Source organism: Quercus lobata, chromosome 1 (genome assembly GCF_001633185.2).
Source record: "Quercus lobata isolate SW786 chromosome 1, ValleyOak3.0 Primary Assembly, whole genome shotgun sequence".
Classification (NCBI taxonomy): Eukaryota; Viridiplantae; Streptophyta; class Magnoliopsida; order Fagales; family Fagaceae; genus Quercus; species Quercus lobata.
This window is the reverse complement of record NC_044904.1, coordinates 4,128,338-4,189,285: the sequence shown is the minus strand read 5'-3', so window position 1 is coordinate 4,189,285 and position 60,948 is coordinate 4,128,338. Positions and strand designations below refer to the sequence as shown.

Genomic DNA, 60,948 nt, shown 5'->3' with positions numbered 1-60,948 from the left:
CTCCATAAACTGAGAAATTTTACATCTTTCCCAAAATTCTTTACCACATTGTTTTATGAAGGGTTCACACTAAGGATGGCAATTGTTCTTTCTTTGCCAAGGTCCTCCCTTGTTAAAGGGATATGTAGATGAACCAAGCCGTTTATAAACAGCTTGGGCTTGGCTTGATAAAAAACTCGTTCATGTTTGTTTGTTTATAAACAAGCCAAGCTTAGGCTTTAGTTTTTAGGCTTGTTTAATAAACGAGCTGAGCCCGAGTAAAAAATATTGTTCATGAACAAGCCCGTGAACACCAATGCTTGATATAAAAGTAACAAAACAAGTTGAGCCTAGGCTTATTTATGAGTTTGGTAATAAAATTGATATGAGCTTGACAAGTAAACTCATATCTTTCTAAAACTTTAATTAATTATAAGTTGAGACCACTCATTCAAACTAAATAGGCTAGATCATAAACTTGATATAGGCTTGATAATATACTTATGTTGGATCTCAAGCTTAAAAACATGATATTGAGCTTGAGTTTGGGCTTGATATTGAGCTTGAACTTGGCTTGACTAATAAATCAAGCCAAGCCAAGCTGAGCTCAAGCTTTTATACTTTATAACAAGCTCAAGCTTGAACATTATTTGTAGGCTCGTATCAAACTCAAGCCAAACTTGAACATTCTATTTTTGCTATCGAGCTGAGCTTGAACATTCACTACTCGACAAAGCTTGACTCGTTTACAGCTCTAAGTGTGGGTTTCCTACTTATACCTCTTGGTTTTGAATTGGGATAGGTTTTTACTGCCCCATCCTGCTCCATTGAACATGAGTCAGAAAAACATGGGGGATGAGATGTTCTTTTCTTTTAGTGAGTACAATAGCCAATAGAAAAACTACCATATAAAGTGAAATCTATATCAGTAGAAATTTAAAATTGTTACATGTACAGTTCATTAATCTGCATGGTGTACATTTCTTCAAAAACACTGTACTCTACATGCTAAACTTCTTCTATCAAGGGCTCCACTGTGCACTCTGCCCCATTTCACCATCTTAGTGACTTGGGCAGAACTGTTGTTGAAAAAGTTCATATCTAGGACAGTTTCAGTTTTTCTTTCTAATGCGTTGGGGAGTTGAGACCCTGTTGCGAAGACAATGAGTGGAGAGGTTGGTGTCTCTTGGAAGGGAAAGGTGGTGTTTTCCTAAATGAAGGCCTCTTTTCGAGATGGTGTAGAGTTTGTTTGGTGTAAAGTGTTCGAAAACAGGGTGAAGCTCTCTCCTTGAACTTGAGGATGGCAAAGAAGAGAAGTCTGCAAGATATGAGAATGACTACCACAGCACCCAAGTCCCACCACTTCGAATGATCCAGTTGAACACCAAGCATGCTAGTGAGTATAACCTCACCTTTTAGTTTTGGGCCGCCAGGTACAAAAGAATCAAACTCAAGGCCAATCATATCGTTCTTGTATGCTCCCTGCATTTTTTTTTTTTTTTTGGTATTATTTTAAAATGCAACCATATGGAAAGATATTTTTGAAGTCATGCACAAGATACGCAGCATAAGTTCTGCATGCTTCATACCAGGCTAGACCAGAGCATCCATAATTGTAGACAATGGATTTAGAACAGTTATATACGTTGAAACTTGTAATTTTTTTTGGGAAAATTACCTGTATTGCCCATGCACCATAATTGATGTATGAAATTGGGTACCGCCAGAAAGGCTTGGGAAGATCTGGTAGGAGCCTGAAGTACCCAGCAGTCATCATCATAATTCCCTGATAATGACAATGAATTAGTATTTAGCTGAAAGGGAGAAGCTCGGCACAGAAAATGAAGTTTATTTTTCTTACTATATATCCTGCTCCAATTATGACCCCCATCAAGAAGTTAGGAACAAGTGAAGCAATAATCATCATTGAACTCTCTACGACTGCAATAGCGCCAATAAGATCTAGGCAGATATACACTAAATGAGAAAATTCAGGCCTGAATTTCACCATGTAGTAAGTTATGGTTCCGGTAGCAATTGACATCACAGCCACAAATGGGAAAGAAGAGAGGAAATTGGAGAGAATATACACAGAAATCCCATAATGTCCACTGAGCCTCTCTCTATAGAAAACCTGTTTAAGAAAACTAATCATCAATAACTTACAATAGCTAGTCTATGTTAGTCTAACCAAAAATTTTGTTAAAATGAGTATTCTTCCACCCTTTATAAATAGATTAACGTACCTTCATTTCTTCTAGGAAGGATGGGAAGCCTCCAATGGACATGAATGTCATAAAGCCTGCTACAAATCCACCACAAGCTCCATGAGCCAAGATTGCGGTATAACTTGTTCCAACATCATAAAAGATGCTACCAACGCATAGAGATAAGGTTATATAGACTATGATCCTTAGCCAGTAATACCCTACATCTCTAGACATGTTCACAAAAGATCTAAGTGTCAACGTTGAGAGTTGCTTCCACCATTTGGCTTGGCTCCCACCTGTTCTCTCAATTGCAAGTCCTTCCTGAAGCATAAGCACTTGTTATTGACTATTAGCAAAACTAGTACTCTTCTTGAATTTTAATTTGGTTTAAGAATTTTGGTTATCAGCATATCTTACAGATCGTCGATAATCCTTGAAACTAATTACTAGGATATGAAACAGTGTTCCTTGCAGCAGAACAATGAATCTTAATGTAGAAAACTGGAATTCATTAAGCATGTGTAAAATATGCTTCTGAGAATATGTATTTTATGGATGCACTACATCTAGCAGCCAACTATACCGAAGTCCTTGCACTCAGTGAAAAAAGAAAAGGGGATGACAAAATCCAACTTAAGATGGAAAATGGGCAATGAATGTTATTAGCTAAAGAAAGTAGAAAAAGGGACCAATGAAGAGTGCAATTTAAACAAAAATAAAACTGGAATATTAAGAAATGCTTACAACAGTTGAGATTTCTCGAATTCTTATTCTTGCGCTTGTCGCATACTCTGAGCACCTGTATTCCTCAATAAGCTTTGCTTTGATCTCCACTGCTGCTAAGTTCATCATTGGATATGATGATTTTTGGATTTCCTGTAATAAAAGACCAGCAAGTTGTAGTAAGCCATAATTTTCAGGTCAGAATGCATGCGACAATCAAAGGAGTGATAGGACATGAGATAGTAAAATGTGTTGGAACTAGGTCCAAGATGTATTTTGGAACTAAGACCAGCATGTTTTCACAACAGGTGAAAGGAAAATCTGATACCAAGCAGCATTTGAAAGTGCGATGTTACTTTTCAGAGGAGAGCGCATAAAGCAGCAAACAAGCGTCACTACTTAAGTGACAAAAAAATTCTATGAAAGTAAAGTTGTACCATATACATACACGTATTCTGTGATGTTCCAACAAAGACATTGTCACTACATCAAAGTCTGAATTTATACAACGGAGGAAGTGATCGGAGGGATTTCTTCGACTTGGACATGGAAATCCGGCATTGGCAAAGAACTACAAAATAAATAAAATAGATGAAATTTGATTGTAGGCCAAATCCTTGATGGATAAAGAACAACCATAGCATAGGGAAAAATATAAGTTACTATGATAGTTTGTACCTCAATGGCTAACTTTGCTGCTCCAAAATATACTGTTTGACCACCAGAAAGTAGAAAAAGATCATCAAAGAGTGCAAAAACCTCACTACTTGGCTGATGGATAGAAGCAATGACTGTTCTTCCATCATGAGCAATATTTCTAAGAGTTTGAACAACAAAGAAAGCTGAGGCACTGTCAAGGCCACTAGTAGGTTCATCAAGAAACAAGAGGCAAGGCCTTGTGAGGATTTCAAGTGCAATGCTTAATCTCTTTTTCTCCCCTCCACTTATACCTCTTAAATGCCAGTTTCCAATCAGCTGGTCTGCACATTCTTGAAGTCCCATTTCTATAATTGTTCCCTCTACAATGCCATTAACTTCTTCTATGGTCATAGAAGTTGGAAGCCTCAGATTTGCTGAGTAAGTTAAGGTTTCTCTTACTGTTAGAGTTCCCAACAAAATATCCTCTTGGGTCACATAAGCCTGAAATTTTCAAAGGGAAAAGAAAGAACAGAGTTACAAGAGAAAAGTGGTCAAAGTGTCCCTATATTCTTGTACATTCATGTTGGTCTATGTTTATAAATTACTTACAAGAACACCATAGTCTAGTCTCCTCTTCTTCCCATTAAGAAGAACATTTCCAGTCATGATAACGTTTCCAGAGAGCCTACCTGCAAAAACTCAAGCATCATTAATCTCACATTAACAAACCATGAATCTGGCAACAACAAAACAACACAATTAGCTAGCTGGTAATCAATTTGTAGCTCACCATTATTAGCTACCTATTTTTACTTTGTAATTACATCAATGAGGAAGCACCCTAGTAAGCGGTGAAATCTCTTCTTTTACTTGCAAGGTTTTTTACACTTCCAAATTGTCAATATAACACTAGGTGGTGATTCTTTTTTCCAATAAATGTGGTAGAATTTTGGGATAGGTAGCATAGGCCCTAGCGTGGGGTAATCTCATAGCTAAATAAACAGGAAAAAAAAAAAAAAAAAAGAGAGCTAAATCATTGATTTATTATTTATTCTTTTACACTTGATAAAAAATATTGGGGTTTTGCTCCGTTCAAATGGTAATTGTTTTTATTTTTATTGTTCTCCCAGAGTATTTTTTTTTTTCCTTGTCTATTAAAAACCACATTCTTTTCTTCACTCTCTAGCTCTTTGATACAAATGATCTCCTTGTATCGTTGTTTTAAACAAAATGAATCATATTTTTCATCCAAAATTAATGATGAATTCTCTCACATGTTATCGACTCTCACATAGAAGAAGGATTGTTTAATATGTTGCTTTTTCCATGATACTCATCAAGGCCAGTGATGTAATTTATAAATCACCTATAGAGGTAATATATAATAAATTTTTTTTTTTTTTCAATTTAGTAATAGCTACTAGCTAGACATTCAAATCATTTGGCTTGTCTTGGTTTGCTCACACTGAATCTGAATATCATCTTAAATGTATGCCCAGTGCCCACTACTTTCTCCTCTAATGTCTTTGTAGGCATCGCTGGGCAGAAATTATTGAAGTTCAGATGAGTTGGGACTTGGGAGATAATTTGAAATATTGGAAAAAACAAAAAACAAAAAATTTGGGCCAATCTATAGACTCTAGAGTACTATGTTTAAGATAAGAGAAATTAAATACATGCAGTTACTTGCACGACGTAGGTTTTATTCAACCAAAATTAATTGCTAGTAATAAGTTGTTTATTGTCTCTACTTGAATCTTGTCGCAGTGGAACGGTGGCAACAAGTTAAAGAAAGAAAGTGTAGAGTAATGGATCCATGTGAAAGTAATGTTTATCAATTACAACTTATTAGATCAATATATGCAAGAAGAAAAAAAATTCTAAAATAAAATAAAACATTGTCTTTTTATTATTCCTGAATATCATTTTAGGCTCTGTATCTACCATTTCAATTTTAAATGCACAGACAATTAAAGTAAGATGTTTACCGACCCAATGCCAAAACATTCCATTCTCAGACCATAATGTACTTAATATCTCAGGTTTTATTTTGATGTAATCATGTAAAGCCAAGTCACTCAAAAGAAAAAAAAAAAGAGAAGATATATTTTTTTTTAAAATGAAAGATTGTCATATATATTAATTAGCACTGTATTAGGATCAAGATGTGCATCAATAGCTGTGTTACAGTGTTAAGAATTTTGGTTAGATACACTTATTGTGCTACATGCTTTTGCCATGACTAACTTGCAAACCTAGCTATCAAGGTGAACATGCTTTTTTAAATGAATATCTTGCAAGGGAGCTATGGCCGCACTTTTTAATTGCGGCCTAAGGGTCTGGTCGTAGGCTGCGTTTTAAACATGGCCCAAGGTTAAACCTTGGGCTGCGTTTAAAACGTAGCCTAAGACCAGACCCTTAGGCCGCGTTTTAAACGGGACTATAGGATTTGGTCTTGGGCCGCGGTTAAAAAGTGCGGCCATAGGACCATCAGTCCTGTAGTCACAGGTTTTAGGCCACATTAGAAAGCGTAGCCTAAAAAAATGTGGTTATAAACTATAGCCACGTTTTTTTGACATATAGCCGCGTTTTAAAAACGCGGCCATAGAACCTTTTTTTTTGTAGTGGGAGTATCACTTTCTTTGCTTAGCTTGCTGGGAAACATTGCTTACTGCTCTTTTTCACAGGCTAAGTTGGAACAATGGTACGTATACCGCCATCACCTTTAAAAAGGATAAAAAAGAGAATGTCCAAAAAGGAGAAAAACAACAATTTACTCACCATCTTTTTCATGCACTTAACATATATTCTGAATGAAATTTCATTTGATGATCAACCCATGACACACGTCAAAGAGTATCATAACTTAGAGACAAGTTTCGTTTTTTCTATTAAGAGAAACTAGGTCAAAATCTTGTAAGTTAAAAAAAAATTAAAAAAAAAAAAAAAACCATGAGAGAGAGAGAGAGAGAGAGAGAGAGAGAGAACCTGCTAGAGAATCAAGAAGGGTGGATTTGCCAGAGCCAGATGGGCCCATAATAGCCATGATCCTGCCAGGCTCAGCATGGCCACTGAGCCCATCAAGCAATCTCCTGGTGTGTCCATTTCCAAAGTTTGGAACTACAACTGTGAGATCTTCCCAAACCAAGTGCATTCCCCTACGTATACTTCTCTCATGATCCACACCAGTGTTCTCTGTTATTTCCATACTATATAATATCTCCCAATACAAACTTCTTTATTTTGAAGCAAAATAAGACTAAAAGAGAGAAGTGAATATAGAAGAACTAGGTGTAATGTACTTTATATAGACTTGGTTAAGGACTAGCAAGTAGCATTGCAAAGGCCACTTTGGTCATTAGCAATAATTATTTACTAGGGGCAATAATATATAATAAAAAAAAAGAAAATAACAATAAGACTTGTTACTTCACACAAATAAAAACAAAAGCACTTTTTTTTTTTTAATATTTATAATAAAAAACAAAGCACTTAATATAAATATATAACATAACTTTAATTTTTAAAGAATGATTTTATAAATATATTACTATATTTATAAGAATGTTTTCTCAAAAAAAAAAAAAAAAAAAAGAATGATTTGTTTTTATTGGTGTAGAGTAATATAGTAGCTATATTATGATAGAAGTCAATAATTTTCCCGAAAAAAAAGAGTTACATCTAGCATGGTGTAAATACATCTTTGGCAAAATAGTTACTAGGGGCACAAACTGTACTGTGTTCTCGACAAACTACCATTAATTCTTTCATTTATGAGATTGCAGTGAAGAGAATGCGAGTTGAGACGCATTCATTGTTATTGGTTCTTGAACGGTGATTTTGTTTTTTTGTTTTTTTTTTTTTTCATACTCTATCTATATATATTTGGAGCTTTATATGTATCTTGGACTTTGGCTAACCACTCAAACTGGGGTTACCTGCAACATTTTTCAGAATCTCTCTCTTTCTATATATGCTATCTTACGCTATATATCATATTTTAAAAGCTTAGTATTTTTTTTTTTTTTTGGATGAATTAAAAGCTTAGCATTCAGTGCATGGTAACAACTCTAAAACCCCCCAACCAAACCACTGGCATCTTCTTGATAGCATTGCACAATTTCACTGCACACTATAAATCTAGATATGAATGAAGGAAACGCTTTTTCTATTCTATTTTTTGTTTATTTTGTCCCCTGCTTTCTTGTTTTGGTAGATGTAAGGACATTTTTGCATGGTAACTAATGCATTATTTGTGTATGGTTTTGCCAGTCATGGTAATAGCACTTACGTATAAATCTTGTGACTTGCCATATATTGCGTGAATTACTTACTTAAATGCCACGGGAACCTTATAAAACCTTGATTTAATTTCTCTCTCTCTTCTTGTTAAATATTGAGCTTTTTTTTTTGAGAAATAATATTGAGCTTTTAATAAGACAATTAGTCGCAAACCCAAACCCAAGTAATATGTAGGAAAATATAATATAATATAATTATTTTATAAGAATTTTATAAGAATGTAATATAAAATTTGTAGGTTAAATCATACATAATTGCATATGTTATTTAAAAATATTTTTTACTTTTATAAGTTTTATGTAATGAATTATATAATATTGTTTTATATAAATGGAAAAGATGTTATTAAAATAACTTTTTTTTAAAATATACCATAATCGGTTGACTAATTTGAACATATAGCTGAGAATATTAAAAAAATGCACACCCTCATTCCTTAGAACACATGTAACATATTACATTAAATTTAAATTATTAAAAAAGTTTAAATTGTAGCATTTTCTTTTCTTTTCAGGAGAGAGTGTCACACATATTTACACTTAAATTAAGTTAGAGTAGGATTTCTATCTTGTATAAAAAAAAAATATATATATATATATAAGTATAATAATATCTATATTATTAAAGCTTTAATTTTAAGGTAATGTAGTGAATATTTATAATATTTATTACTTTTTTAGGGCCTATATCTCTAACTTCTAAAGTTATCCCAAATAGAATAAAATTTCATACTTTTCAACCTAAAAAATTAGAAAAAAAAAATGAAATTTTGAGCCCCAAAAGAATTAATTTAAGGCCCAATTAGTCCAAAATGGACCGAAGGGGACCTAAATTTATCAAATGGATCTAATTGAACCAAATAGACTGAAAAGGACCGTAGCAGCGAAGTGGGCTTAATTGGGCTAAAGTGGATCAAATGGACCAAATAGGACTAAAGTGGACTTAATGGACCAAAACAGTTTGAAGTGAACTGAAGTGGACTAAAATTAACCAAAATACTAAACTTTTTTAAAGGAGTGACATTCCTTTAACTCTTAAGTCCAAAAAAAGAAAAAAAAAAGAAATAAAAGGCATTGGTCAACATCTATACCAATGCCTTTTTAAAGGATAACCTTGCAATTTTGTTAAAACACTTGTTTTCCTAAAATCATTGTGGAAAGTAATTTTGCTGAACTTGGTGATTTTTTGAATACTAATAGAATCTCTCTAAAAGAATGCCTTTCTTTTCTCTTTCCCATTATACAACATGATACTATATAAATAATAAAGTCTATTATAATTTCTACTTAAAAAAAAAAAAAAAAATCCATACCAAAACAGAGGATTATAAATTTATTGATCTCTCCTCCTATGGTGCCTTGTCGGATTTGGAAAATTATGGCTAGCGATTAACCATGACTTTATCTATTTATCTATTCTTTCATTGCTTTTACCTACATTATCTCCCTTTCTTCCTCCTAGTGATTGACTTAATTGTCAAGTATCACCCTGTTTACCAAGACATGATGGTCATTTTATAAGTACAAATTCTTGTAAGGTTAGAGGTAATGAAAGAAAAAGAAAAATGCTTCACATGGATTATAGTAGAATTTTTATCTCTAAAAAAGTTGTTTTAAATTTCCACCAATACTCTGGTGACCAGAATCATTTTCTTCATTTGGTCCAAGTAAACACCAGTGAATTTTTTTCTTCATTTGGTCTGGATAAAACACCAAAGGTAAGTGACTGATCGTTAGGCAACTTAACAGATAAAGCAGTATGGTTAATTTCTTAATGCTCATTCCTAGTTCAAAGTACCGTTTGTACAAATAAGAAGTCCATTTTTATGAGATATTTTCTTCTCCATAAAAATAGATATAGAATCTATGCAACAATTACTTAGAAATATGTTTTCTTGAAGTGGATGATCTGGAGGTACTATCTCCAGTTCGATCGTGCTCTTACTCATCTTGGGTAATTTGTCAATTAGTTCAAAAGGACAGAAAGTCAAGTGATGCTTTAAGTTTATATAGACATACAGTAAATACAAGTTGGAAAAATAAGAAAAAGCAACACTAGCTGGGCAATGCCATGTCCCATGTATGTTGATATTTCTTATCTGCATTAGAATGTATACTAAAAAATTCCTATATTAAAAACTCAGAATTTTGTATTGTTGTTTTTCATTTGCTTATATTTGAGCAATAACAATGCTCATAAATAGCCACAGTTTTACTATAACAGCTGTAGCTTGTAACTCAAAAGTCTAAGTTGGTGCTTCTAGTGGAGAGGAGAATTGAGACCCTCTTGAGAAGATAGTGTGTGGAGAGGTTGATGCCTCTTTGAAGGGAATGATGGTATTTTCCTGAAGGAGGGCCTCTTATCAAGATGATGTAGGGCTCTCTTAGTATAAAGTGTCTGACATAATGGTGAAGCTCTCTCCTTGAACTTGAGAATGATGAAGAAGAGTAGCCGGTAAAATATGATAAGAACGACTAGAGCAGCTAAGTCCCACCACTTGGAATGATCTACTGGCATGCGATACAATTTTGTGATAACATCCTTGCCTTTCATTTTGGGGTCACCTGGTATTAGAGGATCGAATTCGAGCCCAATCAAGTCATTCTTGTAGGCTCCCTGGCCAATTTTGGTATAAATAAAAAAAAATCAAAATCATTCATCAGTACAGTGGAAGTTAGACTAAGTATAAGATAAACTAATTAGTGACCTATTTCTTAAAGAAACCAGATGCAGTCAGTTATATATCTCAAAACATTATTGGGAGGCCTTAAATTTTCTTTGGTCACAATTTTTTGGAAAGTAAATCATATAACAAAACCAAGTAAACCTTTCTGAGCTGCTTATGCACCTAAAAGTAAAACAATCTACTTAACATTCTGGGCCTTGGAACACATTTCTGGTTGTAAAATACCAAAAAAAAAACTCATCTAGCTAAGAGGAAGAAAGTAACTACTTTTACAACTTTTGGTATTGATTTTGATTTATCTTCATTTTTCATATTTCATGAGTCATAATTGAACTAAATATATTTCTCAACCCCATCAGATACCTCAGTTGTTTTGACAGCATTAGCCATGAGCAAAATATGCATAACTTATTCACATAGATTGTACCTGTAGTGACCATGAGCCATAACTGAGATAGGAAACTGGGTAGCGCCAAAATGGCTTGGGAATATCAGATAGCAAGCGGAAGAACCCGGAGGTCATCATGAATATTCCCTGCGTAAACAACCAATAGTGATGATGATGACAACTATGGCATGCTTAAGATGATGGAAATAAGACTTGTCTTAAGTATATGTTCTTACAATAATTCCTGCCCCTGTAATAATTCCCATGAGGAAATTTGGAACCAAAGAAGCTACAACCATCATGAGGCTCTCTATAACAGAAATGCAGGCATAAATGTTAAGGCAGTAGTAGACATAATGAGAAAATTCCGGCCGGAATTTCACCATGTAGTATGTAATAGTCCCAGTAGAAACTGCAATAGCAACCAAGAATGGAAATGAAGAAAGGAAGTTGGATAGAATATATACTGCTACTCCATAATACCCATTAAGCCTCTCTCGATAAAAAATCTGTTTCAAGGGGGAAAAAAATCATGAGGTTAAAATGAGAGGATAGAAAGTCCTCAGTATACATTTTTTCCATATAATTTCATGAATGAGGTTGTTTACCTTCGTCTCTTCAATGAAGGATGGAAAGCCTCCTATTGACATAAATGTCATAAACCCTGTTACAAAACCACCACAGGCTCCTCTAGCCAAGATTGCTGAGTAGCCAGTGCCAACATCAAAATAGATGGTACCAACACATATAGATACAGCAATATAGATTATTATCCTCAGCCAGTAATATCCCACATCTCTAGACATGTTCACAGTTGATCTCCGTGTCAATGTTAAAAGTTGTTTCCACCAGCTTGCTTGACTGGACCTTTTTGTTTCAAATGCAAGTCCTTCCTGCAAACATTAATTCATTCATATTTGTTATGAGCAATAACAAACATATATATCTGACATCACTCAATAACAGTTTCACGTTTTGGGATATAATTGTGTTTGTATATCAAACATATTAGTACAAATTTCTTTTTTACATGTTCTGGTGACATTTGTGTACCGTGGATCTTAATAAGCAACATGCAGAAATCATCACTGGAATAAAAATGTATATCTAGGTTGAAATGCTTACAATGGTTGATATTTCTCGAATCCTAGTTTTTGCCCTTTTTGCATATGTTGACCACCTGTATTTCTCAGAAAGCCTTGCTTTGATCTCTGCTGTAGGCAAATTCATTAAAGAATCTGATGAAGTGGGGACATCCTATAATAACATGCCAGAGAATAATAATTACTAGGCATGTAGTTATAATTAGAAACTATAAAATAATCGTTATTAGTATCAAACACAGTTTGGAATAAAAATGAAAAAGATGAGGAGTTTGAAGAGTCTAAGGGGGCTTTCAGACATGAGTTTATTTTGCTTCCTTCCTTCAACCAAAAAAAAAAAAAAAAAATGGTATATATAGAAATTAAATTTGTTCACAGTCGGCATGTTATTTGGTTAATTAACAAAATGAGAACTACAGGAACATTCTACTTTGAAAATCAATAGAAACAGTAATAGCTGCTACTAGAATATAAAGGAACTTTATGAGAGCTCGGAGACAAATTTTGGAATTTCTGGGAATGTTTGCAAGGCAATTAGGATAATTGAATATAAAACCTTATGATTGAATGCAATGTCAAGGCATAATTGATAGATTGACAAATTTGGAAAGAATCAAAATGTGTCTCACATGTTTCTTTGTACTACTAAGGATATTTATGTAATCCTGAAGTACAATATATTATGAGAATATGAATTGTTGCTGCTGTCAAAAACTTAGAGAGGTTGATATCTCAGGGATTATTTCATGAAGGTGAGAACTTGGTAGTTCTGATATGAATCGTCTGCATTGGAAATTTACGAAACAACTTTGAATCCTGTTACTTCTATCAGTGTTACGCCAGCCATGCTTTGCTAATAAGAGGCCTAGTGACTTTCATGACAAGATGGCAACTGTTACACCCTCAATCACCAAGAAAATGGATATTTTCAGTGAACTTCAAAGTCAAGTAGATTCTAAAAGATGTTCCACATTATATATACAGAAATTAAAGAAATTGAAAGGGGATTTGCCGCAGCAATTTCACATTAAACATAGCCACAGTAATAGATACCAAGTACCCATATACCACCTAAAGAGTTTGGCTCAAAGTAAAACATACGTGAAGTCTTTGAGACCCTTTCAATGTGGCAGTTACAACGTCAAAATCTGAATTGACACAGCGTAGGAAATGATCAGAAGGATTCCTTCTACTTGGACATGGAAAACCCGCCTCAGCAAAGAACTGTAAGAATCATGAAACAACTTAGATTACCAAGAAGATACTCATTATGAATTTTAAATCAAATTAAACCTTTTAAGAGTGATATGTTCTTATTTTTTAAAACAACAAAAATTTATTGTGCCAGCATCAAACTCTTATTTTGCAAAGCCATGCTTGTGATAAAGAGGAATATGTAAACTATTATACCTCTATTGCCATCTTTGCTTCTCCAAAATAAACAGTTTCACCACTAGACAGTAAGAAAAGGTCATCAAAGAGTGCAAAGACTTCACTACTTGGCTGATGAATTGAAGAGATAATGGTCCGTCCATCACGAGCAATATTTCTAAGAGTTTGAACTACAAAGAAAGCTGAGGCACTATCAAGGCCACTGGTGGGTTCATCAAGACACAATAAACAAGGTCTTGTGAGGATTTCGAGTGCAATACTTAATCTTTTCTTCTCACCACCACTTAAGCCTCTTAAGTGCCAGTTGCCAATCAATCTATCTGCACAATCTTGGAGACCCATTTCAATGATGGTTCCCTCCACAATGCCATTGAGTTCTTCTATGGTCATTTTAGTTGGAAGCCTCAAATGTGCTGAGTAAGTTAAGGTTTCCTTCACAGTGAGAGTTCCTAACAACACATCCTCTTGGGTTACATAAGCCTGAAATTTGCACATACAATAGTGAATTAAATTGAAACAAAATTAATCTACGTGCAGATTTAAAGACAAAAGGGTTAGCCAGATGACCATTGCAATCATTTTGCAGCAATTTTATGCATATGGATTTAATTGATCATTTTGATCTCGAGGTTTCAAAAGTTTAGCATTTTCAACCGACTTAAACTTTATGTTACAAATAATCTGCAATATCTAAAGAAATTATGAATGATAGTATTTCATTTTATTTAAGTTGAGGTAGGAAAGTGATCTAAATACTACATTTTTTGTTTTAATAAGTTATCAAATAATTTTAAAGTGAACTGTTGTAATGTGTTAGTGTTAGTCCCGTCACACACCCTTTTTTTTTTTTTTTTGTTAATGTAACAGACAGTCTTACTTGATAAATATATGGCCCTTTAACACTGTATCTAGATTGATCATTCAAGGAATCATTTTGACAGATGAACCAAAATATAGATAAATCAATTCAATGGGCACATAAAAGACTAAACTGAGGTAGCTATTGAAGGACATTCTTATTGCAATCTAGATGCTTCAAGGCTTGAATTTATATCCATGATATTCAAAAGCTAGCATACGATACTTACAACAGCACCATAGTCTAGTGCTTCAGTAAGGCTTGAATTTAAATCCATGATATTCAAAAGCTAGCATACGATACTTACAACAGCACCAGTGTCTAGTGACCTCTTCTTCCCATTGAAAAGAATATTTCCAGTCATGACAACATTTCTTGAGAGTCTACCTGTGTCAAGGTCAAGGATTCTTAAGTGTAAAAAAAATATAGGAGACAATAAATCAATAACTAGATTGATCTTTTTTTTCTTTTCTTTTTAAATAAAAATACATTTTCTCAAGAGGTAAATACTATTAGAATAATAGTTAAATGATTAATTCACATGTTTCTAATAACTTAAGGTGTAATATTTCAATATTAAAAATGCCAAGTGTTGAGCCTAACATGTTAAGGAGTCTGGGTCCACCATGAGTAGCAATGTTAGGATAATAATTAAATGATGAAATTTGTAATTTCTTAATAACTTAACTTTTGAGACAAGTTGTAGACCAAACTCTACACTATTAGAAGCTTAAAGTAAAAGAAGAACTCATCTTTAACCATAAAGACATGGTTCCATCTCTTATATTATATTTGGTTCATAACAAGGTAAAAATAAGGTAGTTTTAATTTTCATTTTTCCAATATTTGGTTTGTAAATGAAGAGAGAATAAATAAAAACAAAGAATTGAAAAGATATTAAGATAATTCAAAAAAATTTCACTTTAGTGGCGTCCAAAATTTTTTCTTCTGTAATTTTTTTTTAAAAGGTGAAAATTTATTTTATTTTATTTTTTCTAATTTCTTTCCACTTTCCCCACATTATCACACAAAGAAAAATAATATGAGATGGACAACCCCTGTTGTGGGCCACAATTAGTCAGCAATGAATTAATTTTTCTTGTCGGCTGTCAATATCAAATTAAGTCTATGACTATGATATTATTATGGTGGTCCAATGGGTGAAGAACTTGGGCCTTTTGTTTTGGGAGGCCCAATGACAAGGAAAGAAGAACAAAGCACAACAGGAATAACACTTTGGACCATAACTCTAAAAAGTGTCCGCGGCAAATAAAAAAATTATGGACCCATATAAAAGTGATCAACATACAACAGTTACTCATAGTTTGTTTATAGTAAAGTTGTGATAAAAAAATTATGAACTTAGGACCACTCGATATTAATGGAAATGGCTGAAGTTGAGATGGGACCTCAAAATAGACATTGTTAGGCAGGCTGCATAATTAGCTGATCTGTGGACCAATTGGGCTGACCATTCTTTGGTTTCAAGAGCTAATAGAATATCACTTATGATAGGCCTTAATTCCTACTTTGTGGCAAAAATTGTAGCAAGAAATATAGTGGCACAACTTTTGTGCTGCAATTTTTAGTGAATAAAAAATTGTAAATTTATGTGAAAATGATTGTACACCACGGTTGATTAGTTCAACAAATACAGCGGTCGAAAAAGAATTTTTAGCCCAGAAAACCTTATTTGAAGGATCAAAATAGGAAGCATTTGAACATTGACTCATTAATATATGTCGGTGGTGATGTTATAGCAACTCTAGATCTTATCCATGATTTGGACCCGTGTGCCAAATCAAGTTTGTCCCATAGCTTGAAGGGATAACTCTAGTCCCTCTTGGGAAACCTTCTTGATTCATCAATGTTTTTCCAACAATCTACTAATTGGAGTGTTGGGATTTTCTGGATGTAGGGACATGCTATCCCAATAAAGGAAATCAAATCTAGTAAATAGGAATTCCAATAACCCATAAAGTAAAGAAAGTTGGAATTATCATAGAATAAACACAATCAAGTAAATCAAACCATTAAAAAAAAAAAAAAAAGACTAAATCAAAACTTTATTTATGAATAAGAAAGAAACCTAGAAAGTAACATTATTTTTGTTATCTTGTCACCCAAAAAGTGAGGGAAATTCGGATTATTTCCCAGAAGGTGGGAATAAAAACACACCAATCATTTTGTATACCAAGTACGATTTGAAAGAAGTAATTAGTAGACAGTCTTACTCTTTGTGCAATTTAAAAAAAGTAATTGATAAACAGTCTTGAGTAACTATTTTCCACTCAAGACTATCTACCAATATATTTTTTCAAATTGCACAAAGATAAGAATTTTGTACATTATTATTATCGTATTGTGTCTCTCAAGATATGTTTAGAATAGAGGGAAATGGAGAGGAAAGTACACCTAGAGATAGAGATAGAGTAACAAACCTGCTAATGAATCAAGGAGTGTGGATTTCCCAGACCCAGAAGGACCCATTATAGCCATGATCCTACCAGGCTCAGCATACCCAGTTAGTCCATGTAGCAACCTCCTGGTTGGTTTATTTTTCCCAAAGTTTGGAAGCACAACTGTGAGATCTTCCCACGCCAAATAGGTCCCTCTCTCAGCTCCCCCATTCCACACCACCTTCTCACCACCACCACTACTTTCACCACCTCCACCTCTATGAAAACTACTAGCTACCTCAATCTCCATAATGTATCTACCACCACACCTAAACTAAAAGTTTTTGAGATGTGTAGGTGAACAAGCAAAACACATAATAATAAGAAGGAAAAGAGTGCAACGGCCATTTACATTATGTGACAGAACAACAGTCACCAGACACCTACCTATCAATGATGCCTTGAATGGATGTGCATACAAAAATTATGAAGAGAGAGAGTGTGTGTGTGTCTGCATGTGTGAGAGTTAATGGTTGGGGGTTAGAATTTAGATGAGGATCATATGGGTGGCAAGTAAAGGAAATTAATGCGGGGTGGTGGTGCATATGAAAAGTGCGCAGCTGGATATGCCTACTAGGATATATATAGTCTCACATAGCGCTATTTTCAGTGTCCCTTTCAGTCTCACATAGCGCTAGGTTAGGTTTTTGATAAAGTTGATGGCTGCTTATAACTATTAACCAAAGCTCTACTTATATGTGCAAGTAATTAAGACCCTTGGTCCACTCGTTTCAATTTGAAACATTTCACAATAGTGACTTCGATTGTGATACTAATTTGTCATGTCAACCAAGGAATGGTAGGGTATTTAGTCATTAAAGAAGCAAAAGTTGTTAGTAGTTATACGGTGAGGAGTAGTTAGCTAGCTAGCTAAATAGTATTTGTATATACTATTTATACAGTAGTACGTGACAGAATTCATGAGTTCTTACTTTCCGGCCAAGAAACACACATGAAACATGATCTATTTCCAGAACTAAAACCTTCTCTTCCATTTCTATTCTCATTTCTTGTACTTAGGCTGTACATACATAATATGTATCACATTTCAATGGTAAATGCTGGTAAAATGGCACATGCCACGACTCATTGGTAATTGAGCACTAGTAAACTGGCACATGCCATACATGTGTGGAAAATGTGTGTATATGGTTGAGAGAAAGAAGGTGGTGTCTAGGGGTGTGCTGCTAATCTGCCAATCTGACAAAAAACTACCCCAATCCAACCCAATCCGCCCGGTTGAGCCGGTTTTTTAGAGGTTAGTGAGTTGGGTTAGGTTGTGATTTTTTTTATTTTTTTTTACAGTGGGTCGGGTTGGGTTCGAGTCATTTACAAATCCGTCTAATCCAACCTGACCCACCTATATTTAATATATATATTTAAAAATATTATGCAATTTTGTTATTTACTTTTTTGCCCATTTTCCTAAATAAAATCCAAACTATAAGTTCTCTCGATATAGTTTGATGTCATGCTCAGGATTACTTAGTTATAAATTTGCTCTTATTTGTGATAGAGTTTCAGTCTTTATAACCCCAGACTACTACAACAAAGGTTAAGTCCTTTTATAGTGGTACTCTAGTTATGTAATATATTATAAGCCTATTTAAAAAATTCTATATACTACTTTCGTATTTGTATGTTCTAATTAGTATTACCATTTTCTCAAAAAATAATAATAATTATAGTAATTATTTATAAAAAAAAAAAACGTCCAACCCGATATGTGCATAGATTATGGTCAGAATTTCCCATTGATTTTTATGGATGACTTAGACAGTTAGACGACATCAAGATTTCTGCCGTTTATGGTAAACATATCTGATATACTGCCGTTTAAATGATAGTACTACCAGATTGTGCTGCACTTCTTCAAAGAATGGGAGACCAAAACCACAACCAGACCTAGTTAGAGGCCTTAAGCTTGGGGGGCAGAGGTTTTAATGAATACTCTGACAAAGAACCAAGAAAATTCAATGAAAACAGGTCCAATTATTACATACACGAATTGATATAGATAACTACACACTCCAAAATCTATAGGTAGTTGTCCCTCAAAATAAAAAATCTTATCATATGCTCAAAGGATTAAAGCTACTCCAACTACCTATGCAGTTGAAACATATTCCACCACATTACATAGAAGCTGAGTTTTCAAGAGTATAATGCAAAAGCAATAGAATTTTATATGGTACATACTTTTTTTTGGGTACCATAATTATGTAATCTTAATCATTAAGATAGGATATTACTTTGTTTAATATATATTTTTATAATAAAAAACAGGTCCAGTTATTACATACACGAATAGATATAGATAACTACACACTCCAAAATCTATAGGTAGATGTCCCTCAAAATAAAAATCTTATCATATGCTCTAAGGATTAAATCTACTCCAACTACCTATGCAATTGAAACATGTTCCACCACATTACATTGAAGCTGAGTTTTCAAGAGTATAATGCAAAAGCAATAGAATTTTATATGGTACATACTTTTTTTTGGGTACCATAATTATGTAATCTTAATCATTAAGATAGGATATTACCTTGTTTAACATATATTTCTATAATAAAAAATCATTAAGATTAAGTAGCTATGACATATACACACACTTTAAGTAGCAATAATACTGTAAAGTGTAAGACCATCTAGCTAGCTGCAAGCGACTTCTGACATTTAATCATGTAAAATGTGGCATTTTATAAGAAGGTCAATCCACAGGGGTCCCATTCTTATGAATTCATATAAAAATTTGTATTAACTCACTAAATGCTCCTCTATATAGCTAGTGTAGTGCCATATTGCTGGAAAAAAAAGATTATATAAATATTGCACATCCTGCTAACATATAATGACTTCCATTTTACTTTTTAAAGCAACAACAAAAAAGCCTTTCATTTCACTTGTTACAAAGAAGAAAAAGAAAAAGACAACTATATATTGGCTGTTTCATATCATACTAGTACTTTAAAAAATTCCAAATTTATATTACAAATCACTTGTTGATGAATCAAATAAACAGAAAACCATGCTTGTGAGCTTTGTTCAAATTATCTTGCTAATTTTTGTGAATTAATTGATATAAAAACTATAGGTGCCACAGAAGAAAAAGAAGGAAAAAAGAAAAGAAAAAAAAAAAGAGCAATGTTTATTTCCCACAAATTGTTACATACAATCATACACAAATATTTCATTGCAAATTGTGTGTATGTGGACAGTTGTGTGCAACAACCTAATGTGCATTAGTGCATATTTAGCCAAAACCAAATCTTGATAAATAAAATCTTGGACCACTACTTGAAAGCCTATTATAAACTTAGTTTGGAGAGAAATTTTGTCCATCTGATAGCCATTCGTAGTACTTCACAAACAAATCTTAATTTTATTGTAAATCAAGAGAATCCAAATGATATAATTAGACAAAAAGACAATGGCTGAGTGAATTCAAATTAGATTAGCATTGAGTTTACATGTCAAACTGATCAATTTGGAAAAGATTTATTAAATGAAATCATATACTGTTTGTTTGATAACATTAGAGTAAATAGTTTGGTATTTTTATTTTAGAAATAAAAGCATCCATCAAAATAGAGAGAATAAGGAAATAAATTCATAAATCATTGGCAACACATAAAACAATACTATCATCCCCTTACCATGAAATTATAATGAGAAAAACAAAAACCAAACATCAATTATCCCAAGAGAGGATTAGCCACTGCTCCAACAAAAAGGGGTATCCTAGACTTGTCTTCCATGATCATGAACACGAAAGGATGATCAGCAACAAATGGTACGGGTGGTGGAGCATCTAAACAACAACCACAATCTAACTCAGTAACAGCAGCTGCTTCTGTTCCTGTTTCATTAACCTCGATAACTGCCTTATGATTAATAGATGCAGATGCAGGAAATTCTTGACCGTGTGGAGAACAAAGCATTATAGAAGGCTCTTTCAATCCCAATTCCTGCATAACCTGTGAAACTTGGAAACGACACGAAAACTTGAACTTTGGAATCCGAAAATAGCTCACTGTTGTTGGTTTTAACATAAGTTGATGCTTTAAGAACTCATCAGGATTGGTATTAAGTTGTTGTAGTAAGTTCTTTAACCCGTCTCTCTCATCTGGGAGATAGATATACATTGAGAATCGCCGTTGATCTTGCTCATTTTGATAAGGCAACCTGAGAACCTTGAAACCCTCAAAGGATCCATATAATTTCCATCCATACCCCTGGTACATGAAGGGAGCTTTGACTTCTTCTCCATTGAGTAGATAAAAGTTTTTATCAAAGTATTGCTGACATCAAAGATAGGATTCCAAGTTCCTTTGAAGTAAAGAGCATTTGCAAGGATAACTTTGAGCATATCAAGATCTTCACTACTGTCTAGGATCCCTTGTATAAGCCCTTTGGTTTCATTCTTAACCCATGAGTTTACTTCATCCACCACTTCATCACCCTTCACAAAATTATATCAATGATTAACAATCAATCTATGTTCAACAGCACTTTACAGCCAAAGTAACCATGCAGAGGAGGAATAGTAGCAGCAATAGTCGAATTACTTAATCAAAAAAAGGTTATACAATTGTTATTATTATTATTATTTTTTGAATCTCATTGAATTACACATTTACTATATTCTTATCATGTATGATACCAATCAAATTTTATTTACCATTCAATCCATACATTCATCTTATATTCATAATAATCTTCAAATACAAAATTAATTTTAATATTTAAACATTTGATTTTGGATTCAATTTGAATCGGCATTTGACTCCAGCTTGCATATATTTGGTTTGGAAAACATAGAAACTATAAGTTTTTTTAAACTTAGTCAAAATCAGTAACAAATTGTTCAATGATTATAACAAATTTTCTCTTCAAAAGAAAATGTTAATTTTTTTTCTTGGCCAAGGAGACAATTTAATATTCTAAATTGTAAAAGCTATTATTATTTTATTTAAAAAAAAAAAAAAATCTTGTTGCAAACAGATTATCAAAACGTAGTGATCATAATTAACCAAAGGCAAGATTCATCATGTTCGAAATTTCTTTTTACAAGATTTCAATCGCTAAAAATCTTGCTAGGGTTTTCACATTAAAAAGAAAAAGAAAAAAAAGAGTAAATACGTAAGACACAGAAAGACATGAGTAGATTACCTTATTTTCAAAATCCATGGCTTTGGATTCAACTTTATAAATACTTTGGAGAGTTTCTTTGAAAAAAGGCTTCAAAGAATATCTTTGATCCACCCAACAACCATTAGCGACAGAGAGAAGAGGATCTCCAGGCTTCCAAGAGCCTTTACTTGATGCAACATTCATCAGTTCTAAAGACTTGCTATTGAGTTCATCCGTGCTTTTACAACCCAAAGAAGAAAGAAAGTCCTTTAATCCATGCTCATCTGTTCCCGCAGTGAGCATACTCAGCATGGTAGCGACTGACAATGGTGAGCATGCATAGTTTTTGTGAAAACCCTGATTGGCTTCATTGAGAAGGGCCTGCTTCACTATTTGCAAACTGAAGTCCATGGTTTTGGCTGGGAATAAAGACGGCTTGTTTGTGCTAGGGTTTTATTATGATTTTACACTAGCTAATATATATTTTGTCACAGAAACCGGAAAGGCCATGTAGTCACGCTAAGGCTTTCTCTCTCTACATTATTTTCATACTCTATTAGTCTTTGAATTTTATCATATGTGCACAATTGGTTCCTCAAGTTATAAATAAGGCATTCTCAAAAAAAAAGAAAAAAAAGTTATAAATAAGGCAAAAATACACTTTTGGTCCATATATTTTGTGTCATTTCTTATTTTGGCCTCTACTTTTTTTGGAACACTTATTTTAGTTCTTGAAAATCGAAAACCGTTACCATTTTAGTCCCTACCGTTATCTCATTAACGAGAATTGTTTACATTGCAGACAAAGTGCATTGTTAGCATGTTAGATACTAATGTGGCTAATAAAATAATGAAAAAAAATTATTTGACATTTTTTTAATTCCACATCAGCATTTTCTAAATAAATTATAAAGAATTTAAACAAAAATAAATAAATAAAAACTTCAATCTTTTTTTCTTTTCTTTTTTTTGCTTTTCATTAATATTTTTTGAAAGAACATTCATGCTTCCCCAAGGGAAGAACATATCCAGCTTTCTATTCTTTCATTTTCTTAGCAACCAAATCAAGACATACCCAACCATTCATGATCAACCTCAGAAAATTTTAACACAATCAACTACTTGATTACCACAAATAATCAAACCCATAATTCGAACCTAACATACACCATCAGACCTAGAAAACTCATACTTGCAAACCTGGAAAATGCATAAAATCATTCAAACTGACCCCACATAATTCAAAAAACATCGTTGAATATTTGGGCTTTGAAAATCTAAAACCCATATAATCACTTAAACATAGAAAAAGCACAAAATTTCTCTCTAGCAAATCTAAAACCCACAAAATCAAGAAAACTTTATACATACGAGAAAAAAAAAAAAAAATCAAACTCAGCACATGAATACAATGAAGGGCCAGCAACAAAAACAAATCTATTATATTTTCAATATCACTTTTTCCTCTCTCAACACGATGAACAACAATCCATAAAAATGAAATTAGAAAAAAAAAGAAAAAGAAAAAGAAAAAAGAATAACCCAAAAAAACCCAGCCAACCATTGTGACCCACACCAACAACAAACCCAATTGACCACCCACCCCACGAAAACCCCAAAAAAACCCAACCACCTCCACCTAGGGGTGGCAATTCATGTTCGCGTGTCGGGTTAAAGCCGTGTCAACTCATGAGTATCCGACTATATAGGTCAATCATGTTGACTTGTTTATCAAATTTTATTAAAAAAAAATTATGAAAAAAAAAACAAATAAATATTTTTAATATAAAATCCAGAACTAACGAGTAACTGCATCACAAATAATCATTCAAAACAAAAGCATATCTCAATATCACAAATGATCAATCAGGTTTCATGGGTTGAATACTAACCCGATCCGTTTATTAAACAGGTCAATTGTGTTAACCCAAATATGACACAAACCCATTAAGCCTCAACCCATATCCTGTTAATTTCATGTCATGTTGTGTTGGGTTTGTGGATCGTGTCCAATTTTGTCACCTCTAGCTCCATCGATCAAACAATCAAACAATCAAACTCACTACCACCACAACTAATCAAACAATCAAGAGAAAGAGCGAGAGAGAGACAACCCATCATCACCATTGCTGATCAAACAATCAAACGCACCACCACCACAACTGATCAAACAATCAAGAGAGAGAGAGAGAGAGAGAAACAACCCATGACCACCACTGCTGGCTTTTGGCCATGGGTTTAGATCTCAGCCTCTTATTGATCTCAACTCTCATTGATCTTAGCCTATCTCTCTCCAAACCCATATCAAAGCCAAAAGAATTGAGAGAGTCGAAAGAGTTTAAGCTTAGAGAGAGTCTGATCTGAGAGAGTGTGAGAGGGAGAGAAAGGAAAATGAAATTTGAATTTCTGGTCTTTGTATTTAAAGATTTATAAATTTAATTTTGGTGATGTTGTGTTTGTTTACAAGAAAGTTTTAAAAAGTTGAGAAATTTATTACAAATGAGCGTTTGGATAGAGTTTCTTTGTGTCCTATGTCTGCGTTTTTTTTTTTTTAGAAGTGTGTTTCTGTCTTTTCCAGTGGATCTCGTGCACTGTTCACATGACCCACAAACCTCTTTTTTCACCAAAACTTTCATTAAAAATTGATCCCACAGCACTATTCATACATTTAAAAATTATTTTGCTATAGTATTTTCAGTTTTCAATTTTTAGCAAAATAAGCGTTATCCAGACACGCCCTAAATGTTTTTCTCAATCTTTAAAACTATGTTACACTCCCCAACACACAAGTGTTAAGCCTCATACATGTGAGTCCGCAATTGCACCTACTGAAATGTAAGAATAGGGAGATAGTTATCTGTTTCTTCATCTTTATAAAATATAATTATTCATCCATAAAAAAAATAAAAATAAAAATAAAAACTGTGGTAATGTTTCTTTGTCACAAATCACAATTGATTCAATCTTCTTTGTTTGATTTGTCTTCTCATTTAACCTTTTTTTTTCTTTTACAAGTTTTTAGACGAAGATGGATTTTTTACTTGCTATCTTCGGTATGCATGCAATTCCTTTACTTGAACAAGCAAGCAATATATTTAATTATCAATGACAAAATATTTAGTTTATTAAAACTCAATTTTATTAAATGTTCTATTTTGTCATGTCACTTTGGAGACTCACAATTTTCCACATCACTAATATTTTTAGTGATAACAATAATAGTAGTGGTATAGGAAAGAGAAGAGGAAACATAAATAGAACAAAACTTTTTTTTTTTTCAAATTTTAAATCAAATTTTAGTTAGATTAGTATTTAAATAATTTTTAACAATAATAGTAGTAGTATCGGAGAAGGATGTAAAAACATAATAGTAGTATAGGAAATGGTATTAGAAATAGAAATAGAAAAAAAATTTAATCAAATTTTAGTTAGATTATTATTTAAATATAAGTTTTAACAATAATAGTAGTAATATAGGAAAAAGCTGTAAAAACAAAATAGTAGTATAGAAAAAGAAATTAAAAAAAAAATAGAACAAAACTCTTTTTTCATAATAATAGTAGTAGAATAGGAAAATGGAGTAGAAAAAAAAAAGAAAAAAAAAAAAGAGCAAAACGACAATGTTGGTCCCTCAAGTTTACCCTATGTGCACAATTAGTCTCTTAAGTTTCAACTGAGCATAATTGGTCTCTCAAGTTTAAAAAATGAGTTGTATTAGTCCTTTTACTAACTGCCGTTAACGGTGTTACTTATGTGACTAACGGAACAATGACTTGACATTTTTTTAATGACATAGCATTTTTTAGTTAAAAATAAATAAAATAACTAGTTTCCACCTAAGATTTTAGCAAATTGACCTGGTTGCAATCTGAAGCCATCAATGTCTTCATCAACTATAGCTTCCGAAGCTGAATAGAAGGAATTATTGGAAATTATAGTCACCAATCTTCCATTGGAGAAAAGCTCAAGGTCTTTAACGGCAAGTTATAATTAAACTACTTTCAAATATCTTGTAGCACAAATTTTATTGCAATAGATTGCAAATAATTGATAAAGATAATTCAGATTAAGTTATTGCAACGATATATTCGTTGTAATTGATAATTGTTTCATGTTTGTAATTGCAATAGATTGTAAAATAATTAAGGGATAATTACAGTAAACCCACCTGAGGTAAGGCCCGTTTGCGTTTTGCCTACCCGTAGTTTAAAACTTACCAGTTTGCCCACCTGAATTTCAATCCGTTACCCATCCGTTACCCACCTCACCCCCAGCCATTAGAAAAACACATTTTTAGGAAAAAACAAACATAACAAAAATCAAAAAGCTAGGGTTTTGATTACTTAAAGAACTTCTATAAGAACAAAGGGGAGGAATAGCACACAAATCCCACTCTGATCTTGGCTTCTCTCCCCACTGTATACCATAGCCCCTAAAACCTAAGAAATATATTGTAATCTTTTTAGGGTTATATCTGTCTGTCTGTCTGAGATAAACAAAAACGGAGGGTTCGTGTAATCGTGATCTTTCCATGGTGGCTGGGAAGGTGAGAATGGCAATGGGGCTACAAAAGTCTCCGACGAGTTCGAAACGAGAAACGCCACTGAAGCCTCCATCGCTGTCGCCGAATCCGAGTCCGACTAATAAAGCTCCTCCGAAAGCCGTGTTCTCACGCTCCTTCGGCGTGTACTTTCCACACTCCTCCGCTCAGGTTCAACCTCGCCCACCCGACGTCGCCGAGTTGCTTCGTGTCGTCGAAGATCTGCGCGAGCGAGAGTCGCTATTGAAAACTGAACTCTTGGGGCACAAGCTTTTGAAAGAGTCGGTGGCTATTGTTCCTGTCCTGGAGAGCAAGATCTCATCCAAGAACGCAGAGATTGATAGAGCTTCGAAGCGAGTGGATGCGTTGGAGATTGAGAACCAAAAGTTGAGAATGGAACTGGAGGAGTTGAGGACGAAGATTGAATACAAAAGAGAAGAAATCGAGAAGAAGTTGAAGGCAATGGAGGCTGAAATCTCAGAGTTGAAGAAAACGGCGTCGGATCGTAGTAGTAGTAGTATTCTAATAGAAAGCGAGGAGCTCTCGTCTTCGCAAAGGTTTCAAGGCTTAATGGAAGTCACTGTGAAATCAAATCTCATCAAGTACTTGAAAAAGCTCCATGTACTTTGTTCTTATAGAAGTTCTTAAGCAATTAAAACCCTAGCTTTTTGATTTTTGTTATGTTTGTTTTTCCCTAAAAATGTGTTTTTCTAACGGCTGGGAGTGAGGTGGGTAATGGATTGAAGTTCAGGTGGGCAAAGTGGTAAGTTTTAAACCACGAGTAGGCAAAGCGCAAACGGGTCTTACCTCAGGTGGGTTTACTATAATTATCCCAATAATTAATATTTAGTAATTGTAATGATATATTCATTGCAATAAGCTATTACTTTAAAATTTCCATCGTAATATATTGAAAAAATAATTGGTATCAAGTTATTGCAATGATTTGTTTAATTTAAGTTATTGCAACAAATTATCCAAATGCAGTTTTGTAATAGAAAATCAGTGAAGAATCACATTATGCTAACCAGTAACTATTTACATTATAACTAAACTACTTGTAGTTGAGCTGCTACTAATTTGGTCTCTCTTGAAAGTTTTTTTTAGAAGAATATCTCTTGGTAGTTGATACACTATCTATCTTTAAAAAAATTTATTTTTCTTATATATTTATGGATCAAATAGTAAATAATATTTGATTTGAACAAAATTTGACAAGCTTATTAAGAACATAAAAAATATACAATTCAAGTATTAGATTTTTAAAATACATAGACATGTTAATTTTTTAATGGAAAATTTGTGATAATCTTGATGTTGACAGAGTAAACTCAATATAAACAAGCATGTAGTTGAGGATTTCTTCTCACCAGCAAAGGTAAACGTAGGGCCTCCGGTAGGTGGGGTTTTATTCTTTCTATACAATATATATTTGGGGTGGATATACGTGTTTCTATGTGTTAAGTTTGTATAGTTGGTATAACCTTGCAATTATTGTGGTCTTTACATTTTCCTTTATTTTTAGGTGAGGGTGAGAAATGTTTGCTTCTACAATAGCAGTAAATCTAAATGGTCTCTTGGAGTTGGGTGTTTTTTTCTCGTCATTTTAAGTTTCAATTGCTAAGCTTTTTTTATTCACATTAGTAAAGTGTAACGCTTTCAGGTATTTTGAGCTTGAAGATGCAAAGTCTACGAAACATGCTATTGTTTACTTGATAAGCAAGTTATTTCAATTACGCCTTTGGTGGAAGAGAAGAAGCTACATAGTCCTCAAGGTATCATGTCTATCCTTAGCAACTGCTTAGTACTTAAAAAATGTATTTGATAGCACAAAAGCTAAGGTATATGATTTCTTTGTGATACTAGGGACTGATATACATGTGACAATGGACAAAGTCACCATTGTCAAGAATTTCTTTTTTCTTCTGATGATTATAGTATTGTTATCTATTGTAATTATAATAATTTTCATAATAAATATGCTTTGATTTCTCATTAAAAACAAAACACATTATATATTGGCTTATTGCAAATTAGTACAAATTATTGTAACAATCTCAAATCTCATTTGAACAAGGAGTTTTCTAAGTATGGCCACTGGATAGATATTCAATTGGAATAGTAAGTGTTTGATTTATATTATATTTCATTCATTCAACCTATGTTATAGGAATATAGATATGTATAATATATTTAAAATTAAAATTTTGAAATAAGGTTTGTAACTTTTTTTTACTGACTTTCTTTATATGGCTTATAGTAACAAGGGTGAAATCTATTTACAGTTTGCATCTGTGGAAATAGCAGTATTTTTTTACCGTAAAAAGCATAAGTGTAAGGGTCCCCGTAACAAGTTGATTTCAGATTGGTACATGGTAAATTACTTATCCTCTCATTTTGTCTTATTTGGCTTCTTGATGTGCACGTGTATGAACAATAATAGTAGGAAATGATCAGAAGGATTCCTTCTGCTTGGACATGGAAAACCTGCCTCAGCAAAGAACTGTAAGAATCATGAAACAGCTTAGATTACCAAGAAGATACTCATTATGAATTTTAAATCAAATTAAACCTTTTAAGAGTGATATGTTCTTATTTTTTAAAACAACAAAAATTTATTGTGCCAGCATCAAACACTTATTTTGCAAAGCCATGCTTGTGATAAAGAGGAATATGTAAACTATTATACCTCGATTGCCATCTTTGCTTCTCCAAAATAAATAGTTTCACCACTAGACAGTAAGAAAAGGTCATCAAAGAGTGCAAAGACTTCACTACTTGGCTGATGAATTGAAGAGATAATGGTCCGTCCATCACGAACAACATTTCTAAGAGTTTGAACTACAAAGAAAGCTGAGGCACTATCAAGGCCACCGGTGGGTTCATCAAGACACAATAAACAAGGTCTTGTGAGGATTTCGAGTGCAATACTTAATCTTTTCTTCTCACCACCACTTAAGCCTCTTAAGTGCCAGTTGCCAATCAATCTATCTGCACAATCTTGGAGACCCATTTCAATGATTGTTCCCTCCACAATGCCATTGAATTCTTCTATGGTCATTTTAGTTGGAAGCCTCAAATGTGCTAAGTAAGTTAAGGTTTCCCTCACAGTGAGAGTTCCTAACAACACATCCTCTTGGGTTACATAAGCCTGAAATTTGCACATACAATAGTGAATTAAATTGAAAAAAAATTAATCTACATGCAGATTTAATGACAAAAGGGTCAGCCAGATGACCATTGCAATCATTTTGCAGCAATTTTATGCATATGGATTTAATTGATCATTTTGATCTCAAGGTTTCAAAAGTTTAGCATTTTCAACAGACTTAAATTTTATGTTACAAATAATCTGCAATATCTAAAGAAATTATGAATGATAGTATTTCATTTTATTTAATTTGAGGTAGGAAAGTGATCTAAATACTACATTTTTTGTTTTAATAAGTTATCAACTAATTTTAAAGTGAACTGTTGTAATGTGTTAGTGTTAGTCCTAATAATAGTAGTAGTATAGGAAAAAGATGTAAAAACATAATAGTAGTATAGGAAAAGGAAATAGAAATAGAACAAAATTTAAATCAAATTTTAGTTAGAATAGTATTTAAATATAAGTTTTAACATTAATAGTTGTAGTATGGGAAAATGATGTTAAAACATAATAGTAGTATAGGAAAAAGAGGTAAAAATAGAAATAGAACAAAAATTAAATTAAATTTTAGTTAGATTAGTATTTAAATATAAGATTTAACATTAATAGTAGTAGTATAGGAAAAGGATGTAAAAACATAATAATAGTATAGGAAAAAGAAGTAGAAATAAAAATAGAACAAAACTTAAATCAAATTTTAGTTAAATTAGTATTTAAATATAAATTTTAACATTAATAGTCATAGTATAGGAAAATGATGTAAAAACATTATAGTAGTATAGGGAAAGAAATTAGAATTAGAAATAGAATCTGTGAAACATGTTATTGGTTACTCAAATTGTCTACTTGATAAGCAAGTTATTTCAATTATGCCTTTGGTGGAAGAGAAGAAGTGACACGGTTCTCAAGGCACCATGTCTATGCCTAGCAACTGCTTAGTATTTCGAAATGTATTTGATAACACAAAAGCTAAGGTATGTGATTTCTTAGTGAAACTAGGGACTAATATACATAATACATGTGACAATGGACAAGGTCACCATTGTCATGAATTTTCATTGTTGTTGATAATTATAGTATTGTTATCTATTGTAATTATAGTAATTTTCTTAGTAAATATGCTTTGATTTCTCATTAAAAATAAAACAACTTATATATTGGCTTATTGCAAATTTTTATCTTTTATGCAAAGTACAAATTATTGTGATAATCTCAAATCTAATCTGAACAGAAAGTTTTCTAAGTATGGCCACCTAGTAGATATTCAATTGGAATTGTAAGTGTTCGATTTATATTATATTTTATTTATTAAACCTATGTTATAGATATGTATATATACCAAAAACTGATTGGTGTCTTGGTCTGATGATAAAGAGTTATCATCAGGAGCGGACGCCATAGGTTGAAACTCTCTCAAAAAAATATGAAAATTTAAATCATTCAAACATATTAGTACTATGATTAAATGTACACATTAAAGTTTATTTTAATTGTTAGCCAATGAGCTAGGCACTGTTTTCAGGCTCTTTAAAAGTACTATGATTTTTTTGAAAGCAAAAGTACTATGATTAAAAGTAGCATTTCAACAAAAAGTCTCATGCATCAACCTCGGTACCTTACTTATAAAAATTAAGAAATGAACTTCATCAAAAAAAAAAAAAAGTCTCATAAATCAGCCTCAATACCTTACTTACAAAAATTAACAAATGAACTTCATCAACAAAAACAAAAACAAATGAACAATAACTTAGTACCTCTATTGAGTTACTGTTCATCAACAAAACTAAGGGTTCGTTTGGTTAATCGTTTTGGAAAATTAAAAAAACTTTTTTAAAACCCAAAAATCTATTTTGTAAACACAACTCCTTAGATATTTTTTACAAACGAGCATTTTAAACTCAAAATACAATTTTTCAACGGTCTATACAAACGCACCCAAATAAATTCATTTTCAATTGTTTGAAAAAGTATTTTGAAATGAGCAATGGACCACCACTGACAAAACCAACAACATTTAGGCTTTTAGTGTCAGCTATTGTATCCATTGCCTTAGGACTCGCTATTACAAGACCTTTGGTTTCTTAACAACCGTTCAAGATCATTGTTGTTACTCCAATTTCTCAAGATCTAGGTTTTTGTTAATTGGGTTGGGTTTGATGTTTGGTGTTGGATTTGGTTGGTTTGATGTGTTTGTGTTTGGGTGTTTTTGATCTCTGGTGGTGGTAATTCCGAAGAGTGTTAAACTGGGGAAGGATAGGTTGAAAAAAAAAATTTAGATAAATAAAATAATATTTAATAGAATAATAACAAAGTATTGAAATTAATGTAATTGTTTGTGAATGATAGATTAGCTAAACTAACAAAAAAGAAGTTGTGTATTACATAACGTTTTTCTCACGCCGCCAAGGGTTTCTCTGCTAGGGTTTGCTAGCTAAGTCCCTTAGTGTTGTGTGTAGAATTTTGTCCCTCTCTTCGTGGAGGTCGTTGGTTTTCCTTCAGCCCTAGTGACTGGTAGGACGGTGTTGGGTTGTTCCTTTGGGTGTTGTTATCTCATAGGGTTTACTGAAAACTTCCTCGGCGTTATGTCTAACATTGAGGATCTATGGTCTCGGTTTTCGTTGACAGAAGAGGTGGAGCAAGGGGCTGATGTACCCCGGAAAAAGGAGGCTTCCATTGTCCACTTAGCAGTGAAGTTCTTTACAAAAAGAGTGGTTAACTCTGAAGCAGTTGGTCGGACCTTCAAACCTTTGTGGAAACCGATTGGTGAGATGAAGATTAGAGACATTGGTGGCAAAATTTTGCTGTTTGAGTTTGACGACGTGATGGACCTGGAACGAGTGCTGGAGTTTGAACCGTGGTCGTACGACAAAAGTTTGGTTATTTTCCAACAGGCTGTGGATATGGAGAGTGTTCTGCTCCTAGCATTTGACTCAGTTACGTTTTGGGTGCAACTCCATAATGTCCCGGATCAATGTCAAACTCAGGTTACTAGTGAAGCAGTGGGTAACATGATTGGGACCCTGATATAGGTGGCCGATCCAAAAGATGATGGCGAGGGAGGTAAGTTTTTGCGAATCCAAGCAAAAATAGATATTACTAGGGCCCTTCCACGGTGCTATAAACTATGGTCTAGTGGAGAGCATGTGGGGTGGGCTTTGCTAAAGTTTGAGCGGCTACCTAATTTCTGCTACTGGTGCGGAAAAGTTACCCACGGTGAGAGAGATTGTGAAGTGTGGCTTCAAGGGAAGGGAAGGCTGAAAAAAAAAGGATCAACAATATGGAGAGTGGCTCCGTGCTGACCCAGTGAGGCCTATGCGAAAGACAGTTGTGGTGGTACCTGAAGTTCCCATGGTACTCCGAAGTGGAAGAAGGGACCTGCAATGCCGAAAAAATAGTCTAGCTCCAAGGAAGTATTTGAAAATAGAGACAGTGGGACTAAGGGAGGTGAGATGGACACGAAGGATACTTCAATGATTGATGTGACTACCATGGAATTTGAACCATCAGGTGTGCCTTTATCTACTGCCTCTAATATATGTATTGCCTTTATCAATGATTCTCATATGAATATTGTGGAGTTAACTAATGAGTTGGCAGACTTGGGAGGCCAATTCCATGCCATCATGCCCATGCAAAACGTAGAGGGTAGTGATAATAGTGCAGTAAACAACGTGGGGTTGTTTGGACTTTTTTCTTTCAACGCAAAAACTACACCCTTATCAGACATAACAAACCAGGCTACTACATAACCCCGAAATGGATCAAAGAAAAAATGGTCAAAATTGGAGCGAGAGGTTGGTGAAAATAATGACAGTACTGATATGGAAGTGCAAGAAAATAGGAGACCGGTGTTGGAGCTCTCGGAGCAATCTGTTCAAAAGAAAAAACGAGTATGTGCAGTTGGAGGTTTTTATAGTGAAAATATTTAGGTGAATGTTGGTTGCCAGCACCACTAGCTACAATGAGTTGCCTAAGTTGGAACTGTTGTGAGCTTGGGAACCCACAGACAGAGGCCGAACTCGCTGCTTTGGTTAGCAGTAAAGATCCCAAACTAATCTTTCTAATGGAGATGAAAGTTGATAGGGAAGTTATTGAGAGAATAAGTCGTAAAATGCAGAATAATAAACACTTTGTTGTTCCTCGCCATAATAGGGGTGGGGGGTTGGCTTTATTATGGAAAGATGACTTTTTGTTGGATGTTTTGACTTCTTCAGATAATCATATTGATGGAGTGGTGGATCAAGGAATGGATGATGCCTGGCGTTTCACAAGTTTCTTTGGGGACCCTGAAATGGCCAGCCGGGAAAATTCCTCGAATATGCTCAGAGACTTAAGCCAAAGATTGACTCTACCATGGGTTTGTGTGGATGATTTTAATGAGATTTTAAGACTTGAAGAGGAACAGGGTTGGTTGGACCGACCAGAGAGACAGATGCAAGGTTTTCGGGATGCTTTGGATTACTGTGGATTTAAAGATCTTGATTTTAATGGTTTCCCCTTTACTTGGTGCAGCAGAAGATCGGGTGATCACAATGTATGGATCCGGTTAGACCGTGGTGTAGCAACAGTGGATTGGTTCCTACGTTTCCCTACTTTTCGTATTCATCACTTGGAATGCTTCCATTCGGACCATAGGCCTATCCTTCTCATTTTAGATGCTGACCACAAAAGATTTTACAAGAAAGGGCGCCCATTTCAGTTTGAGGCAATGTGGATCAAAGAGAAGTCTTGTGAGGATGTGATAAAAAATTCATGGGTTGATGTTGCTAATACTGATCCGATGAATGTACTATTAAAAAAACTCATAAGTTACCAAGACAATCTTAGAGTTTGGAACCGAGAGACTTTTGGGCATGTAAGGACCACTTTAGTTAGGAAGTTGAAGGAGTTGAGCTTTGCTGAGGAAGCTAATCTGTACAGAACATATCCAATCCGTATGAAGAGGCTCCGTGATGACATTTCAGTGCTAAAGGTTAGAGAAGAAACAATGTGGAAGCAGCGTTCCCATCTTGAGTGGTTAAAAGAGGGTGACTGAAACACTAGGTACTTTCATTGTAAAGCAAACCAACATAACAAGAGCAATTACATTATTGGTTTAGAAGATGAGGTCGGCAATTGGACTGAGGATGATGTGCAAATGGGCAGTTTGGCTAGTACCTATTTCAGTAACTTGTTTGCCACCTTGAACCCAGATGGCGTTAATGAGATTTTGAGTAGTATACCTCCTACAGTCACAGATGAGATGAACATGAGTTTGAACAAGCCTTTTGTTGCTGAAGAAGTCCAAAGAGCTCTCAACCAAATGGCACCACTTACAGCTCCTGGCCCGGATGGTATGTCTCCCATTTTTTATAAATCTTCCTGGCACATTGTTGGTAAAGATGTGGTTAAGGTAGTCTTATCTGCTTTAAATTTCGGTGTTATTCCAGAATCTCTAAACTCTACTTTCATTGCTCTTATACCTAAAATAAAATATCCAAAAAAAGTCTCAAATTTCAGGCCTATTATTCTTTGTAATGTAGTTTATAAACTCATTGCTAAAGTCTTAGTTAATCGTCTGAAAATGATTTTGCCCTATGTAGTTTCTGATTCGCAGAATGCTTTCCTCTCAGGTAGGCTCATAACTGACAATGTTCTAGTGGCTTTTGAGACTCTACATTATCTAAAGTGTAAAACACAAGGGAAGACAGGGTATATGGCTCTAAAGCTTGACATGAGTAAAGCTTATGACAGAGTGGAGTGGGAGTTCTTGGAGAGGGCGATGTTGCACTTGGGTTCTTCTGGGAGGTTTGTAGCAACCATTATGTCTTGTGTGAAGTCAATTTCATACTCAGTTTTACTTAATGGGGTTCTAGGTAGTACTATCAAGCCAAGTAGGGGTCTGAGACAGGGTGACCCTTTGTCACCATATTTGTTTTTGGTGTGTGCTATGGGTCTCCAAGGTTTGCTTCACAAGGCCGAATATGAAGGTTTGATTAGGGGAGTGTCTATCTGCAGAAATGGTCCACATGTATCCCACCTTTTTTTTGCAAACGATAGTGTTCTTTTCTGCCGTGCAAAAGAATTGGAATGTTAGGTCATCCTTGATATCCTATCAATTTATGAAAAGGGGTCGAGGTAGAAAATTAATAGAGACAAGACCAACATTTTCTTTAGCTCCAACACCAACCATGATCTTCAAGCAAGAATCCAACACCTTTTGGGAGTATCATCTATTAGACAATATGAGAAATACTTGGGGCTACCGGCTATTGTGGGTAGAGCAAAGAGACAAAATTTTGTTTATATCAAGGAAAGAATATGAAAGAGGCTTCAAGGATGGAAGAAAAAACTCCTATCACAAGCAGGGAGAGAGGTGCTAATAAAATCCGTGATCTAAGCCATCCCAACCTACTCTATGAGTTGCTTTAAACTCCTTAAAGGTTTGATAAAGGAAATTGAGTCTATGATTCGTAAATTCTAGTGGGGCTACAGTGGTGATGGTAGGAAAGTCCATTGGGTAAAGTGGGAGCGTCTTTGTCAAGCTAAGGAAGTCGGAGGCATGGGTTTCAAGGAGATTGAGAAATTTAACAAAGCTTTACTAGCCAAGTAAGTATGGCAGATGTTAAAATACCCGGAGTCACTTTGCCATAGAGTATTTAAAGCTAGATTTTTTCTAGATTCCTCTATTCTTGAAGCCACTAGGTCGACTAATGGCTCTTATGCATGTAAGAGTATTTTAAGTGCACGAGATGTGGTACGGAAAGGCATGGTTTGGAGGATTGGGGATGGTAAAATGGTGAGTATAAAGGAGGATAAGTGGCTGCCTGACAAAGTTTATAGAACAGTGAGCTCACCGATCCCTTTTATTCCCCCTGATGAGGTGAGTATGTTAATTGATACTGAGACTGGAGCCTGGAAAGAGGAGGAGGTCAGACACATGTTTCTACCCCACGAAGCCAAAAATATATCGAGTATCCCCCAAAGCACTAGGCTGCCCCAAGATAGTATCATCTGGTCTAAAAATCCTTCGGGTGTTTTCTCTACTCAAAGTGCATATCAACTGCTAGCTAGTGATGCTTCAGCTAGCAGTCCTGGTAGCTCAAATCCGAACCCTCAGCGTTTGCTTTGGAGAGGTGTTTGGACGCTACGAACTCCCAATAGGGTGAAGCATTTTATTTGGCGAGCCTGTAACAACTCACTCCCAACAATGGACAACCTTTTCCGCCGCCAAATTGTGGCCTCTGACCGCTGCAACATCTGTAAAACCCACCCTGAAGACATTCTGCATGTAGCGTGGGGCTGTACAGAGGTGGCCAACCTTTAGAAAGCACTCACCTTGGCTCAACATGCGGTCCCCCCCCCCTCCCACCAAGGGATTTCACTAACCTTTTCTCTAGTTTTTTGCAGGTTAGGGACGACTATGGGGTGGAGTTTTTTGCAATCATATCTTGGTTGCTCTGGAACAGACGAAATGCAGTTCGCCTTGATCGCCCAACTCACCCACTGAACTAGTGCTGTCTGTAGCGAGTGAGATGCTATTAAGACTTCCTCGAAGCCCAGGAAGACACCTCAATGACATCTCAAGCTTCAACTCAGCCTTACTGGAGTGCCCCGACACAGACTTGGTACAAGGCCAACTTTGATAGCGCTCTGTTTTCCTCCACTGACGCAGCCGGATTGGGCGTGGTCATACGTGACAATGTAGGTGCAGTCATTGGTGCACTTTCCATGCATATCCCGCTCCCTCAATCAGTGGCAACAATGAAGGCACTAGCTTGCAGTCGTGTAGTCCAGTTCGCAGTTGAGATTAGTCTCCATGAAGTGATATTTGAAGGAGATGCTGCAGTGGTCATCCAAGCAGTTAAGAACAGAGAAGCAGACCAGTCAGCGCATGGTCACATAGTTGGTGACATCCAAGACCAAGTTTCTCTTTTAGCTTTTTCTGAATTTTGTTTTGTTCCTCATTCATGTAATAGAGTAGCTGATGCCTTAGCTAAACGGGCTAGAACAGGTCCTGAATTTCAAGTTTGGTTGGAAGACTGTCCTGAGGACATAGCCCATTTGGTTATGGCCGAAGTATCCTGATTTTTCTTTTGATTTCAATAGAGCCCAGCCTAAGTTTCGGGTCTGGTTTCTCAAAAAAAAAAAAGTTTTTAAGTGAGCACAATTGGTCCCTTAAATTTTTAAAATAAATTCTTTAGTTAACTTGAGTGCAATTGCTTATTTTGAAAACTTAAAAAAACTAATTATGCTCACTTGAAACTTGAGGGAACAATTACGCACATAGAGTAAACTTCAGAGATTAATAGTGTAGTTTTTTTTTTTTTTTTTTTTTAAAGAAAGACATTATTTTCATACTTGATATTTATTAACTATGACAAATTGGTAGTGATCTTCTTCTTTCTTCTTCTTTCTTTTTTTATTTTTTAAACAACTCTCTCTGTTTTCTACCCTTAAGATTCCAATAATTCACCAAAAAGCAATATAATCTTATCTCTTATCCCTTCCTAGTTCCTGTTTGTTAAGAGAATATGATTTTTTGGTTTCCATTTTTCATTAGTTTTAGAACTAGCCCTACTATTTAGTTCAAATTAATTTTCTCAAAAACACAGTAATTAAATTAAGATCATAAAAGTATATTAACTAATAATTCAAAGATCTTTTTTTTGAGTCCAAAAAAAAGATATATAATTAAAGTTAAAAGATAAATTTGAAGGAAAGACTTTATATATATATATATATATAGGAAAAGGGAAGACTTCTTTGATCAGCTAACAACCACTAACCATGAAAAAATATATTCCGAAATAGCAAAACTTAAATATAGTTTCTTAGTTGCTACATCCTCCTCTCTCATTATCTCTCTCCCTCACACTAATTCAAGGGTAATCATCAATTCCTTCAATAGATAAGCATATCCATACTTTTCACAAAGATGCTACTGATGGTTACTCAATGAATTCATAAATATCATTGGACAGTACTGTTGGACCTTATTCCCTGTTTGCTTGTCCTTCTTCCCTTCACTTGTCTGTACATATGGGTACGTATTGGACTGAGTCGCCTCACTAGCTGCTAAAGAGCAATCTATTCTTTGGTCAGAGTGATGGGTGCATAGGTGGGGGATTTGAAGTGAGAAAAGGCCACACACAAAGTCCACCTCTTACAGCATAAAAACTCAGAATGCTGCTCTTTTTTTTTTTTTTTTTTTTTTTTTTTTTTTTTTTTTTTTTGGCATGCTATGCATTGATATTCTGCCTGAAAGTGTCAATTTTTTAATTTTCTTTTCCGGCTGAATGCGAATTCTGTTGGACGTAGATTATGGATAACTTCGATTAGACACTTAAAATTATGTAAGCATGGCTATCGGTTTAGAAAAAATGTCATATTTAATTTCTATTATTTATTTCTACTCAACATCAAATAGTTTTAATTTCTTATAATTTAAAAATTATATGTATATATATATATATATATTGAAGATTATATAAAAGTAGAAAGTTAATATCTACGTACGTATACTATTAGTATAATTCCTATACATCGATTTGAAAGTAAACTATGTCCAAAGAGTAATAGCCAACATGAAATAAAGGTGTATGTTTGAATTTGATAACAGGAAATAAATCACAGAAGAGCCTGTTGAATAACATTGTGGATTTTTTGGAAAGCTGAAAAACCAAAGCAATAGGTTGGTGTTACCCACTTTCATTAGCAAATTTTCCATGATTCTCCCAAGAATATTTGGTATTATTGTAGAAGCTTCAATTCTACAATAGTTTGTAATTGTCCAAGACTAGGCATAAAGCATAGTGCACATGCATATATCTGGGTGAGTTATTTTATTATATGTAATATTATTATCCGTTGTCCACAAACTGAGATCTTGGATGGTTCTCTTGGAAGTTTTCAATGGTAATTTGTTGTTTTAGGTCTCAAGTTATGATTTGCTACTGGCCAACAAACTCTTACTCAAATGGCACTTCCTACCCACATAAAAATGCAATGAAAGGGTGAGTTCATGCATACAAGATGGCCAGCTATATAATGAGAGAGAGAGAGAGAGAGAGGCTCACAATTGTTTTTCATTTTATGTATTGATGTGAACTTGACCAATGTTTTGTCAACTTTCTACCCGGAACCTTGTAACTTAACTAGTTAATATTTGATATCTCTTGATGTTTCCAATGAAGGCATCTAAGGTGCAATCTCTCATCTTCAATTATAATTATCAAATTTTATAAATAAATAAATAAATAAATAAATAAAAACAAAAATTGAGGAAAAGAAAAAAAATCCTTATTCAATTTCCACGCCATCTTCCAAAGCATAGCTTTTAAATTATCTCTTGTAATTGCTAAGTTCATGTGCTGCAGATTTTGGAATTTTCCCTAATTGCGAAATCGAATGAATCAATTCACTAAATAATAGTACAATGCAATTATTTCTACACTCCACTTCTGATGATTTCAACTGGTGTGTTAGGTAATCATAACTTAGTATAGAACTAGTTGGGAGGGAAACAAAATATACATGGTTCATAACTAAAGTAAGTGCTTTGTATTTGGATGTAGCAATCATTTAACTCACTTGGGAACTTTTATATGCATGCAGATCACATAAATTTGTAATTAGTATTGAATTTGATGCTTAAAATTGTGAGCATCCTTCATTATGTAGATATGAAAAAAATACTACGTTTGGAACAGCCGTTCTAATGGCCCTAATAAAATTTAAAATTATGCAAGAATGGCAATGGCTATCTATTTAAAAACAATCATATTTGTTTTCTCAAAAAAAGAAGAAGAAATAATCATATTTAATTTCTATCATTTATTTGTATTCATCATTGAATAAAAGTAGGAATCTAAAATCCATGTATGCTTTTAGTATAATCTCTACACCATAAAAGTAAGAATTTAAAATCCACGTATATTTTAGTATAATTTCTGCACCGGAGCCAACATGAAATAAAACAAACCTTAATAGTGAGCATTAACTGACTTTTCAACATATGCACGCTCGCACACGCATATTTGCTAATAGAAATTCTTGTAAAGTCAGATACGATTATGAAGTTCTCTTGAAAGGTTATATAAACGGATAGAAAAAAACTTTGTTTCAACTTTGTTTATTAGAGACATATTATGCAAAGCATGGGTTATTTGCCTGCAGGTAGATATAACATAAATGTGAGTAGGATTTTTTTAACGTTATGTCTACCACTCTACCTTCCACACTAAGATTTAAGCTTATAACATTGAAAAATATATATATATATATATATATATATATTAAAAGTTAGAAACAATTCATATATGAGAAAGTATTAAACTATATCATCCCAATGACAAATAAGGAAAAACAAAGAAAACAACATCATGTTTCCAAGAGAGGATTAACCACAGCTCCAACAAAAAGGGGTATACTAGACATGTCTTCCATGATCATGAACATGAATGGATGATCAGCCTTGTATCTATTCTACCTATCAAACGTATTAAAATTAAAGAGTTGTTCCAAGACTATAACTTTAGTGTCACAACTTATATCACAATTGTAATGTGACAAACTTTGAATGATGGTTTATTACTTTCAAATGAATCTATCATTTTTTTTTTCCACCATTTACAATCAACCATGTCAAGGTTATTGTAATTGTGGGGCCCAATAATTTATCGGTCAGGCCCATTTACCCGTGGGGAGTCCAAAGGCCCAAGCCGAGGAGGACTATGGCCCAAGCTCAATAATATAAAGTACAAGATAGCCTTGGGATACAGCCAAGGACAGTTCAGTCCTCGGCAGACCCAAAGTCCCACCGGAAAGAGGGGCAAAAACGGTATAGGACCAAGCTTGAAAGAAAATCTAAAATATCCAGGGAAAGCTGCCCTTATTGCCATTCAATACTCTACACCTGACAGAGCCGTATTATTCGGCTTTTACAACCACCTCCAACGACTTTGGGTATGGGCTGATGGGACAAGTATCAGTCTTGGAAAGATTGACCCTACACGTGGACGAAGGACAGTGAACACAAACTAGTATAAAAGGAAAAGTAAGTAATCTAGAGAAGAGGCTGGGAAAAAATGGCCAAAAATCAGAGCCTCCCAGCCCACCTCCAGGAGAAAGACTCCAGGGGTGAAAACAACTTAACCATGTATAAACACCATGAAAAACCCACTGCCTGGTGACCAAGGCCTAACCTTTCAAACCCACGCTCTACAAATGATATTGTTTGGGCCTTTTTACGTGCGAACCCAACACTATTGTGGTTCGTTACGAATCGTGTCCTTACAATTGGCGCCATCTGTGGGAAAGGCTTGTGTGTTGGCATAGGTGGTAGGTCGAGAGAGTTCCTTTGTCATTTCTAACAACTGGTTATAGAGTTTTAGTGTAAAGTTCCGCTAGGGGCTATACTTCTTGACTAGGGGCTACGCTTGGTAGCGTTAATCGCTCGGATAATTCTAGGGGCTTGGCCGAGGAGCTAACTCCCCTAAAGCCAAGGTCCTTCGCAAAAAGAAAGCTGAGTTTTGGATAGAACCAAGGTATTGTATGGTCCTCGGACTCAAACTTATGGGGAAACCAACTACTTGGATGAGAAAACTGAGTTTTGGACAGAACCAAGGTATTGTATGGTCCTCGGACTCAAACCTATGGGAAAACCAACTACTTGGATGAGAAAATTGAGTTTTGGACAGAACCAAGGTATTGTATGGTCCTCGGACTCAAACCTATGGGGAAACCAACTACTTGGATGAGAAAACTGAGTTTTGGACAGAACCAAGGTATTGTATGGTCCTCGGACTCAAACCTATGGAGAAACCAACTACTTGGATGAGAAAACTAAGTTTTGGATAGAACCAAAGTATTGTATGGTCCTCGGACTCAAACCTATGGGAAAACCAACTACTTGGATGAGAAAACTGAGTTTTGGACAGAACCAAGGTATTGTATGGTCCTCGTACTCAAACCTATGGGGAAACCAACTACTTGGATGAGAAAACTGAGTTTTGGACAGAACCAAGGTATTGTATAGTCCTCGGACTCAAACCTATGGGGAAACCAACTACTTGGATGAGAAAACTGAGTTTTGGACAGAACCAAGGTATTGTATGGTCCTTGAACTCAAACCTATGGGGAAACCAACTACTTGGATGAGAAAATTGAGTTTTGGACAGAACCAAGGTATTGTATGGTCCTCGGACTCAAACCTATGGGGAAACCAACTATTTAGATGAGAAAACTGAGTTTTGAACAAAACTCAGGTATTGTATGGTCTTCGGACTCAAATCTATGGGGAAACCAACTACTTGGATGAGAAAAAGATTGAGTTTCGTAAGGTCGGCTACATAATAAAAATTCTAAATTACTCAATCCTCGGCTCAAATACTGTAAAAGGTTAAAGCCAATAAGAGTGTTAAGAAAATGGTGAAACGCCCCACTATTCAGCAACCTAGGGGGGCTGTTCATTTTGCGGGTGATATGTCTTCGGATGGTTATTTCCTACACCGCATCGAGCATTCAGTTATCATCTCGGCTAGTTTTGGGGTAAGTATCGTTTTTCACAGGTCGGCATTATTGTGCCAAACAACTCTATTAAAGTTATGGTGATATCTTTTTCTTAGCAAGTATTTTGACCCTAGGGGTCATTGATTCAAATGCTATATTATTGTGCCGAACAGCACTCGCAAATTCATAACAGCGCCTCTCTCTTTGATAAGGGATTATGGCCCCGAGTATTGTACTCTAAGGTCGGCGGTATTGTGTTAGGCCGACTCAGTAAGCTCATCATAATGTCCTTTCTTTTCCTGCCTAATGGGAGTTTCAGCCCTAAGTATCACTTATTCGATTCAGTATTATTAAGCCGGACTGTTTTTATAAATACAAAGCAAGATCTTTTTATCAACTGGGACTTTGGTCCTAGACGTCGGTCACGGTTTAAAAATAAAAAGAATTCACAAGATTGTATGTCTATTCATTGCGTTATCATTTCATAAATATAGAGATAGAACATGTGAAATAAAGTGATAAAATTTTTTATTAATATAAAGATGTATTACAACGTACAAAGAGGGGCTTAAACAAGCTTATACAAAAGGTGGATTGCCAAAACAATAAAAAAAAAAAAAAAAAAACAACAATACAGATAAATAAACAGTCAGATATCTTTTTAAACTCGTCTCCGAAGTCCTTCCAAACTCTGCCTCAGTAGCGCCCATATTGAGAGAAGGACCTTCTTCAGAAGAAGATGGAGGAGATGAATGAAGAAGATGGAGGAGATGAATGAAAAGAAGGAGGAGAAGAAGAGGGAAGAGATGAAAAGAAAGAAAAAGGAGCAAAAGAGGGAGAAGGAAAAGTACCAGGATGGATCTGGTGGTGGAAAGAAGAAGAAAGAGAGGCAAAAGGAGGCACCAATGAACGAAGAGAGGAAGAAGTAGGGGCACTTAGTCCTTGCCTCAGTCCTGACTCCTAACACACTGGTGCCATGTTAGATATGCTCATGAGAGAGCGGTTCGTACTGATAATGGATATCATCGGCTCAGTCACGCCGAAAGTTGGACGTGACGAGTTCCTACTTCGGATTTTGGCTGAAAGGAAAGTGAGACAAATCTTGAGTCTCCGCCATCCTTGCCCTGACCGAGCCATTTCGAGCTTTATTAGAACATGGTGTTTTTGGGAGGGGTATGGTTCCTTCATTGCTTATTACTATGGTGAACGTATCACAATTTAAGGTATAACCAGAGGGTAAAAGTAAACTCTGGGAGGAGTCTAAGGGTTTCAGATTTTGGGGGGATTAAAAGGGTTCATGTATGAGAGAAACAACTCTTGCCTTTTCTTTTTATATGAGGGGCGAAGCGGAAGGTACTTAATATGTTCAGATCTCCAAGGAAATCTGCAAACAAGAATATGCTCGTTCCGCTTCCCCACACCATCAATAACCATTAAATCTGAAAGTTCTCGTAAAGGGAAACTATTAAAGACACGCTTTGAATAGCCAAACGGCATGAGCGCGTCGTGAATAAATTAAGAGGAACATCTCGTAGACCGGTACATTTCCTGGGCAGGTGGAGAACCGCCAACATCAATGAAAGGCTGAATTAAATGAGCCATAATAAAGACTCAGTATTACCAAAACCCCCCTTTCCAACCAAGAGGTCGGACAGCAGGGTTTTGAGGGGCTATTGTGGGGCCCAATAATTTATGGGCCAGACCCATTTACCCATGAGGAGTTCAAAGGCCCAAGCCGAGGAGGGCTATGGCCCAAGCTCAATAATATAAAGCACAAGATAGCCTTGGGATACAGCCAAGGACAGTTCAGTCCTCGGCAGACCTAGAGTCCCACCGGAAAGAGGGGCAAAAACGGTATAAGACCAAGCTTGAAAGAAAATCTAAAATATCCAGGGAAAGCTGCCCTTACTGTCATTCAATACTCTGCACCTGACAGAGCTGTATTTTTCGGCTTTTACAACCACCTCCAATGACTTTGGGTATGGGCTGATGGGACAAGTATCAGTCTTGGAAAGATTGACCCTACACGTGGACGAAGGACAGTGAACACAGACTAGTATAAAAGGAAAAGTAAGTAATCTAGAGAAGAGGCTGGGAAAAAATGGCCAAAAACCAGAGCCTTCCAGCCCACCTCCAGGAGAAAGATTCCAGGGGTGAAAACAACTTAACCATGTATGAACACCACGAAAAACCCACCGCCTGGTGACCAAGGCCTAGCCTTTCAAACCCACGCTCTACAAATGATATTGTTTGGGCCTTTTTACGTTCGAACCCAACACTGTTGTGGTTCGTTACGAATCGTGTCCTTACAGTAATAATTGTGCTACAAAAGTTTTGTCCATAAATTTTCTCAAAATTAAAACACAACATTTTTATCATCTATGAAAAAGGATCGACTTCCCAATTCTTTTGAGTTTCAAATAATAACCCAATAAATCTATAATAATACTAAATTGAAATCCATATGTTTTAAAAATAAATATTGTAAATAGGACAATAACAACAACACAACACAACGCTCTTGTTTAGACCCCTCAAATTTAGTAATTCGTAAACTACTATCACTCATATTCCAACTCTTGTTGTTGCCTTGCTTCTAAAAAATAAAATAAATAAATAAAAACAAAAACAAAAAGAAAACTACTCTTGTTCCCATCTAGGCTTCTAAAGGCACTTAATTTCACTTTCCTCCATTCATTTCGTGTCTCTCTTCTAAAACCTGAATAACTTTTCATAGCTATTCAAATAATTAACCTTTCTTTATCTCAAATGCCTATAACTACACTACACCTATAATTAATATTTTTTTTTTTTGTTTTTTAACAACAAAAAAAAGCCACACATATTGCGTGTGCCACTGTATATAATATGAATGGACCTTTTATTTTCTTTTGTTTTTTGGGAAACAAAATGAATGGACTTGATTACTAAAACTAACATACCATATAAAAAGGCTCCAAATGTTCCCCTTAAGTTAGAATCAATTGGATACATCAATACTTCTAGTACGTAAAGGAACTTAAAGATAGTGTGCACACTCAGCTCATTGTCCGCTTTGGCGAGCCAAGCCCGTACGGATTTGTCCTTGTCCTCGAGTGTGGGAACCTTGGATGGACGGATCTTCGGGCCAAGGGCTTGCCTTGTAGCCTTTTACACCGCATCCTTGGAGTCTCACATCGGTTAGAAAAGCGCCCCACGCATGCCTTATAAGCCCTTGGAGCAAGGCATGGTGTACCACTAACATAACATATGTTAGTGGTACACCATGCCTTGCTCCAAGGGCTTATAAGGCATGCGTGGGGCGCTTTTCTAACCGATGTGAGACTCCAAGGATGCGGTGTAAAAGGCTACAAGGCAAGCCCTTGGCCCGAAGATCCGTCCATCCAAGGTTCCCACACTCGAGGACAAGGACAAATCCGTACGGGCTTGGCTCCCCAAAGCGGACAATGAGTTGAGTGTGAGCGGGAAAATCCCCCACATTTAAAAGCGCGAACACGTGTTAGTGGTACACCATGCCTTGCTCCAAGGGCTTATAAGGCATGCGTTGGGCGCTTCTCTAACCGATGTGGGACTCCAAGGATGCGGTGTAAAAGGCTACAAGGCAAGCCCTTGGCCCGAAGATCCGTCCATCCAAGGTTCCCACACTCGGGGACGAGGACAAATCCGTGCGAGCTTGGCTCCCCAAAGCGGATAATGAGCTGAGTGTGCGCGGGAAAATCCCCCACATTTAAAAGTGCGAACACATGTGTTAGTGGTACACCATGCCTTGCTCCAAGGGCTTATAAGGCATGCGTGGGGCGCTTCTCTAACCGATGTGGGACTCCAAGGATGCGGTGTAAAAGGCTATAAGGCAAGCCCTTAGCCCAAAGATCCGTCCATCCATGGTTCCCACACTCGGGGACGAGGACAAATCTGGGAAAATCCCCCACAGTGTCTATCACAAGAAATAATCGATATCAACTTCTAACTACTATGTATCTAAAAAAAATTCTAATTTTCTAGATATATATTAATAATTTTTTATTTTTTATTTTTTAAATAAAAAAAACATATACGCAAAAAAATAAAAATAAAAATAGAGGTTACCTTATTGTTTTTAAAATCCAAGGCTTTAGGTTCAACTTTATAAATATTTTGGAGAATTTCTGTAAAAGAAGGCTTCAAAGAAAACCTTTGGTCAATCCAACAACCATTAACGAAGGTGAGAAGAGGATCTCCAGTCTCCCAAGTATCCTTACTCGATACAACGTCCATTAGTTGTAAAGACTGGTTGTCGAGTTCATCCATGGTTTCGCAACCCAAAGAAGAAAGCCTATCCTTCAATCCATGCTTGCTTGATCCTGCAGTGAGCATATTCGTCATAGTAGCAATTGATAGTGGTGAGCAAGCCAAGTTTTTTTCGAAACCCTTCTCGGCTTCATTGAGAAGATTTTGCTTAGCTAATTGCAAACCCAAGTGCATGCTTTGGAAATCTACTTATCATTGGTCGGGTATTAGCTTTTTTTGATGATACACCGATAATTGGAGGTGAGGGAAGGGGGAGGTTGAAGTCTGCATGTCTCCATTGCTAGGGTTTTCGGGTGTTTTTTTTTTTTTTTTTGATACTTTGATAATTGAGGACAAAGGAATTTAGTTGCTAGGGTTTAATAGTGGTATATATACTAGGTTTTTTTTTTTTTTTTTTTTTTTTTTTTTTTTGCGATTTCTATTTTTCACTAGGATTCACCGGAAGCCCATGGGCTTTTAGGGAGAGAGAGAAAGGTTACTTTTTCAAGACTTTAAAGCCCTTATCTGGTGTTAGTGGGTATTTGGATTCATTGTACTACACTACGGGCCTACGGCTGTGCCTTGTGATTCGGATAAGCCGAGTCAGACATATTTTACTAACATGAGGTGGCCCAATATTCACCAGTTCTGGCCCAAGCTACCCACTTTAACACTTATGGCTGTGCCTTGACTGCAGCCCGTATGAGATGCCTAGGTTTAAGCCCACATTTGAAATGTATCAATACAAGCATGCAATTCTCTCTGCATTAAGCGTATTGTGCCCATCTTTTAACACAAATCATTGTGAACAAGATTTCTCTCCAAATTACTTATCAAAAAAAAAAAAAAAAAAAAGATTTCTCTCCAAATTAGTTTGGAGAGCAACTCTTTAAACTTTTCATATATCTATTTGTTGGGTATAAATTTTGAAAATCTAACCGTTAAATTTCATATTTCTTATATTCTTAACATATATATCAAAATTTGTTCCAATTGGATATTATTTACTATTTGATCAATAAACTTATTTTTTATACACAATTTTAGATTACAAAAACTTGAAATTTTAACATTTTTTTGATGACTTAGCAATTGATCTTTGATCTTTTTGAAATTTTGCAAGCATAAAGGATATAATAAGAACATACAATCCAACGGTTAAATTTTTAAAATTCACTCTCCGTATAAAGATATATGAGAAGTTTGTAGGGTTTCTCTCCAAATTAGTTTGGAGAGAAACTTTGTTCAATCATCGTTTATTGTTGTTATGCTCATGTTTAGTGACATAAGCATATCATTTTGATGCATTTTAGTCAATCCGGTCTATTTCAGTGCACTTACTTAAGAATAGGAAAAGATAAGTTTGGGTTGAAAATACTTATTCTAAATTCGAATTTATTGAAAAATATAGACCTCAAAATCATTAAATTTTAAAACTCAAATACAAATTATTATAAATATTTTATTGTAAATACCTAGTTATAAAATTATTTTTTTATAATTTTAAATATATTAAAAATTATTTTTCATGTTACTGATTCAGCTAGTCAAACAAAAGAATCGAGAACCAAACCCTTTATAACATTTGAAGTTCATGTGAATGCCTAGATATCCATCTCCAATGTTGAAACAAGTTCAAGCTTGATTCTTTTTCTTTTTTCATGGCAAGGGTTGCAAAGCTTCATTATGTGACAATTGAGGGAGACTGCAATACTATCATAGATGCCATTCTCAAACCATATCAATCCAATCATACTAGAACATTAGCATTTAAAAAAAAAAAAACTAATAATCTTAAAAACTCATAAATACACATGAAATCAAATAAATATCATATGTTCCACACCAATAAATCAGATTTTGGGTATTAGTTCGGGTCAGATTTGGGTAGACATAACCCATACTCGATCCATGGCCATCCTAGACCACAAAATTTGGAAGGCCATGAGCTAATGAGCTGGAAAAAAAAAAAAAAAAAAGAGGTAATAGTTAGAAATCGATGGTTTTGGTGATAAACGTGGTTTCATGTTTAGATAAAGAAATTGATGGTGTTTGGTGATGGTTTTGTAAGAGGATTAAGGGTAGTGAGAGTGGAATCTAGCAAAATTATCTGTAGTATTGTGTAATTGGGATGGTAAATTCTTAAAATAGTGGCTTGATAGCAACAGAGGCTTGTGCAATCCTTTTGGGAGTTGCAGTTGGCAAAAAAGGAACAAATTCATAAAAATAGTAGTTATTAGGAGTGTTTCTTGATCGTGTATGGATGCATTATCAAGCAAATATATTGACTTGCACTAAATCATCAAAAATGAGTTCTTAAAGCGATTCTAAATTGTATAGATGATGTGATAATTTTAAAGCATAAACGTCTAATTAAATATATCATTTTTCAGTCAAACTATTGTGAGTTACCCATAAAAATTATGCTACATTTCACTCAACAACATGGATAATGTTAAAGTTTTAATGGCCCAAGACATCCGAACGTATTGTTTTAATGGCCCATGAATTTGTGGTTGGTTTTAATATGTATGAGGGGGTGTTGGACTTTAGTACTATGCGAAGTTGGTCAAGATCAAACTAGAGCATCACCATCAAGTGTGCCAAATCCCAAATGCCAAATATTTGGTATTTGACACACCAAACACCAAAAAACATCTTTCATGAGATGTTCTAAATCTCAAAAAATTTGACATTCATTAACAGTACGCTCTCAAATATGAGATTGTACGGAAAGATGTGGTATAATTTTAATGAATTTTTTATTCTTTTCTCTCTCATCTCTCTATCAGTCTCTTACTCATTTTTTTTCTCTCAAACGCCGATCATATAGCTCTCTCATCCTCTGATATTTTCTTCTCTCACCATCAGTTCTCTTCCATGCCGATGCCGACGCCTCACTTCCATGCCGATTTCTCTCTAGTTGTGGTTTTTCTATTTTTTTTTTTTTTGGCTATGGTTTGATGGGTGGGTTCGGATGGGTAGATCACCGTCCACCACGCAGCGCCGTCCATCTCAAATCGCCTTGGTTTTTTTTTTTTTTTTTTTTGGTGGATGCGGGTTGAGTTTCATGGGTTGTAATAGGTTGATGTTGGTGGGTTTCATGGGTTGTGATGGGCTGATATTGGTGGGTTATGGCAGTGGGTGTGGGCTGATTTTGGGTTTTGGTTGATTCTAGATTTTAGTTATGGTGGTCAGTGGTAGTGGGTTGGTTGGTTGATTTTGGGTTTTGGTTATGGCTGTCGGCGGTGGTTGTAGGGGTGGGCTACTATGAGCAGTGGTGGTGGGCTATGTAGTATATATTACTGTTTGAAGTTTTTTTTTAATGATATTTTAATGTGATGTATATATTATTTTAATGTATGGGATTGAAAAATAGAACATCTGATAAATGGTATGTTGTAAAATAATGTGCTAAAATAATAAAGTTGGCTTTTGATGTGTCAAAATGACATTTTTTATGAAACAATTGATGGTGATGCTCTAAGACTATGTTAGAAATATATGAGCCTATTATAGATTTGAACCTATTGGAGGGATTAAGATCAGCACCTGATGCAATTACTATCAATGGTTGAGATTGATAGTTGCAAAAAGCAACTTTCAATCTCAACCATTGATTAAAAAAACATTAAGAAATAAGTTAAGAAAAGTAAAAAGTTAAGGTAAAAAAAAAAAGTAAAAAGTAAAAAAAATTTGTGAAGGAAATAGGTGAATTGCACCCGGATCGGATCCTAATCCCTATTGGAGCTATAATATCTCGAACAAATAAAATTGCTATAGTGACTCATTCATTTATGGCTAATCATTGTAGAATCTTATGTCCAATATTTTTAAATATTTTTATTCTAAACCCCCCTCTATCCTAAATCCTAACACCCCCTTCTTTCTTCACAAAGCATTTGTATTTTGTCACTTATTGTAGCTCATTTATGGTCCGCGTTGCTGGTTAATTTGGGTGTCAGGTGACCAATCTAAGTCGTTAGGTTGTTAATTTTTCAAAGGGTAGACGAAGTTTACTCCCTCTCCAATAAGCTTAGGAAAATCTTAAAAATACTAGTACTAAGAAATAGTTACATCTGACAACAACAACAACAACATCAAATGGATACTAATGCAAAGCAACAATGCTAGAGAAATTATAGGCAAATTGTGATTTTGAACATCACTTCACATGAATTAAGCTATCGATACCACTTTTATTATACATTTATCACGAAAAAGAAAAAGCCCCCCATACCCCTACCTCACTATGTTTTGCCTAGAAGAGAGAACGCGATGGAAATGAGTTTTTCTCGCCCCACTCTGTCAACCATTTCTCATTTTTCCTCTCTAACCAATGTCAAAGATTGAAGCCACCTAATTAAGTCTTGCCTCTAATTTGTTCCACTCTTGTCCTATGTAGGCTTTCACGCTTCGAAGAGGAGATAAGACGGAAACAAAACACTTATGATCTTATTTTCGTTGCACCTCATTGTTGTCCTTAAGTTATACTAAGTGTCTGTTTGTGACAAGTTGAAAATTTCAAATTATTTGTAAATTTCAGCTTATTTTTACTATTATTCAATGTATTTATGGGTCTCACTACATTTTTTGGTATTTTTCATGGGTTCCACTGTACTATTCAGCTAACTATTACTTTTATCTACAATACTTTCAACAAAAAGTTTTCAGTTTCAGTTTCAGTTAAATAAACTGTTCCTAAATGGATCCTAAGTTGTGAAAAAACTTTGTTAAACTAGATATAGTAAACATTATCCTTTTTAAAGATAATTTAGCAATTATAACGAGAGATTATGCATTTGAAACCTATATGTGTAGTTTGAATTATAAGACTCTTGCAAGAAATATTAAACATAAAGTAATATTACATACACAATATTTTTACAACACTTTTACCATAAATCATAAATATTAAGTTATCGTTGACTTTTTAACCGCCTATACGTAACCCATGTGCACAAAATTTCGACATAATAAACATGGGACCCACGAAACATACTAAAAACAACACAGACCGAACCCCATAAATAGAAACAGAAGAGTAGAAAAAGACTTATCCACTTGTGGAAGATAATGGCATCGTCAGCATCATCATTATCGTCAGAGTGGTTATGTCCAGAGTGCAAGCGAGCAACGGAGGTGGTGCTAGACCACTCAGCAGGCGACACCGTGTGCTCCGAGTGTGGCCTCGTTCTCGAGGCTCACTCCATCGACGAGACCTCAGAGTGGCGCACCTTCACCAACGAGTCCGGTGACAGCGACCCCGTTCGCGTCGGTGGGCCCTCCAACCCTCTGCTTTCCGACGGCGGCCTCTCCACCGTGATATCTTCAAGACCCAATAATGCGAACGGTGGGAGTGACTTCTTGGGTTCGGGTTTGGGCCGGTGGCAGAGCCGTGGGTCTAACCCGGACCACTCGCTTCTTCAGGCTTTTAAAGCCATTGCCTCCATGTCTGAGAGGTTCGTTTCGTTTGGTTCGCGCTTTTTTTTTATGTTGTTCTTTGCTTGGTTGCTGAGAAAAAAGTTGGGGAAGTTTTGTCAGGATTTCTTTCGTTTTTGCTTGTTTTGTCGAATTTTGTAGTTTTTACATGCAAGTTTTAGCTGTTTATAGTTTATATTCTCTCTCTGTTTGTTTGGTTAGTGAGAAATGAGAGAAACTTTAGCATTGCGTTTTTCTTTTCTTTTTTCATGTTTGATTGAATTTGAAAATTTACGTGCAACTTTTAGATAATCATATACTCGGTGAGGAAGTATGAGAAAATGAGAGAAACTTTGGAAATTCGCAGTCTTTGTTTTCTACTTTTATTGAATTTGAATTTTCTATGTAACTTTTAGGTTTAGGTATCCATACTCTGTTTGGTTGGTGAGAAAGCTTGGGAAAGTTTAGGAATTGCGGTCGTTTTTGTTTTCCTTGTTTGATCAAATTTTAAAATTTTATGCAACTTTTAGGTATTTATGCTCTCTCTCTCTCTCTCTCTCTGTGAGTGTCAACGGTTAACTTTGTTCGGTTATGAAGGAAAATTAGAGAATCTCTTCGAAAACGTTTAAATTCCTCTGTTTTCTTTTTGGTTTATAAAAAAAATTCTTGAATTTCAGTTATTGAACTAAGTTTTGAAAAAAGAAAAAAATTTGCAGTTCTAAAAGAGTTAGAGTCTGTTTCTGTTTGGTTGGTGAGAAAGTGAGAGGGGAAGCTGGGGACAGTTCTGAAATGTTTAGTTATGCGTTGTCTCTGTTTCCTGAAATTGAAAAATATAAACTTTACTGAGGAGAAAGAAAAATTCAAACTTGGGCCTCTTAATTTCCCGTTTGGTTGGTGAGAAAATTAGAAATGGAAAGGGCTGTTAGTGTTTTGTTTTGGGTTGTTTTGGTTTTCCCAAAAAATTGAAATTACTGTATATGATGGGACCAAGTATTGAGTTGGACTGGCTTTCCTATCTATTTGGATAAGTGAAGCTGACTTTTTGGTTTTCCAAGGAACCAATTTCAGATTTTGAATTATGCTCAGCTCCCTCTCTGTTTGCCGGGTGAGAAAGTGGTAGGAGAGAACTGAAAATTGGTAGGTCCTTTGTGTTTTGTCTTTTTTATTAATCTTTTTGTCTTTTTGGATAATGAGACTGAGTCCTATACTACTATTCAAGTTGGACACGTTATCTAATGGGGATGATTGCGTGGGATTTACTTTAAGTGGTTTTCTTAATCTTGTATGAAAGTTTAGTCTACAGTATTACTTTTTCTTTTTCCTTTTCTTTTTCTTTTTATACTAATTATGGTTAGGAAAATATTGGTCAAAGTTTAGTCTTTTTTCTTGTTTGTAATTCGAGCAACTGGATTTTCTGTCTCTTTGTTTTTCTACCCTCAAAGATTCTAATGATTTGCTAAAAGCAGTGCAATGTAATTTCAATATATGCTCCTTTCATTGGCTTAATTTGGTGAATTTTAGTTATTAGAGAAGTAGATTTTGTACAGAGAATAAGTATGCATAATACATTTTTAATTTGTCATGTTCTTGTTGAACTTTTCATTTTGTTATCGTGCTATTCTTCAACATCCCCTCCCTTAAAAGAAAAAATAAAATAACCAAAAATTTAGAAAAGCTGATTCAATCATTGGATATTTCAGGTTGGGCCTTGTTGCAACAATAAAGGTATGATAATTTAAAAAATCATTTATCTGTTTTTAAAGTCTTCCATACTTGTTACTTTCTGATTATGCGTGTGTAAATATTCGAATTGCTCCATCTGAATTTGTTGATGCGTGGTTATTGCTCTACTTTCTTATATATGTGTGATGTCCTCTCTCTCTCTCTCTCTCTCTAACCTGTACTTTTGATTTCAATGGATATTTCAAAAGCTTGATACATCCAACATTGTCGGTTGCCTATTTTAGAAAGCACGTTCTTAATAAAATTTTAAGAATTTGAATGGCCCAGCAGTGATACGTTGCATTTGTATGAATATCACTCATAACTGGTTGAATGAGTGCCATATCAAGTGAAAGCATGCCCCTTATTATTATGTTATCAATCCTTGTTCATAGTTCAGTTCAGCAGTTAATTGCAAACAATCAAGAGGAGATAATATGGGCCTTGAACTCATCATAGACACGTCTAAGCGCCTAATAGGATTTTTGTTCTAGATTGTCTTATTGAATGGGGAAATGTATAAGATGGACCTGTTTCTCTGAAGCTAAAACCACAAGGAAACACCCCCCCCCCCTTCTCATTTCACCCTCTTGGAGCTCGATACATGATTAAACTTGTCAAATTTAATTTTTAACCTATCATTTATCAATTTTCATTAAAAATTATAAGTAGATAGAAAAGAAAAAAGGAGGAGATATGGTATCTTGACATAAGTGCAGCAAAATGTTAATAATTTTTCCGACCCCCTCATACTGATTGGCATTAGTTGACACAGTGAAATATTCTGTAATGTGATGAAAACTATTTTCATTTTCTAATGGTTGATGATGTTAGTTGAAGTATCCTTTCTTATCTGATTTTGTTTGAATTTTGATGCTAACAAAGGTAGTTGTTGAAAACCTGTTGGTCGGAAAGTTGTTGATCACCGTTTTTTGATGTGGAAGTCATCATTGCAATGTTGTTGCAGATTTTTGGTTTATAATTGCTTCTTACTTTTATTTATTTATTTTTGGCTAAAATGCACTCTTCACCTTGAGGTTTCTTCTAAATTGGCCCATTTACTTTCAAAACTTGCAATTTACACCCCCAACTATTACAATGATATCAATATGTCCCTTACATTAGGTCTGTCACATCTTCACTGATACCCTGCCTAAAAATGACATTGTTTTTTTGTGTGTGTGTCTGTGTGTCCAAAACAACATCTTTTTGTGTGGATTAATGACAAGATCTGATGGATTTTGACAGAAGGGTTACATTAGCATTGTTGTAATACTCGATGGTTTAAATTACAAGTTTTCATAGTTAAAGGATTGATTTAAAAGCAAACTCAAACTTAGAGGGTGTCAGTAGTATTTTAACTCTTTTTTCCTCTGTTAAATTCAATCACGCACCCACGCACAAGCAAGAATGAACCTACGAAGAAGAGCCACCACTAAGCAAGTATTGCTCTTGGGCTATTAGCATCGACAAATTACTAGTTGTTTTTCAAAAGTTCAAGCTGTTAAGAAGGGTGGATTTAATCATTTGACAATTATTTGAACACTTCCCTCATGTGTGGGACCAAACTCCCCATTAATAAGTGTGCCCAATAGGTGAGATTTTTAACTTTTAAAATGGAAGGTAGGGCAGAAACAGGGTTTGAATTCAAGACTACTTGCTAACAAGTGCATTGGCATCTATAATAGCTAATAGTTTAGTAGTTTTACTAGTTTATCAGTTTATACAATAATTTAGGAATATTTATTTAAAGTACTCTTATCTTCTCTTTGTTGTTCTAAGCTTATATATATATATATATATATATAACACATATTTAGCATGTTTTTAGAATGGCTAGTGATATTTCTAATATTAAAGTGGTTTTGGTTCTTTCTTGATATATTTTGTGAGCCTTTTTATTTGGAATGCTTATCTGTTTTTGGATGTGTAATTTTATACTTCCAGGATCGAGCCAATGAAATATATAAGAAAGTAGAAGATCAAAAACCTCTCCGAGGAAGAAATCAGGATGCAATTTTGGCTGCTTGCCTCTACATTGCTTGTCGTCAAGAAGACAAGCCCCGCACTGTGAAAGGTGAAATTCTCTTGACAAATTTGTATTTTGTGACATTATCTTTCTGTGAGTGTTTGAGGATCGCTGAACATGTTTCTTAAATCAGAAATTTGTTCTGTTGCTAATGGAGCCACAAAGAAGGAAATTGGTCGTGCAAAAGAGTTTATTGTAAAACAACTGGAAGTAGAGATGGGTCAGTCTATGGAAATGGGAACCATACATGCTGGGGATTTTTTGGTGAGTTTGATGGTGTAGTCATACTCTGTAGTTTGCTAAACACCAATCTTTCATGCAATGTCTCCTTAATGGTGGCCAGGCATCATGCTCTGCACAACATATGCATGGGGTGGGCCCTGTGTATACTGCATCTTGCCCACTGATTGGTGAGCAAGGGACAGTCACTGACTTGGCAACTGTCGCTTGCATTGTCCTTTTTCCTAGCATATCCATAGCATTGGTTTTATCTATTGAATGACTTTTTATTTTTGAACATGTCTCATTATGGATTTGTCTAGAATAAGGGATGACTTTTTCACCTTGAACTAATTTTCAGAGACGTTTTTGTTCCCACCTTGGCATGACTAATCAAGCAGTAAAGGCTGCTCAAGAAGCTGTACAGAAATCTGAAGAACTTGATATAAGGTAGTTCTTTTTTTCTTTTTCCTCCCCTGTCCATATTGTTGGTTCTCTATTCCATTATTTCTCTTTGAAAAGTCAATGGATAACATTAACGCCCTTCCAAACTTACCTTTTACTTTATTTGAAAAATTAATTATATTTTTTTCTTTTAATTTTTTTTAAAGTTTAATTTAAGAAGGTAATTTGGGAAACCGCTACATTCTTGTTTGAAAAACATTGCATTGAATAATGTTCCCTTAAAAAAATTAATTTTCTAAGAAAGACTAACAATATGGAACAGAGGGAGTATTTGTCGAAATTAGTGAATTGACATCTACAATATGTGAGTATTTGAGGAGGTTAGAGCTATCCACAATTCGGATGACCACTGTTGTTATTCCATATGTTGCTTATAGGTGTTTTACTAATACAAAGCCTATATATGTGCTCTGCCGAATTATTGACACTCATATTTTAGCAGATGGGACATGCTTTTAGAAGAAGATGAAGTTTCTAGTGTAACATAAGAAAGAAACTCTTGTAACAAGAATTAAAAGATTACGGTATACTTAAGTCTGAATGTGTTTTTGGAGATTGATTGATATTGTCCATGGAACTATAAGTATTCAAATACCTGTCTCACAGCTGAGTGCTATCTCTACCAAGTTCAATATCATAGTTTTGTGGTATATATATATATATATTTTTTGCTTATTTTATAAATAGATGTTAATATTGCATCTGACTGTGACAAAGCTTGCTCAACAGTCCTCTTAAAAGTTTTGTTTTGCTAAGAAGTCTTTTTAAACTTAGAAACAAAAAACTGAGGAATAGTAAGCAGTAATTCTGGAAGTCTTGTCACTTCTTTATAGTGGTGGTGAGGGAGATTATAAGCCCAGTTCTTTCAAACACAACTTTGGTTAACGTGACAATGGCTTGAATAGTGAAATTGTTCACTACATCCCTGTGACACTCTGGATTTTAGATAGGATTCTCATGTATTCATTCTTCAAGAGAAGGGGGGGGGGTCTTCTGGATGACTAGAACTCTGAGACGATTTGTTTTTGCTTAAAATGCCAGCTTATACTTCTACGCAGCTTACTTTTTAAACAAAATAAATTCTTCCAAACTCACATTACTGCCACTTTGGGTTTATATATGTGCAGGAGGAGCCCAATATCAGTAGCAGCAGCTGTAATTTATATGATAACTCAGCTATCAGATGACAAGAAGCTTCTCAAAGGTTAGAAAGATAGATTGATGTTACTGTTCCTAATTATGAACTTGATAAAGCTAACAATTACTAAGCCTTGTGGGTGCAGACATATCTCTTTCCACTGGAGTGGCTGAAGGGACCATCAGGAATTCCTACAAGGATCTTTATCCCTATGCTGTAAGGCTAATACCAAGTTGGTATGCGAAGGAGGAAGATCTTGGGAACCTCTGCAGCCCATAAAATATTTTAACGACTGGTGCACTGATTTGCAGCATTTTTTAGTTAGATGCTGCTTCTGTTATTGTGGACTTGGAAGAACTTCTATTTCTATCCTAGTTCACCTTTTTTGTTCCTTCTAAATTGTCTGGATTCTAACTTGTATTTTTCAATGATGTGTAGTCTCATTCAAATTAGTGGCAAGCCAACAACCAATAAACTGCTTTTGTCTGTTGTGGCAAGATTCCTCTAACCCTTGTTCATTTTGTTTTGTTGGACTATGGAGGGTCAGCATGAAACACTGATGTAGCAAGTTGGTGTGTGAAAGTAGTATTGTTGGTGGAAGTTTAAAAGAGTGTGACATTTGTATCTGGATCTTCTGTTCTTGTTATTTGATGGGTAGGGAAAAACTTAGAGCCTAACCGTTGTGTTATTCCTTTTGTTGTAAATTATGCAATGCTGCATAGCCTGCATATCATTGTACAAATTTATAGCCACTTTAAGCAGCTTTCAAATTTTGTGTCAAACGTTGGGATTGAATCCAAGGTTCTTACCAGATCAAGATGCTTTGTGTTATTTTAATTTCAGTATTTTCATACATTTGTTTGCTTGTACTATGTTAAGATTGGTTAATCTCAGGTACTATACTCCTTGCTGAAAAGATAAAAACAAAAACCATCTTAATTCTAAGATTGTCTGTATTAGTCTTACCTACTTATTTGTAGTATGTAACTTGTACTTCTCTCCATCTAATCCACAAGTAGTACTCAGGAGTTTGAATGTATGCAAAGCCTGACGCTAGCTAACCATGCATATTCCTCTGATCCTCTTTTTTTCTTTTTTCTTTTTTTCTTTTTTTGAGAAACTATTCCTCTGATCCTCCCCACTTTATTTATTAGTATTAGTTAGTACCATCAGTCTCATGTAGATGTGAACATTTCAACACAACTGTAGAAATTGTAAATAACTAAAGCCCCTTATTTTGCTCTTTGCTTGTTCAATGTGATCCAATAAGCTCAAGCGTCATGGCATTTGTTGCCTGACCAAATAAAATAGAACATTGGAATGTTCAAGTCACAAGTGTTTTGCACAGGGATGAATTTACATATTGGGCCTCGAGTTTATGGAAATTCAGAAGCCCAATATTAGGAAAATAGAAAACTATATAAGGCCTTTCACATTCAGCCCAATTTTTTACGGTGATTCCTTTTTTACTTGGACACTTGCTTTGTTTGGTGAAATACACAAATAAGTTATTGGTGAAAATACCATCTTAGGGTGGCTATCAATTTGGTCCCTATATTTTGGTAATAATCAATTTGGTTTCTGTTTCCTTCAAAAAAAAAAAAAAAAAAATTGATTTCTGTTATTTTCAACTTATAGTCAAATTCTGATAGTAGGTTAACAGTAGGGGACCAAATTGACTGTTAGTTGAAAATAACAGGAACCAAATTTAGTATTACCAAAATGTGGGGAGCAAATTGACTACAACCTCAAAAATATATAGACCAAAATAGTAATTTTGTCTAAGTTATTTGCATATTGAACTCCGTGAAATGCAATACATTTTTTTTAAATGATAACTAAACACCTATTTGCATGTACTTCCGTTACATTCACAATTTTGGAATGAGTGATTCTTACTTGCCAATAATATGAACAATGCTGCAAAAATGAAGAGATGAATTTGAAAGTAATCTCCTACCTATGTAATGTAATACATAACAATAATGTCAATCTACATATATGGGAATAACATAAAACGCTAATTCTCTCATTATTTTTTAATTATATTTTAGGGTTTAATAATTATAGTTTAATTTTGATAAACATGGTAAAAGAAACTATGTTTCTAGTGAGATATTGGAGAAATATTAAAGGAGGTTATAGTCATATAGCTTTAGTTTGTTTGGTAATGATGTGTCTTGAGATGGAGAGCTGGAGCTGTGAGGGCCGTTACCTTCACAATTTTTGAATGAGTGGTTCTTACTTGCCATTAATATGAACAATGTTGCAAAAATGAAGAGATGAATTTGAAATTAATCTCCTGCATATGTAATGTCATAGCAATAATGTCAATCTACATATATGGGAATAACATAAAACACTAATTCTCTCATTATTTTTTTAATTATACTTTAGGGTTTAATAATTATAGTTTAATTTTATTAAACATGGTAAAGGAAACTATGTTTATAGTAAGATATTGGAGAAATATTAAACGAGGTTATAGTCATATAGTTTTCGTTAGTTTGGTAATAATGTGTCTTGAGCTGGAGAGCTGGAGCTGTTGGGGCTAAAGTTAGTTAAAACAGTTGCTGAGCTAGAATTAGTTAGAGTAGTTACTGAATTTGAGGCAAGAATTAATTAGT

The 60,948-nt window shown here is 34.8% G+C and overlaps 6 protein-coding genes and 1 pseudogene across 7 annotated transcripts; 4 read left to right on the top strand and 3 right to left on the bottom strand.

Moving 5' to 3' along the window:
* Positions 1-888: 888 nt before the first annotated feature.
* Positions 889-6,991, bottom strand: LOC115975131 (ABC transporter G family member 15-like). Of its 2 annotated transcripts, none has more exons than XM_031095797.1 (9): positions 6,540-6,991; positions 4,161-4,240; positions 3,591-4,052; positions 3,361-3,483; positions 2,934-3,065; positions 2,226-2,510; positions 1,841-2,113; positions 1,658-1,765; positions 889-1,461 (listed from the first exon to the last, which is right to left on the bottom strand). In XM_031095797.1, the coding sequence occupies exons 1-9, from the start codon at positions 6,757-6,759 to the stop codon at positions 1,105-1,107; spliced, it is 2,040 nt and encodes a 679-aa protein (XP_030951657.1). In that variant the 5' UTR covers positions 6,760-6,991; the 3' UTR covers positions 889-1,104. The 2 variants fall into 2 exon arrangements, with proteins under 2 accessions (XP_030951657.1, XP_030951665.1); XM_031095805.1 differs by lacking the exon at positions 6,540-6,991 and adding an exon at positions 6,224-6,242.
* A 2,835-nt stretch (positions 6,992-9,826) lies between these two features.
* LOC115975122 (ABC transporter G family member 15-like) lies at positions 9,827-17,293 on the bottom strand. The gene is made up of 9 exons (XM_031095784.1): positions 16,723-17,293; positions 14,589-14,668; positions 13,441-13,902; positions 13,132-13,254; positions 12,053-12,184; positions 11,536-11,820; positions 11,164-11,436; positions 10,967-11,074; positions 9,827-10,469 (listed from the first exon to the last, which is right to left on the bottom strand). The coding sequence occupies exons 1-9, from the start codon at positions 16,988-16,990 to the stop codon at positions 10,113-10,115; spliced, it is 2,088 nt and encodes a 695-aa protein (XP_030951644.1). The 5' UTR covers positions 16,991-17,293; the 3' UTR covers positions 9,827-10,112.
* Positions 17,294-20,177: 2,884 nt separating this feature from the next.
* Positions 20,178-22,369, bottom strand: LOC115958191 (annotated as a pseudogene).
* Positions 22,370-33,531: 11,162 nt separating this feature from the next.
* On the top strand, positions 33,532-34,605 carry LOC115993921. The gene has a single exon (XM_031117916.1). The coding sequence runs from the start codon at positions 33,532-33,534 to the stop codon at positions 34,603-34,605; it is 1,074 nt and encodes a 357-aa protein (XP_030973776.1).
* Positions 34,606-34,707: 102 nt separating this feature from the next.
* Positions 34,708-36,876, top strand: LOC115993913. Its single transcript, XM_031117904.1, has 4 exons — positions 34,708-34,903; positions 35,153-35,580; positions 36,034-36,158; positions 36,255-36,876. The coding sequence occupies exons 1-4, from the start codon at positions 34,708-34,710 to the stop codon at positions 36,874-36,876; spliced, it is 1,371 nt and encodes a 456-aa protein (XP_030973764.1).
* Positions 36,877-37,124: 248 nt separating this feature from the next.
* LOC115993904 lies at positions 37,125-37,637 on the top strand. Its single transcript, XM_031117893.1, has one exon. The coding sequence runs from the start codon at positions 37,125-37,127 to the stop codon at positions 37,635-37,637; it is 513 nt and encodes a 170-aa protein (XP_030973753.1).
* A 14,697-nt stretch (positions 37,638-52,334) lies between these two features.
* Positions 52,335-59,138, top strand: LOC115975114 (transcription initiation factor IIB-like). The gene is made up of 7 exons (XM_031095772.1): positions 52,335-52,789; positions 54,449-54,473; positions 56,418-56,547; positions 56,633-56,763; positions 57,080-57,168; positions 58,311-58,387; positions 58,467-59,138. The coding sequence occupies exons 1-7, from the start codon at positions 52,404-52,406 to the stop codon at positions 58,598-58,600; spliced, it is 972 nt and encodes a 323-aa protein (XP_030951632.1). The 5' UTR covers positions 52,335-52,403; the 3' UTR covers positions 58,601-59,138.
* The last annotated feature ends 1,810 nt before the right edge of the window (positions 59,139-60,948 follow it).

What these genes read in the sequence shown, in the direction of transcription:
- LOC115975131 (XM_031095797.1), bottom strand. Translation starts at nt 6,759, where the DNA reads ATGGAAATAACAGAGAACACTGGTGTGGATCATGAGAGAAGTATACGT. An exon ending in CCTTCCTAGAAGAAATGAAG is followed by an intron (nt 2,114 to 2,225) that starts GTACGTTAATCT and finishes TTTCTTAAACAG; the next exon opens with GTTTTCTATAGAGAGAGGCT. An exon ending in ATGGTGCATGGGCAATACAG is followed by an intron (nt 1,462 to 1,657) that starts GTAATTTTCCCA and finishes AAAAAAATGCAG; the next exon opens with GGAGCATACAAGAACGATAT.
- LOC115975122 (XM_031095784.1), bottom strand. Translation starts at nt 16,990, where the DNA reads ATGGAGATTGAGGTAGCTAGTAGTTTTCATAGAGGTGGAGGTGGTGAA. An exon ending in AAGCAAAGATGGCAATAGAG is followed by an intron (nt 13,255 to 13,440) that starts GTATAATAGTTT and finishes TGATTCTTACAG; the next exon opens with TTCTTTGCTGAGGCGGGTTT. An exon ending in TTACAGGGGCAGGAATTATT is followed by an intron (nt 11,075 to 11,163) that starts GTAAGAACATAT and finishes TTGTTTACGCAG; the next exon opens with GGAATATTCATGATGACCTC.
- LOC115993921 (XM_031117916.1), top strand. Translation starts at nt 33,532, where the DNA reads ATGAGTTGCCTAAGTTGGAACTGTTGTGAGCTTGGGAACCCACAGACA.
- LOC115993913 (XM_031117904.1), top strand. Translation starts at nt 34,708, where the DNA reads ATGGGCAGTTTGGCTAGTACCTATTTCAGTAACTTGTTTGCCACCTTG. An exon ending in TCTGCAGAAATGGTCCACAT is followed by an intron (nt 35,581 to 36,033) that starts GTATCCCACCTT and finishes CGTAAATTCTAG; the next exon opens with TGGGGCTACAGTGGTGATGG. An exon ending in AACAAAGCTTTACTAGCCAA is followed by an intron (nt 36,159 to 36,254) that starts GTAAGTATGGCA and finishes TGAAGCCACTAG; the next exon opens with GTCGACTAATGGCTCTTATG.
- LOC115993904 (XM_031117893.1), top strand. Translation starts at nt 37,125, where the DNA reads ATGACATCTCAAGCTTCAACTCAGCCTTACTGGAGTGCCCCGACACAG.
- LOC115975114 (XM_031095772.1), top strand. Translation starts at nt 52,404, where the DNA reads ATGGCATCGTCAGCATCATCATTATCGTCAGAGTGGTTATGTCCAGAG. An exon ending in TCTGAAGAACTTGATATAAG is followed by an intron (nt 57,169 to 58,310) that starts GTAGTTCTTTTT and finishes ATATATGTGCAG; the next exon opens with GAGGAGCCCAATATCAGTAG. An exon ending in TGACAAGAAGCTTCTCAAAG is followed by an intron (nt 58,388 to 58,466) that starts GTTAGAAAGATA and finishes TTGTGGGTGCAG; the next exon opens with ACATATCTCTTTCCACTGGA.